The sequence below is a fragment of the Punica granatum genome, chromosome 2 (genome assembly GCF_007655135.1).
Source record: "Punica granatum isolate Tunisia-2019 chromosome 2, ASM765513v2, whole genome shotgun sequence".
Classification (NCBI taxonomy): domain Eukaryota; kingdom Viridiplantae; phylum Streptophyta; class Magnoliopsida; order Myrtales; family Lythraceae; genus Punica; species Punica granatum.
In genome coordinates this window covers 14,319,261-14,391,034 of record NC_045128.1, presented here as the reverse complement: position 1 = coordinate 14,391,034, position 71,774 = coordinate 14,319,261, and the positions used below count along the sequence as shown (strand labels likewise).

At 38.9% G+C, this 71,774-nt stretch overlaps 5 protein-coding genes and 1 long non-coding RNA gene across 6 annotated transcripts; 2 read left to right on the top strand and 4 right to left on the bottom strand.

The window, feature by feature from the left end:
• Positions 1–6,925: 6,925 nt before the first annotated feature.
• Positions 6,926–11,219, bottom strand: LOC116197503. The gene is made up of 2 exons (XR_004155054.1): positions 10,519–11,219; positions 6,926–9,615 (listed from the first exon to the last, which is right to left on the bottom strand). It is a non-coding gene; the product is annotated as an uncharacterized LOC116197503 (long non-coding RNA).
• Positions 11,220–14,046: 2,827 nt separating this feature from the next.
• Positions 14,047–16,179, bottom strand: LOC116193705. The gene is made up of 2 exons (XM_031522453.1): positions 14,596–16,179; positions 14,047–14,505 (listed from the first exon to the last, which is right to left on the bottom strand). The coding sequence occupies exons 1-2, from the start codon at positions 16,177–16,179 to the stop codon at positions 14,047–14,049; spliced, it is 2,043 nt and encodes a 680-aa protein (XP_031378313.1).
• A 7,418-nt stretch (positions 16,180–23,597) lies between these two features.
• LOC116193703 lies at positions 23,598–26,070 on the top strand. The gene is made up of 3 exons (XM_031522452.1): positions 23,598–25,084; positions 25,204–25,597; positions 25,684–26,070. Exons 1-3 carry the CDS (start codon positions 23,598–23,600, stop codon positions 26,068–26,070), a joined length of 2,268 nt encoding a protein of 755 aa, XP_031378312.1.
• Positions 26,071–33,037: 6,967 nt separating this feature from the next.
• On the top strand, positions 33,038–37,912 carry LOC116196170 (mitogen-activated protein kinase kinase 2). Its single transcript, XM_031525760.1, has 10 exons — positions 33,038–33,179; positions 33,317–33,524; positions 33,634–33,718; positions 34,138–34,272; positions 34,562–34,786; positions 34,888–35,070; positions 35,628–35,851; positions 36,507–36,552; positions 36,668–36,768; positions 37,544–37,912. The coding sequence occupies exons 2-9, from the start codon at positions 33,454–33,456 to the stop codon at positions 36,755–36,757; spliced, it is 1,059 nt and encodes a 352-aa protein (XP_031381620.1). The 5' UTR covers positions 33,038–33,179; positions 33,317–33,453; the 3' UTR covers positions 36,758–36,768; positions 37,544–37,912.
• Positions 37,913–43,888: 5,976 nt separating this feature from the next.
• On the bottom strand, positions 43,889–55,198 carry LOC116195384. Its single transcript, XM_031524543.1, has 15 exons — positions 55,041–55,198; positions 52,279–52,803; positions 51,927–52,191; positions 50,938–51,236; positions 50,500–50,682; positions 49,545–50,291; positions 49,358–49,452; positions 49,211–49,270; positions 49,037–49,125; positions 47,669–48,205; positions 47,284–47,358; positions 47,003–47,073; positions 46,854–46,911; positions 45,832–46,024; positions 43,889–44,913 (listed from the first exon to the last, which is right to left on the bottom strand). The coding sequence occupies exons 2-15, from the start codon at positions 52,686–52,688 to the stop codon at positions 44,252–44,254; spliced, it is 3,744 nt and encodes a 1,247-aa protein (XP_031380403.1). The 5' UTR covers positions 52,689–52,803; positions 55,041–55,198; the 3' UTR covers positions 43,889–44,251.
• Positions 55,199–63,670: 8,472 nt separating this feature from the next.
• On the bottom strand, positions 63,671–65,516 carry LOC116196732 (protein ANTAGONIST OF LIKE HETEROCHROMATIN PROTEIN 1-like). The gene has a single exon (XM_031526603.1). The coding sequence runs from the start codon at positions 65,429–65,431 to the stop codon at positions 63,872–63,874; it is 1,560 nt and encodes a 519-aa protein (XP_031382463.1). The 5' UTR covers positions 65,432–65,516; the 3' UTR covers positions 63,671–63,871.
• Between the last annotated feature and the right edge of the window lie 6,258 nt (positions 65,517–71,774).

Below are 71,774 nucleotides of genomic sequence, written 5' to 3'. Positions count from 1 at the left end.
CATTTACAATTGAATTTAATCGAATAGAATCAAATTGAAATGAACTGAATCGAAGTCATTTCTTACAAGATTTGATTCTAAACAGGGTGTAGCAAGAATTGATTCCAAATGGGGCATAACCGATTATATGAGGCTCAGATTCTGATTTTGATAAGAGAAACGTTAAGAAATCCTGCCATGGCTGCGGCTTTTCATTGCCACCATGCCAAGCCTTGGACTGCTCTCTTTGCCTGCCAAATTTTTTACTTTTCTTCTTTGAAAATCCTCATTCCTATTTTCAAAATTATGTATTTTTGGTCTCTTTTCCTTTCCCTTTCTTCTCCTCTCTTTTCATCTTCATGAGAACATTCAATTGGAGTGTAACTCACTCCCTCCCAAGCTGAATTGCACTAGAACCAACAGCAGGCTGATTATATATCCACAATAAATGAGGGACATGATAAAGCTACAGCAGTTAATCTTATACGGACAATGTAAGATGGCTGTTAAAGCCAGTTGTCCTGCACAATTTTTGTGGTCTATGTAAAACTCCACAAATGAAGAAACCCAGTGAGACTCCAAGTCATGATTAATTGTCAAGAAGGACAACCCCATGGCTGCAGCTCCTATGGAGCCGCCATGCCAAGGTATGGATGGTCCTCTCTGCCAGAAAATGGATTTTTTTTTTCTTTCTGCTTAAGGAATGGAGGGGTGAAGAAGATGATAAAGCAGCTGCAGGCTGCAGCTACAAGAGAAAAGCCAGAGTTTGCAATCCCTCACAGAAAGTATATATTCATAGATATTCGCACATTTTTCTTTTCTTTCCTTTTTTCATCCCTTTTGCTAGGTAAGCATTGGAATTTGGAACAGAGAATATCGGAAAAATGGAGAATTTTACAGTCATGGGTCCTACTAGCAACCGAAAGGGCAACAAATTGCAACAAGAAGTCGCCAGCTTCATCAAGAGCAGAGCTATATCATTAAAACTTACGGAACTGATAATGGGAGGTAAACTGAGACGGGAAAGTATGAACTTCAGGGAAGCAATATGATATTTACCCAAAAAAGATGGCAAACATTTAGAAGGAAAGCCAATGATCACCTCCAAAGAAAACAGATTTACATTGCATCTATTAGGCTATAGTGACGGTGGGAGCTTATATTAGAGTAAAGACCAGCAAGTGACGGGAGGAAACCCGCCATGGCTGCAGCAGACACTTGTTCCGCCATGCTGATATACGGGCATTCTGAAGTTTTATTTGTCACCAGCCTCATCATTGCTTACGTTTTCCAAATTTTGGACATGGGGGAACTCAATGAGTTGAGCAGCACTGTCAGGATTAACCAAAATTGCTGTGTTGAGAGTTAATCCCACTTCGCAAAATTAATTTTAGTTAAAAGGCAGCAAAATCCCTTAGGCGCTGGTTTGTTATTGCCAAGCCAGGCTGAAGTGGAAAAGGAGATACCAGTTACTAGTAGATTGCTGGCCTAATCATGAGTGGTGTTATTTTCATATTTGTAGCCAGATGGTCCAAGCAGCAACATTCAGAAGCAACATATGGTAAACTAGTTAAGCTTCTGTTTGATCAGATATCTAATGCACACTTGCAGCCTGATTTATTTATTTATTTATTCATGACAAAGCCTTGCAGGGGATCTCCATCGAAGTCTCCAAATCGAGAAAGTAAAGTTTGAACAACTGAGAGTATTAGGAGAAAATCTTATATGTATACCGGTATACCACGCGGCTCGTGTCACAAACCAATAAACTCTTTAAGTATAGCTTTTTAAAAATATCATGAAAATACCTATTGTCGACAAAAATAGAATTGTCTACGTGCCTTGTGGCATAATGCCATGTGGTATACCATTACAATACCTTCTTGAGTTTTAGAGATAATGTACTTTGCTACCGACCATAGAGGGAACTCATTGAAATCAAAAGCCACCAGCTTCTTTGGGAGCAGAGCCATACTCTAAAATTGAATGCTATCAAAGAGGTTGAAGCATAGTGGCGCATGCTTTTGCCTAGGTTCGATACTTGTTGTGGGACTACCCGTATCCCTTTATTAGCTATTAAAATATGTCCGTGGGCCTCCCTTATAACTGAAAGAAAAGTGGAATGTTCTTGATTATAGTGGCCAAAGTAAGACATGACAAACTCTAAAGGCCAAATTCAAATAAATCTTCAAAAAAGAACTTTTTAAAAGCAAAATTTTAGGAACTCTTGATAAGAGAAGGGCAACCTGCTGGCCCAGAGCCGTAGGCTGCCATTTTTTGGCTTTTCCAAGAGCACCTTTTCAGACACTAGCGAGGTTGGAAGACAAAAACATAGAAACCCCATTGCAATGGTCTAAGTCACTTCAAGAAGCCTTTTGGGACCAAAGAAAGAATAGTCTTTAGTTATAGAGGCTCAGTTTCTGACTGATCAGGAAATAGGCGTGCTTCCATGGCTGCAGCTTCTCAAAGCCGCCATGCCAAGATACAAACAGCTCTTTGTTTGCCTGAATATTGAGATATTCCTCATCAACTTTTCTTCTCCACAGATCTTCATTGCCTCTCTTTCTTTGCACTTTTTTACAAGAAATAACCATGACAACTGGAGCTTAAAAAAGGCGATATGGTGATGATCCACAACAGGGCGATGTTTGGTTTTTAACAGCAGAGCATACACCCTGCAAAGTCTATAGGCATTAAGGATCATTAAGTATGCACATGCAGCATAGAAGAATTTCTATGGTCACTTAGTAGCCGCTACTTGAGCTAATCAATTTGCCAGGATTACTTAGGGTGTGTTTGTTTTTCAAAAATTTTTTAACTCAACTCAACTCCACTTATCTTCACTTCAACATTACAATCATTACTTTTTTTCATTTTTAAAATTTTTTTAACCATTCAATTCAATTTTTAATATTAAATTCTCTCAACTATTTATTACTTTTTCACAATTCAACAACGCAATCATTACTTTCTCTCAATTATTTATTACTTTTTCACACTTTTTCTCATAATTCAACAATACAATCATTACAAACCAATTAAAACCAAAACTCAACTCAACTCAACTCTAAATCTAAACGCACTCTTAAAGTGATGGGAAAGAACCGCTTCGGGTAACCATAGAAGCTCCCTACGGCATAATATTATCTCAATCCTTTTTCAGTGCCCTCCACCTGGTATCGGGAAGCCAATGGAACCCCGACTAATCCAGGTTCGAGTTAGGTCGGCCCAAGAAGGTTTACGGCTCTCCCAATCCTGGAGTTTCTCAATTTACAAAACTCTTACCCAAGACCTTGTTTAAGGGACACTGAACCGCTTGAACCAAACCATGTTGATTATTTTCCAGTCCTTTGGTGAATGCTTCTCTTTTCCAAAATAACAAATCTAGTATGGTTTCACAAAACATTGTTTTGTAAAATTTTCAAGAATTCATTTTGTTTTTCTTAAAAACCATCTTTGTCTAGCAAGGCCTGACCAACCTGGCCAGTCCCCAAGGAGTGTGATGGAGGCCAGATCTTTGCAAACTACCTTTTCATGTTTACAAATGAGTGCAAGGGGGAGGCAATGCCCTCGACTTGGAGCCAAGGGGTCCCACGTTCTCGGACTCCCATGACCCTGTATTTCCCCTAAGGGAAAATACAGAAAAAGACAATTGAACTGCATCAATCGAGATTCCAATTTTGCTGATTTAAGTAAAACAGATGGTTTCTTCTTAAATATCCCGTTTTAGTATACGTTTTCAAGATTGCAAACCAAGGTGCTCCAAAAATAAGCTCATCTACTCTTATCTACCTCCATTCTCCGCTATCAATCAGAGAAGGGAGACAAGCCAGGCAGAACCAGAAATTTCTGTTAATTAAGTATTTTCAGATAGCATAGCCTCATTGTCAGACTAACAATATTGAAGAGAAAGAGAGGAGGCAGGCTTTCAAGGCTCTTGGCAGCAGATAATAGACTTCAGAGAGGAAAAGAAGAGCCAGCAGATCAGTGCGTTGGGGCTCAGATTCAAATATTTTCAGGCAAAAAAGTCAAAGAGAGGAACCCCGCCATGGCTGCAACACGACCCTACGAATCGCCATGCCAAGATACTGACAATTCTTTCAGTTTTGCCTAACATAACATAATCATCACAGCCCCCTCACCTACTATGCTGATTGAAAGCATGGGTGAGCCATATGTATGTGCATGTAACTATCTACCTTAGCTTGTTTTTGTCTCTTCAGCACAAGGAAAGAGTGGCCAATACATCACTCCCCGCTGAAAGATTAATATATAATTCCTTCACTAGTCAAAGGAAGAGCCAAGGCCCTTCCCCTTCAAAGTTAAATCACCATTTTTATTTTTTCCTCCTTCCGGTTTTTCTTTCTCCTGGACAGAGAAACTGATAAGGCTTTTGAAAACGAGAGACGGCATCAAGCATGAGAAATCATCAACAATCTGAGAAGGCAAGGCATAGAGAAATCATCGGCTCCGCTAACAATCCAAGGAGGCAGGGGAACCAGATGGAAGCCGCCATGGTCACCCCTCTGAGAGCGGAGCCTCATCCTTGATCATATCTCTGCTACTTTCACTTGCATTCAATTCAATCCCTCCCAGCGGAATTTATTCATTTATTTATTCATCAAGGTTTAGAGAAGTGATAGTATTGCGCTTTAGAACTTCCCGCAAACCAAACAGCTTCCATTCAAGGATAGATCTTCCCACAAACCTCCAGATAGCTTTTATTCGAGGACCAAATTATAGAATGGTTAGCTCTATATAATAACTATAGAAAGTAGATTACAGCTGGGAAACGAAAGGATAGTTTTGAAACATCAGTTTTTGAAAATGGAAAAAAATTGGAATTTGGGGGAAAAGATAATTAATGTGTGCTTTTACCAAAATAATAAATAATTATTTCGCACTTAATACAAAATCATTAATTCGGTTGAGAATTAAGCCTTTTTTTTGGTTAAAGAGAATTACGCTTTCAGTTGAGGGAAACAATAAAAGATGAAAAAACTAAAAAATCGAGAAAAGCGAAAATGATGAACCAGAAAGTGCTGGAGGCTCAGATTCACCTTTGATCAAACATGTCGAAGGAGCCCCGCCATGGCTGCGGCTTTTCAGCGCCACCACGCCAAGCTACGGACAGCTCTCTGCGCCTGCAATTACTTAATCACCATCACTGTTAGGGGTCATCGATTCCGGATACCCTTTTTTTTCACAATACCCGGATCCTAATTTGTAAGGGATACGTTCGAAGATTTTAGAACCGGACCCTACCCTGTTGAATCCTGGAACCGGAACCTACCCGCACAGGTTCCGAGTATCCGGTGGAACCTGTAAATTTTTTTTTTATTCCGGGTACCTGGTGCTTGCTGGTCGGTCTACAGAGCCAAGAAATATCACTATAGCTACTACTTGTGGGCTGTGGCCAATCGGAAGAGCCCAATTCCTAACTGGAACTCTGTGGAGGGGTTAAGCGGGGAGCCCACGGGTTCCCGACAATCGAGCAGGGGGTCGAGCAGGCCAAAGAGCCACTCGAAGGTGGAGGCCGCCATGTTGAAAGAATTGATGTACGAGTCGAGGCTCCGATTGGGGTCCAAGAAATCTTTGCCCCCGCGAGGAAGGCATGACCCCCAAGATCGGGTTCGTGCAACTGGGCGACCCTCTTCCGCTTCCTTGAGGCGAGCAAGATGGAGGCGGCGTCTTCATGGACAGAGGCGAATTACGGGGAGGATGGCGGCGAAGAGGCTGCTGGTGGACTCGTTGGAGGTGAGGGAGAGAAGATAGGAAGAAGGGAAGAGGAAGAGGAGGGCCAGGAGCAACTCAGCGATCTGTAACTTTACCTTCCTTTTTTTTTTTTAGTTAGTAACTATTAATAGGGTCCGGGTACCGATTTCGGTTCTGGGTACCCTGTAAACAGGAACCAGAACCGATTTTCACCGGTTTCTTATTTTAATACCCGGACCCTACCCCATTTTCAATACGAGCTACCCGGACCCTAGCTAACGGGTAGGTTCCGACTGGTTTCGGATATACTCGGTACCCATGCACACCCCTAAGCACTGTGTAACTAACACTGTCATCGCCTCTTAATAACATGGATAGGAATAGGGAAGAGGAATTAGAAGAAGAAGAGAAGGAAGGTTATCGTAGCGAGAGCTTGTTTTCCTGATGGCAGTGATAGGTGCTGGCAATGTAAATGATGAAGATCAGAAGATGATGATGAAGAATAATAAAATAATAATCATAAATTATTATTATTATATTGCTGAAGCATCATGGTAATCATACCCGCACACACAGACATTGACATTGTTCCCTTCCTTTTCGCTTTCCCTTTCACCGGTACGAGAACCAGCAGAAGTTAGGAAAATAGAAAATATTTTGTGCATAATCATCGGCACCGCTACCAATCAGAGAAGGGCAGCCGGCTGACCGGAGCCAGAGGTGGCCGTTGCCTGAGAGGTCTTCTCTGAGAGCAGAGCCTCATACTTAAACTAATGAGCTTGTGGAAGAAAAACTTCGTGAACCCTAGTGGAAGCTCTGACCGCATTTTTAGTGCCCCGCTTTCACTAGTTTGACCATCTTACCATCTCGTTACCTGACCATTTTACCCTTCCACGGGGAGGCAATTGAAAGATCCCTGCTGTGGAAAGGACGGCCATGCAAAGTGAAACTCTGAGGCTCAGATTCTGACTTTGATCAGACAATGTGAGAGGAGCCCTGCCATGGCTGTGGCATTCCGAAGCCACCATGCCAAGCTACAGGACGCTCTTTCATGCCTGCAAAATTCCTTCCAATTCTTCTCCTCGAATCCCCATCGCCCCCTTTTCCTTGTTCATCAAAAAGGATCCATGCCACATAGCAGGCATTTCACCAGAACTAAAATGGCACACGTGCATAGATCCTGTTCCTCGAGGAACTCATAAATAAATAAATAAATAGTTGAATGAAAGAATGAACGAATAGATAAAGCTCGTAAGCTTCTCATAGCATATGGTTTTCACTTTCTTCTTTGGTACCAGACAAATCTGGTGAACTTTCAGAAATCAATGGTTTTTCAGGAAACAGATTTTTGAGTAATCATCAGCTCAGCTTCCGATCACAGATGTTCAATATATACCAAGGGACTACTGACAAAGAAGGAATAGATGAACCTTTAAAAATGCATCCCTAAATGAAGAGCTGGGATTCTTAAGCCTCCCCGAACATGCTCAAGAATGGACCCTGAGGTATTAGCACAAGCATTAAAGGAACAGATGTTGGAGGCTCAGATTTTGGGAATTTATTTCCAGGCAAGTAAAGGCATAGGACCAGCAGAACCTCACCAGGACTGCCACTGTCCATAGTTTATTATAAATTTTTGTTTGCATAATCATCACTGCCTCATAGTATAGCGCACTCTTCCAACATCAGAGTCAGGTGAATCAACTACTCCCATAAGCAAATAATGCTTTAATAGTTTTCCGTTCCCCATCATCACAGGTAAACAGGGTCAGAGAGACGGATTTTTCGCTTTTCATTCTTCAATAATAATAATAATAATAATAACAATAGCATTGATGACAAAACCAGTTAGGCGGCTGAGTGCAAGTGCGGTACTCTGCAGTGGCTGCAGCTTTTCAAAGCCACCATGCCAAACTACAAATACCTCCTTGTGACTGTAAATTTTCCGATTTTCAGTCTGCGGAAGTCCTCATTGTGCCTTCATAGTTTCTATCTCTGTAGGAAGAAGTATCTGTTGTATCTCTTTGGTAGCGAAGATGATGATGATGATGAAGTTGATGGTGATGGTGATATATGTCTTGCAGAAGTATCTTTTGCTTTTGTTTTTGGGTTTGGAAGGTACGCATACAAGCAAAATGAATGTAGAAATCAGTGCTTGCTTGTTGCTGTTGCTGTTATCTCTATTGAGAAAAACTGGTGAAACTTTAAAAATCAAATAGTTTGAGAAATCACTGGCTCCGCTGTTTTTTGGAGAAGGCCACCATCAATGGCTTCTCAAGAGCAAAGCCTCAATTCTTAAACTAATAAGTTGGAGAACCAAGAAAACCCTCAGAAAGACTCCAGTGAATTTTCCTTGCTTCCCAATGCCCACAAAGAGTAATCTTTACTTAATGAGGCTCAGACTCTGGCTTCTGATCAGACAAACAAGGAGCCGAGCTAAGGCTGCAGCTTCTTGGAGCCACCACGCCAAGCTATGGACAGCCCCTTGTGCCTGCTAAGTTCTGATTAAAATTTCTTCTTCTCCACAGATCATCATCACCTCTTTACTCTTTTCCTCTATTTTCATGAAAAGCAGGCAGAGAAGCTGAAGCTTATTATATGAAGATGAAGAGGAACAAGACAGGCGATTTTGTACGCAGAAAAACACTATTAAACAGAAACATGTGCATTCATATTCAGAAAACAAAAAAAAACAAAAAAAAACAAAATTGGACCCAATCTCTGTCAGCTATGCAAAACAGGTCAATAATACAGGACGCAGGTCAACAAAGGGGAAAAGATAAAACATGATGAATTCCTTTTGTATGCATTAACTGTGGAACTGCCGCTCCACCCATAAAAGTGATGCAAGCATTCACCAAAAAAGAAAAAAAGAAAAAAAAAGATATATATATTATTATCTCAGTGAAAACTCAGATCACCACACTCATAAATTTATCTGTAGGACAAAAAGTTTGTTTTCTAAAAAGACAATTTAATCAACCAAAATGAGAAAACACTGAGTATTAATATTAAAATCTAAGTAGATATGGACAGTATTTCTTATCATATATGTACATGCCATTGACCACATTAATGTTCATGGTTGTCGCAACCAAATGAGACCGATATCATTTTAACTGATGCAATTTTTTACGTAGTGGACCTAGCACCTATCATTTTACTTGAGACTTGGTTATCTGAAAAATAAGTTTTTTTTTAAATAGCCTCCACGATAGGTTACTTTGCTCAAAATTTTATGGCAACAAGCATCAATATCATGACTCTATCTCCCACCTAGCACTTAGAGTGCCCAAGTATCTGATCAATGAGAATAGGGAACAAAGCTGCACCTCAAGCTGAATTTCATGCATGTAATGCAAGTGAACCTACAGAATAATACATTCTTTTCTTCTTTATCAATAAGTGGGATGTAACCTATCAAAAACATATATTTCTGAGCAGACAAGTTAGGTTTTCTCCATTTGACAGGAAAAAGCAGAGCAAGGGGTACGGTTTTTACACAGAGTAGTAATCTTACGTAGCATTAACAGATAAGACTGAAATATTTAATTGTTTACAGAAATGCTAACACTTCAGTGATCTTATTTTCAAAGAACAAATCATCCAAGAACTATAACCCTTTTCTCATTGATAGTTTGAAAACAAAACCTATTAAATTAATGCTTTGTCAAACATGATGAAATGCCTATTCTCTTCACAGTGCAATAATATCTTTACAGGATAACAATGACAAGAAGCATTCAAAATACCAGCAAATAAATGCATTTTCAATGAGACATCACTAAAAACTTTCTTAGATGAGGGTACTTGCAGCTTCAAGCATCGCGAACGTTTACGGTTGCACTGCTTTTGTTTCTTTGGCGTGCCATCTTTTCCATCTACATTCGATCTTGGTCTTGCCTTAGGGGATTCAATTTGCTGAAGAAAAGAAGCATAGCATATCAGCCAAATATGCATGCTGCCAGTCCCACTCCGGAAGCTACGCAAAAGGTTTTGATTTTTTGAAAGACTAGTCATACACAAATCTCAAATTGTTCATAAACAAATTCACGCTAGGTCACCGTTAAGATACAAATGGGACCCGTAAGCCCAGTCGGTAGGCAAGGTACTAAAACAATGCCAATCAAAGTCACTGTGCAGTTGATACTGCTTTGACTATAACAATGAATGATACCTTCGGAGCTTATCGAAAAGAATAATGAATGAAAACAGATATAACCAGCAAGATGAAACAAAAGAACGAAAAGATGCGCTTTTAGTGCTGTAAATCCAGATAACATTCCTTCTTCAACATAGCTCTAGACTTTAACAACAAAAGGAGCAATCACGTATTGGATCCCCATTAGGTAAAATCTATACTAGCCCAATATAAAAGATCACATCATTGGTTATAACACAACAAACTTCGACAAGTCTATCCTTTCAGGCAACTACGTACTCAAGTTACTTCTCTGGAAGGAAGTGAATTGCTTGCGAGAAAATAATGCCCAGATGGCAAAAAAAAAAAGGGCCATATACTCTTTAAATTAGTAAATTGGACAAAAAAACAATGATTCTTGAGAATGGTTGAAACTGATTTGATAATTTCCATGAAAATAAGCAACGCAAATCATCTAAATGGACACAAAAATCCTAAAACTTTCAGAGGAGACACTGGTTTCATCAAGTCACCAGCAAATAACACTGCCTCAAGCTTCAATTTTGAACTACATCAATCATCAATAAACCAAAAGCATCACCATGCAGTCGCAGAAATGCCAATGGGAGCCCAAAAAAATTGGTAACGAATGACTGAAAGAAGGTTGAAATAGAGAAACCCACACTGCCCTAACTGTGGGATGAGGTACCCTTAGAGGGACAGGCCGAGGCGGGCCAGGGCCGGGCCAGTTTGCAGCCAAGCCTCCTTAGTTTGAACGGCGTCTATGTCTCTGGATGCGCCGGCAGCACTGAGCTGCCTCCCCCGATGGTCCCCGCTAAACCCTGTGAAATCGAGCTGTCTCGCTAGCTTCTTGGCGGGGTGTTGCGGCATCTGCATTTGCAGCCGTATCCGATTGCTTCTCCTTGCCCGGATCCTCCCCTTCCCCCCATCGAATCCGAGCTCAAATTCCCTGTATTTGTAGCTGAACCAGCTATCAGGACTCAATTAACCTTCAAGAAAGGGAAGGGACCCAAGAAACGAAGGGGACCCAGCACGGGCCTCGGCACCAGAGTTCAATCGGGGTCCTCCAAATTTGAAATTTTGAAGCAGTGCCCGGCTGCTCAGCTTGAGATTTGCAGCTGGGTGCAGCCCGAAGCGGCTGGAATGGATCGACAGAATCCGGCCGAGCAGAGGAAGCAAAGCTACGGATGGAGAATAAACAGTGCTAGAAATCGATGGCTAGGTTTTCTGGGTAGATATTGTAGCAGTGAATGGATTGGAGGAGGAGGACAAGAACAGAAAGCGCTTTTGATGTTTGTCGCTGTTTCGTTCCTTCATTTGGTTTCGCTCTTCTGCGAAACCTGAAGGAGACGATCGGACGGCTGTGGGTGGAGGAGACGATCGACGGTGGGAATTAATAAAAAGTGTTGCTAGAATAAGGAGACCCTTTAAAAAGTAGACTACCACTGTCATCCTTGACTTATTCCATTGGCACAATTTTTGCTCCTGGCTTATTTTTGCCACCATTTTACCCCAAACGTTATCATTCCGTCTACCATTTTTGTCCCTTCGTTTTCCCCCTTGACAAAAAGATGACCTGGCCTCCGACCTGGCGTTAACGCCGTTGTCGACAATTATTTTTTAATCACGGTGATGGCCAGTATCGCACACGACGTCATTTTGCCCCCTCCCCAGACAGGTCAAACGACATCGTTTGTCGTCGACCTTCTCCCCCAACTTGCCCCTTTTTACTGGAAATCGAAATTTAATCCCTAACCCTAATTTCCAATTCCCTCAAATTTGGCTTTGTTGCAGTAACGGATAGGGAGAAATTGAAGGTCTCAATGAGTTCATACTCTCAATCGCACTCTCGATGGTGCAATTCGGATGGCGCAAGTGATCCTATTGCCGGGAAAGAGAGCTATTATCCAAGGAGCACGACTTACAGCAGCTCAAGCATTACTGGAGCCACATCGGTCTTCTGCAATTGTGGGGTAAGAGCTGCAAAGATGACTTCTTACACTAAAGGGTTGCAATTATGGGGTAAGAGCTGCAAAGATGACTTCTTACACTAAAGCAAACCCTGGAAGAGCATTCTATCGATGCCCATTTTGGAAGAACGAGAGAAGGAGCTGTGGGTACTTCGAATGGGAAGATCTGCTTGGGAGCTCATCCATGGTTTCTGAGGAGCAGAGGTTAATTAGTCGTATGCGGAGGAGGAATATCTCCAATGAGAAACTGCTGAATAGACTTAGAATTGTTTGTTGGATTTTGGGAATATTGGTTGTGTTTATGGGTTTGGTGATTGTTCTGGTGGTGCGAATGAAGTGTGGTGTGAGAGTGATATGAGACCGGTTGTTCTGGAGTTGCTTTACATTCTGATATTCTTGTTTGAAGCAACTCCTATGGTGTTTGTATCGAATGATGAATCAAGCAATGAAAGTACTGTTATTCTGCAAGAATGTCCTTACTTTGCTACTGCTTTAACTTTGTGTATCAGTAAAAGTGCATCAGAACCATATACAACTGCTTTAACTTTGTCATTTCTTTAAAAGTGCTTCAGAACCATATATAACTGCTTCATTGATGTACTTGTGCTTCACAACTGCTTTAAAAGCCATTGTACTTGACAGAGCTATACATTTCTGGCATTGACAAAAACTTCCCTACCCAAAAGACAAACATCCCTACCTAAAAGACTAACCATATACAACTACTTCATTGATGTACTTGTGTTTCACAACTGCTTTAAAAGCCATTGTGCTTGACAGAGCTATACATTTTTGGCATTGTCAAAAACTTCCCTACCCAAAAGACAAACATGCATATTGAAACCTATCACGACTGGTTGTTGGAGTTGGGTGATGAGGCCATCTTCTTTGACATAGCCCTTGTGACCTTGGTTGATGGCTGCACAGATTCACTTGTCACACGATTCTGCCCCTTAATGTCAAATGGTGCAGGGGTGATTGTTGGAGGACCATGCTGAACAGGTGGTTGAGGAGATGGATTTGGTTGCTGAAAGGGACTCCTTAACTGTTGTCTTATCTGAACAGGTGGTAGAGGAGATCGAAATGGATATTACATGCTTGGCCTGCGAGGTGGGGGTCTCACAGGTAGTGTTGGAGATGGATTTTGCATGCTTAGCCTGTGAGGTGGGGGTCTCACTGTTGGTGCATATACATATGGCCTACTTGGAGCCATCCCCTATCCATAGGTCCAATTTTCCTGTAATCCATTGCACAATATAGTATATTATAGTGGATTTTACAACCAAGCTAATATGATATAGTTGATTTCAGTATGCATACCTGCACTTGATTAGAAATCGTTAGAGTTGGTATGAATAATGGAACATCTTCAGGTCGAGTAACCTACAAAACTTATAAAGTATACCATTTTAGCTATAAAAGATCGGAATAACTATTATGAATTGAATGAGCAACTCAGTTCCTGAACTTGAGTGGATAAGGGAGATGCATCATTGCTACTGTTTTGGTACTGTTCTTCTGGCCCTTCACCATTTTTGCTACTGCCTTGACCTTGACCATTCCTGTTGTTCCCCTGTCCTTCATCAGTTGTTCTAGCCCTCTGTCCTTCAGCCTTGATAGTTGTCATGCAGAAGAAGAAATGTGAAATTCACATTACCTTATCAATTCTTTTCAATACTCAATTATTCAAGTGATTACCTTATCCTTTGCATAAGTCTTGGCCTTCTTCGATGGTCTTTCCTTTTCTACAGTTCCTTTACACAATCTACTATTATGACCTTGTTCACCACACTTTCGACATGTGAATGTCTTCAGTTTTCTTTTTGCCTTGAATGGATTATCAGGCATATCATTGGCTCTATTTCTCTTCTTCTTAGGTCTCCCTCCACCCTTGCAATATTTAGGAGGCTGAATAGGATTATCTCCATTCTGTTCCCATTGGTTAGACCCTCTCACTGGGTGGATGTATGGCCTGTACATGTTCTCCCATGTCTCCATCGAGTAATACTAATGGACAAAAAGCTCAGGTTGAAGGTCATTATGGCCCATACAAGCTACTGCATGAGCACATGAGATCCCACTAAGTTGCCACTCTCTGCAAGAGCATGTGCACTCTTTAATGTCTACAACATACTTCTCATTCAATCTCACTACATGTTGCACTTCGAACTTTGAGATATTTTCATCTCCTACCCACAGTGGAATCCATGAATTGCTCTTTTACTTGGCAACCTCAAGCTTGGTCTGTGCAGCAGGAGTAATTGGACCCCTATATTGTGTCAACTGCTTCCTGATTTTGTTCATCTTGTTCATCAGATATACCCTTATTTCTTCCAACATTGAAATGATGGGTTTGCCTCTCATTTTCACTATAGCTGCATTGAATTGCTTTGACATGTTGTTGGTCAAAGCACAATTCTTGCTTGTAGTACTGAATGCAACTCTTGTCCAGTTGTGATGCTGTAAATTATTAAGGTATGTCCATGCAAGCATACTCAGCTCCTTCAGTTCCAAAAACTTCTTTTCAAATTCTAGCATTGTCAGGCATCGAGCACAGTCCCACAACAGGTTTCTCAACTCTGCAATTCTCCAATAATTCCAAATATTGACCTCTAAATGTCTCAAACAGAACCTATGCTTTGTTCCTGGAGCTAGCTCTTCCATAGCAGGTAGCAAACCCTACAAAACAATTAAAAGTTGGTCATTAAATTGCATCACACATTGTACATATCAATTAACACAATTTTTTGAAGTAAAAGACCACTTTACCTTTTGCATGTCTGAAATAAATTCACAGCCCACATCTTTTGGATGTCCTATATCTTCGAATAGTCGAGTAAGGAACCAACTCCATGTGTCCTTGGTCTCTTGGCCAATAATGGCATATGCAATGACATATGCAATGACATAAAAAGAATGATTTCCATCTTGACTGACTGCTACTAACAGAGTGCCTCCATAGTAACCTTTAAGGAAACACCCATCTAAACCTATAAGCGGGCAGCAACCAGACAGTACTCCTTTTTTACATGCATCAAAGCAACAATATAGTCTATCAAACATCGCTGGAAAAGATAGGTCTGGTCTCTCAACATGTATCCCTACAGTTGAGCCAGCATTGCTTGTCAAAAGTTCCATACAATAATCCATCAATATTTCATATTGATCCTTCTCAGAACCTTCAACAACTTCCCTAGCAATGCGCATAGCTCTGTAAATCTTCATGTCAGCCAATCGAACTTGGAATGTGCTAGCCATGTACTTAAAGGCATCAACAGCAGTCATGTCAGGAACTTGCCTCATGAATTCAACAAGCTTGTCTGCAACCCATTTACTAGTAGCTTGATGGTTTTTCAACTTCCTGCTACATGTATGAGTGGGATTGAAAGTCTTGATCTGATAACTCCCATGAACTTCTGCCCAAGAACAAAATATGTTCCAGTCACAACCTTGTTCACATGTATACTTGCATCTCCCTTTGTCAGCCTTCACTTGTTTCACTGGCCTCCCCAATGCTATTGTGTAGTCCTTCACAGCTTGCTTAAGCATTTTCAATGTTGGGAAAAGCATGTATAACTGCAAATCGACCTGTCCAAATGGTGCCGCTTCATTGAACTGTGGAGGCTTAATCTCATATCGTCCTTCATCATCACTGTCCCCTCTAATGCTTCCCATCTGATCAGAATGGTAACCCCCTTCATCATCAGCATCATCAACTGTATTTCTTGCCTCATGGGGCCTCTGAACATCCTCAATATTTGGATACCTAGGCCTACCATTACATGCCCTCCACTTTTGTTTCTTTGGCTTCTTTGACTTTGGCATTGGATTACCAGAACATCCTACGGTGCCACTTCCAATATCTACAACAATTTCGTCCTCATCATCTTCATGATCCTCATCATCTGCATCATCCTCATTATCTTCACTGTCTCCACCCTCATCTTCATGTCTTGGTTTATAAACATCATCTTCACTGTCTCCACAGTCATCATCTTCACTGTCTCCATCAATAACTTCCACTTCATCCTCATGCTCAAAATAGAAATGTATTTCTTTGTTTTGAGCTTTTTCATGAACAATAGAGTAAAGCATTCTAACGTCCGTGTCATTTTCCAGAGGTCTTAGCCCATCCTTTACTTCTAAACCAGGATCCAACCAATAAACTGTCTTGTATTTTGCATTGTCCCCATAAAGCTCTTCAAACCTCCACTCAACAAATGGAATTAATATACGATCAATGTCCACATTGGCCCATGAATCAACCACGCCCCCAATGTACTCCATATGGGGTTCAGACACAAGCACGCCCCCATGATGGAAAACGACAGTATAATAATCATCCTCAGCCATAACTGTGCATAAACAAATGATTAAACTAAACATCACAGTCATTATGCAGAACAAAGAAAATGGGGACCACGCTCTAGCAGAACTTCACACGGGACCACAACAAGAACAAAGAATGGGGGACCACATCGAACAAACCAAAAAGAAGAAAGAAGAAGCTTTTCGTCACCTTGATTGCTCCAATGCGTGGACAGAACCTCTGAGAATCTTTCACAGTTCCTCACCAACTAGTCGTCCTTCAATTGTATCATAAGATACAGAATAGGGTTTCAGATTTTTTTTTCAGAAAACTGTGCGCAAATGTCAGATTGGCACCAAACTGGCGGAAGAAACTGAACAATTGGGGGAGAACGATGTCGTTTGACCTGTCTGGGGAGAGGGGCAAAACGACGTTGTGTGCGACACTGGCCATCACCGCGATTAAAAAACAATTGTCGAAATGGTGTTAACGCCAAGTCGAAGGCCAGGTCATCTTTCTGTCAAGGGGGGAAACGGAGGGGCAAAAATGGTAGACGGAATGATAACGTTTTGGGTAAAATGGTGGCAAAAATAAGTTAGGGGCAAAAACGGTGTCAATGGGATAAGTCGAGGATGACAGTGGTAGTCTACTCCTCTTTAAAAGAACACCTTTCAAACATGCTTCAAAAAAGATAAGTTTATGGCCCAGTATTTGATAACGAAATTAAATTTGATTTAATTTAATTTGAGGAGATAAAAATAAAAGTAATTGAGAAAAGTATATAAAAGAATTTGAAGAAGAAAAAAAGTAATAATTGCATTATTGAATTAAAAAAAAATGTTGAATAGTTGAAAAAATTTAATATTAAAATATTAATTTAAATAATAGATAAGAAAAAAAATATGGGACAAAATTTGAAGAAAAGGATTAAAAAAATAGTGATTGTGTTATTGAATTAATGGAAAAGTAAAGCTAAATTAAGTTAAGAAAAATCAAATTTTGTTAACAAGCATAACAAATTTAGCAAGAAAACTTGTTATTTAATAAGAAATTACTATAATCAAAATAATAAGTTCCTAGTAAGTATTTTAGTATATTCAAAAATAATAAGTTTCTTGTTAAATAACAAATATTTCACTATTTAACAAGTTTCTTATTATTTCCTTACCAACAATAGCCCGACACGTGATGACATGGCACTCTTCTATTAGTCTCTGCAATTAACCCCTTTTAAGGACCTCCTTATGGAAGTTAATTCCATTAATAAAGTGAATTACCTTCCAACTTCTCATCATCTAAGACCACATCCACCGCAAAACAGAGAAGTAGTCTCCCTTGACCACATGGCCAAGGGAGATGCGCTCCCTTGGAGCGCAGCGGAGCGCGTCTTCATAGACACGCACTGTAGGCACACACGGCAATCGCCTTTCCCTTTAATTCTTTTTTTCTAATTGTAGCAGTTGCCACAATGGCCAGAAATGTGGTCATTGGCGACAACGGCTAGAAAATTGGTTGTTGGTCTCTGACCAACTACCAAAATCTTCTTCTTTTTTTTGAAGTTTTTAATTTTCCTATAAATACCCTCATTAAACCTCACTTCAATTTCACCCCAAATTACTTTTACTTTCATTTTCTTCTACGAGCCAAAAAATGGCAAATCCAAATCAATTTTCACAAAATTTGAATGCTCCTAGGTTTTACATGCAAAATCTGAACTTCCCCCAAAATCCAAATTCCCAAAATCTCAACTCTCATCCAAATCCATTTTCCCCTTCCAAATTATCATCATTTATATCCTCAACCATATTATCAACCCAATTTCTCATATTACGTCCCACATAACCCACATTATGGTTCACCATCCCAATTTATGGGTAGCACAAGTTCGACATCTGGAAGTGCTAATGGTGGGTCTAATCAATTCCCACTTTCAATGTCGAGGGATCCACCATTCACTCAAATTACAACCGATGGTCCAGAGGGTATTGATCTCAACTAGGACCATGTTCAACCTGCAGATACGGTTGGTCGCACTGGTGGTAAATGGCGGTGGGTGGATGAGCTGCTAATCAGTGGTTGGTTAAATAATGGGAAAGATTCCGTGATCGGCAATGATCAAACCGCTTATATGTTCTAGAACAAAATCCACAAGTATTGCTGCGAACACAACCACACATCTTTCGTGAAGAAAACAATTAACTCTTTGAAGAAATGCTGGTATAAGATCAACAAGGACTACATTGAAACGGTTCTGAAACTTTTTGTACTAATGAGTTACTGAAAAAACATTTTGGACCAACTTGAAACATTCATGAAATTTTTTGGACCACCGGTGCGATTTATCCTTATTTAATATATTATATTTCACGTAGTTTTTATAACTTTTTTGTCAATATACTAAGTCATAACTGATGTTGATTGGAAAACCAGGGTGCTCCATATCATCTTTAAGATATGGGCATCTGATCCTTGTTGAAGATATATCCTCGACCTTCACTCCCCAATAACCTGCAAGAAAGGGAATATCGGGAGGGAATCTCGATTTTCCTCTCCTATACTTAAATGAGTATAATTGTGTAGTAAAAGTGAATGAATCTCAAAAAAATTGCGTACCTCGAATATTTATAAGCGTTTAGTGACCATTGGCGATTACTTAGGTAGGGGTTCAAATTCAAATTCGAATGCACACTTTGTACTTGTTCTTGCTATTAGACTATAGGCCCTATATATCAGTTTTAGGCCATGTCTTTCATGGACTTCATTTAGTGGCCCCCATTTTTAGGCCCATCATTTGTCCCCCAAGCCCGTGTTTTTAGTGAATGTGCAGGATTCAATTACTATCCTTCGAATTTTGATCTGATGTCTTCCCTGTGTTGCTTCAACACTATGGACATAGGATGAAGTATTTTAGATTGCTCGCAAGGTGATGCTTGCTCGCAGTTGCGCCGGGGCTCTTAAGTTGTTTCGGTCCACGAGATCTTAGCGTGATGACACTCTCTCGCGGTTGCCCCCTTGGGGGTCTTAAATTGTTTATTTCCACGAGGTCTTAGCGTAATGATGTTCACTCGTGATTGTCTCCTAGGGGGTGTTAAGTTATTTCGAGCCCCAATGTCTTAGCGTAATGATGCTCGCTATGCCCCCTCTGGAGGTCTTAATTTTTTTCCACCGCGAGGTCTTAGCGTAATACTCGCTCGTGGTTGCCTCCTTGGGGGTCTTAAGTTGTTTCAGCTTGTAATTGGCTCTGCGATGGAGTTTTTACGGAGTGATTAGCATTGCGGTGATAGTTGTCATCTGCCCTTTATCTTCGATTGATATATGAAGAATTGCTCTTGGCCTTGCATGGCTGGTTAATCAGGTTGCTGAGCTATTGAACTTCCCACTCGTGCCCTTAATCTGCGCACACGTAAAGCTCCTTCTTTGTATGCTCGTTGATAGAGTCAAAGATAATGCATGAAACTATGCTGCGAATTTTTAAGCCTCACAAAATGGCAGGAGAGAGATAACATGTATATGTAAATGAACTGTATGTAAATGGGAGGGATCCATTTCTCCTTTCCCTCAGCTTACTGTGGGCAGCAATGCATTTTCATATATGCTTATAAACACGCTCACACACACACACACACACATATATATGTATATCAAAAGAAAAAAGGAGAAGTCATTGATATAAGGATTACAAGTAGAGAAAGAAGAATTATTTGTCCTTCCCTTTCTATCTGTTGAAGCATCCTTCCTCCATGGGAACTCAATTTGGCGTGCTTGCCCAAATATTGTGTTGTTTACTCTCTGGAGATGATCTAAAGAGCCGATGGCCAAAATAGATCATCCTCTATTTTGTGCTCATGGTTAATATTCTCGAAATGACATTCATCCTAAGTCAATATAGACTACCATTGTTTTTCTTCAACTTGACCATTTGTAAGGCAGCTGGTAAACATTGGATTACTCAAACCAAGAAACCTAAGTGCTGAATCGAGAAAATTATCGCATGAATGAAGACTTCATGATTCTGAGCTTGATGTTCCAACGTACATGCTCATGCAAATGACTTCATCTAAGCATGTTAAAAGGCCTTTCTCTCGGTGGAAAGTTCTGCACATGCACACTTTATAAATCCGAGAATCATTATCATGATTCATATTTCATATACAAGTTATTATAGTCATTTGTTCATTCATAATGCAAATTTTACTTTGGACAATAATAGGCTTCTAAAGCAAACTCAGCATCTCAAATATTTAAGGATAGGAAAGAGGAACGAGGAATAGCTTATCTCGATTGATGGCGATTCCTGACGATCGGAAGTGGAGTTGTCGATTTGATTCCTTTCAGCTCACTGCCGTTCACTTCTACGGTTGACATCAAATATCGTATTCCGAGGTTTTCTCGTGACCTGGTTCGGCGCAGCCCAGGAACAATCAAATTTTGTCCTGCGAAAGCAAGCCCATTCGCTCCATGGTAGAAATGGAACAGGCTGACATGGGCATATTATCATTTAAAAATGATTTCATCCGTATAAAGAATCCTCCAAGGCCTGGACCAATGAACAAAGATTTGCCCGACTTCGAACAGAATCGTCTCCATTTTTCACGTGCTCGTGGTAATGACCTCGTGAACAAAGTAGTCCTATCCCAGCTAGCACTTTGAGGAGTATGGTGGCTCCGTCATCGGGCCGACAATGCTATATCGCTGTCCGTCTCTTCTTTGCACTCGTCTGGACCATGTTTTTCTCCTCTAACCGTCCACTGTATCCCTCACTTTCTCGAGAAAACTAAGGAAGAAGAAGGAAAAATAAACGAAATGATGCATTGTTACTTCTGTTAATGCGTTACTTCTGGCCACTATACTGTATCCAGTGCGGATTATTTGGGCCAATAATCCAGATTTGATCGGAAGCATCATCTGAATAACTGATACTTTAGTTGGAACCAAAAGCGAATCTTCCGTTTCCCAGCCGCATCGTCCACCAATGACAATCTTGCCAAACTCGACACAAACATGATCTACAACTGAATCTGGAGATAAGTTACAACAAGGGAAGTCTCGAACGACTCTCCGAGGGAGGGAGGAATCCTACCTCCGTTGCTTAATCTCATGTAGACTTTCTAGCATTTGATAGCTGCGGAGCCCTTGACGAGGGAATTAGGCGTCACAAGCATCACGAGTTCCACATAGTCAAGATTGTCGTCATCAGCAGAATCAGTTCTTCCATAGCCTTCTCATCTCTAAATCATTGCATTATCGTCGAAGTTGGTCGACGAAGGCGTTTCGGCTTGCATTGGCGGGTGTCGTGCTCATCATCTCGAGATTCAACTGCCGACGTGGAATTGAACCTGGTCACGCCGTGGTAATGATCTCAACGCAGTCATGACTGCCTTTGGTTGAGATGTGGTCCTCTTCTAGGCTGTTGGTCCTTGGAATTTTGAGGCAGTTCAAGAGGGATTCAATGACGAGATATTCAGGATGCTAAAGGGAGACTTCCTCTCTCGTCCTCTTTCAATCCTTTTTGCATTAAACTAATTATTTTGCCACATGAGATCCATGAGAGTTGTCTCCCTCTCGGAAATGCAGGATCACCGGCTGCGGAATCGACCACTGTTCGTGTTAGGAAAGGAGAGATTGCAAAAGACCAGTCACGCAATCAATTAGTGATGGCCAAGGTTGATTGACGACGTGAACCACGGGGCTATCAAGCAATGGCGGCTATTGATCAATGGGTACCAACGAGCGTAGGGCTGGCAATATTTCACACGACACGATAACACTATACGGATACGACACGGAACTAAACGGGTTTGGATTGAACATTTTTTATAATCTGTCTAAACGGGTCCAACCCGTTTAAATACGGTTAATAAGCGTGTCTTACCGGGTTGAACCCGTATAACTCGATTATACATGATTAAATCTGTTTATTTAGAAATGTTTAATCGTGCTACTATAATCATGTAACCCGTTAACCCGTTTATGTATTTGGATTTACCAAAATATCCTTATGTAATCCTAACTTCCTAAGTCCCTAACTTAATTTCCTTTCCTTTCTTTCACCTAATCCAATCCAACACAGCACAACCGCACTTCCACTTCTACTTCTCTACTACCCTCCCTCAGATCTCATCTACGATTTGATTTCCTTCTTCTCATCCATCAATGGCGAAGTTCTGCTTCTTCGATCTCATTGCCATGGTTCTTAGAATCACGATTCGAATCGTAGAATCGTACGATTCTACGATTCTAGAGGGGTCATACGATTCCGATCCTATGGGCTGAATCGCAATCGGCTGAATCGGGCCTGAATCGGGCCCAGAATCGCTGAATCGCGGAATCGGGCCGATTCCGCGATTCCAGATTCGGCCCACACTGGCGCACAGGGCAGGCCTGATTTGGGCCCTCGGGCCGAAGCCCAGCCCATTGGCAATGAGCTCGACTCTTCTCACCCCCCCTCTTCTTCTCCGGCTTCCCCCCTTCTCCCCGACATCTCCATGCCCTAATCGACTGAAGAATCTTCAATCTTCCGAGCTGTTCAATTTCCGCCCCATTTCGTCACGATTCTTCTTGTTCTGCCCGTACCGGTGTGTCTTGTTCGGTTGTTCTGACTCCGACGAGCTTGAAGGTTGAAGTTTCGCCGGTCCGCAGATCCGACTCCGCAGTTCCGCGAGCTTGCCGTCAGTTGCTTCCGGTCATCTGCGCGAGCTTCCGGTGAGTTACTTGCTCTGCGCCTCTGCCTCTGCATTTTGCCCAAGCTTCCAGCCAGTTGCTTGCTCATCCTGTCTCTGCACTGCAGTCTGTCCAGCCGAGACCCGAGACCCGAGACCCGAGAGCCGAGAGCATCCACTTTCGACTTTCCAGACTCCAGGTACCGTATCTTGAACATCCAATGGCCTTCTGCTTCGATTAATTGATTAATTCGATGAACTAAAGTGAGATTAGATTACTGAATTGAAGTGAGGTTACTGAACTGAAGTGAGATTACTCGATTAGTAATAAACGTGCCAGATTATTTTGAGGGGAAAGGTACAAATGAATGTGCCACCATATTTTCTGATTCTATTTAAGTTTCCAGCTTAACTTAAAGGGTGAAGATTGTATTAAGATGATTCTTTATACTTAATTACTGACCTAACAAGTTTTTGTTTTATTTTCTAATCATCCGGAGGGAGATCCTTAGAAATAAGGATTACAACAGGGATACTTTATGAAATTAATGTCTTTTAGCGAAGCACTCTTGTGTTGGCTCTTCTTAATTGGTCCTTTCATTGTCCTTTTTAAAACAAATTGAAGTTTGATTTCATCAATGATTCAACATTATTTTCCTGTACCCTGCTTGCGTCTTCTGTTTGACGAAATTTGTAAGGCTAGTTTACTGAACTGATTGTGCTGTAAATTCCGCTGGACGATTTTTTTTGAGTTTATGTTAGATTTGTTGAGTGGGTGATTATTGAGTTTGGGTTGAACAGAGATGGCTTCTGCAAGTGGATCTGGAAGTGCATCGGCTAGTAATACCGGGACAGTGGCCAAATCTAGAAAAAATGCAACTGGAGTTAGAGATGATCCGGCATGGGCACACGGTTATGAAGTTCCAGGAGAGAGGTTAAAAATTAAATGTAAATATTGTGACAAGGTAGTTTCTGGAGGTCCCTATAGATTGAAGCATCACTTAGGATGTACCAAGATTAACGTGGCACCTTGTCATGCTGTTCCTGATGAAGTTAAGAATAATATGCTCAGTATTTGTATGCGTTTAGAGGGTCTTTCAATGAAGAAAAAACAAGCTAGTAGTTGTGGTTTGGAGGATGATGATGTTGTAGACGTTGATAATGATGATGAAGATGCAAGGGTTGGTATAAAGAGAAAGGGAAAGGAAACAACTGAAATTTCTAGTTTTTTTAAGAAGAGAAGTTTGAACATTCAAAGCAAGCAAAAACAACCAACAATTAATCAAATGATGAAGAAGGATTTAAGAGAGGATGTTTGCATGCAAATTGCCCGTTTTTTCTATACAAGTGCAATTCCATTTAATTGTGTGAAGAATCCTGAGTTTGAGAAGATGTGTCATTTGATTGGGAAGTATGGTGTTGGATTGAAACCGCCGTCTTATCATGAGATTAGTGATAAATATTTGAGAAAAGAGGTTGATAACACTATGTCATTGCTTGAGGAGCATAAAACTATGTGGAAAAAGTCGGGGTGTTCTATAATGTCAGATGGTTGGACTGATAAGAAGAGAAGGTCCATATGCAATTTCTTAGTGAATAGCCCTAAGGGAACAATTTTTTTGACTTCTACTGACACATCAGATATATCCAAGACTGCAGTGAAAGTATTTGAGATGATTGATGATATAGTTGAGCAAGTTGGGGAAGAGAACGTAGTTCAAATTGTCACGGACAATGCTGCCAATTACAGGGCGGCAGGTGAGATGTTAATGGAGAAGCGGAAGAAGTTATTTTGGACTCCTTGTGCAGCTCATTGCATAGATCTTATGCTAGAGGATTTAGAAAAGAAGATTAAGGTACATGAGCTGACGATAATGAAAGGGAGAAAGATTACGACCTTCATTTACTCGAGAACACTCCTCATCACAATGTTGAAGCATTTCACTAAGGGCAAACATTTGATTAGACCGGCGGTGACTCGCTTTGCCACTGCTTATCTGACTTTGGGATGCCTCTTCGATAATAGAAATGCTCTACGAACTATGTTTGCATTCATGCAATGGAAAAGGAGTCGATTTGCGAAGTTAGAAGGTGGAAAGTATGCGGAGCGTACTGTTATGGATAATAGATTTTGGAATAATGTTAATACATGTTTGAAGGCTGCATATCCTCTCATTAAGGTGCTCCGCATGGTGGATTCGGATGAAAAGCCCGCAATGGGTTTTATTTATAATGAGATGGAGAAAGCAAAGCAGAAAATCAAAGCAAACTTCAAGGATGATCGGAAGAGGTAAAATTATTTATAAGCTGCTATATGCTTAATCTTTAATTACTTATGCATCATTAAAATTTATATTAGAAATTTGATTATTTGAAAGTATCTAATAAATGCTCGTTTCATGCTTTTAGCTATGATCCCATTTGGAAGGTTATTGATGAGAGATGGGAGGTTCAACTTCATAGGCCTTTGCATGCTGCTGCTTATTATTTGAATCCTCAGTTGCATTTCTCTTCTGAATTTAGAGCTGATAGGAAAGTTATGCGTGGATTATATAAGGTTATGGATAGAATGTTAGACGATGAAGAGAGGGATAATGTTGATTTGCAGCTAGAGGAATTCAAGCATGAGAGAGGGCTCTTTGGATTTTCATCGGCAAAGTCTATGAGGTTCAAGAAGACACCGGCAGATTGGTGGGAGTCATATGGTGCCGATACCCCAGAGTTGCAAAAATTTAGTATAAGGATATTGAGTTTGACTTGTAACTCTTCGGGATGTGAGCGTAATTGGAGTGCTTTTGAAATGGTATTCTATGAATTCCCTTTTTTTTATCATGTGCTTATTAGAATTCGTTTTAATATATCTACTAACTGTTTTTTGGTTTTTCCTAGGTACACACAAAGAGAAGAAATCGGTTGCATCAAAAGAAGATGAATGATTTAGTATTTGTGATGTACAATTTGAAGTTGAAGGATAAGAAGATCAGGAAGCAAGTTGATCTTCAAGTGGATGACATTTCTTCCGACGATGAATGGATTGCCGAAGAGGAGACAGAGAATACTGTAACTTCAAGGCATAATTTTAACTTGCGTGCTCTTGGTTGTGGGGATGATGGTGACGAAGAAAGTGGAGGGAGTCAAATTGGCGATGAAGATGCAGAGAATATGCTCACCCAACAGCATGCCACGGTTGATGACTTAGAGCTTCCCGAAGATGATGAATTTGATACTTTATATGATGATGATGTTGGTAACGATGAAGATTTGGATGAGATTTGACATTCTGTGTTATAATTTATGTTGTTAACAGTTTATTTTGAAAGTTTGAGTTATGATTTAGACTTTGAATTTCGATAATTTGTAACGATATTTTGTGCTTTTAAGCCTTTTATAACTTATTGTTAGTTTTTGGTTTTTGGTCCTTTTTTGAATATAAGGAATGAAGGATTGATTTTTTTTTTTTGCTCAGGAAAGGATAATACATATATATATATGCTATTTTTTTAATGTTAGGTAGAATCTTACGATTCACGTTACGATTCTACGATTCACGATTCTACGACCCTCGACCGATTCTAGGTAGAATCGCGATTCTGAAAACCTTGCTCATTGCTCTCCTCTTCGTGCACCTCGCATTGTTCGCAAATCCGCCTCAGATCTCACCCTCCCCTGCTCCCAAGCTCGCAGCCGACTCCACTCCCACCATCTCCCCTTCAAAGCCCACCGCTTCGCTGGCTCCGCTCCAACCAATGCGCCTCATGGCTCGATCTCATCCTTGCCATCGCTGCCTCCCTTAGATGTGGCTCCCGCCTCTTTCCCGTCCACATCCCCCTCCCCTCCATCTCAATCTCTGTGTTAACGTGTAAACATGCCGTGTTAACGTGTTCGGGTAAACGAGTTAATCGGATAAACATGTCGTGTTATTGTATCCGGGTAACTGAGTTGATCGAATAAACAAGTTGTGTTAACATGTCCGGATAACGTTTATAATCGTGTCGTGTATACGTGTATCTATTATGACACGTTTCAATAAACGGGTTTAAACGTGTCTAAATGAGTTGACACGGATATAAACGTGTTGTGTATGGGTTTCCAAAACCTGACCCGTTTAATAATCGTGTCGTGTACGGGTTATGACTTCGATGACACGAACCCGTTTAGATACGACGCGATACGAATTGCCACCCCTAAATGAGCGTGATGCGGTGCAAGCAACTGTGGTCCCACAACAGTGCATCGACATTCGAGCATCCCATCAACGACGCCTCTGAGATGTTGGATCACCACCAAATATATATCTTTCAAACTTAGAGCAAGTAGACCATGTTCTCGACCCCTCTCCCTTTTCATGCAAGTCTGTCCTCCACTATTCTTATGAAGATATATTACATGATATTTTCTCCACAGATTTCATAGTCTGCGAGTGGAGATTCCACTTCACTTCCTAATCCTCCTCTCTCTTTTCCATTTGATTGAAGAAATAATGCATGCGGCCTGTCACTCTCCTCTGCCTCATTAACTTTGCTTGGAACCGAAAACAGAATGAGAAACCAGCCCTGAGCCGAGATTGACATCACCACCAGGTAGCGGCGTCTCGGACGTAAGGCTCCCCCAATAAGCTTCTCCAGATTGATGATTGCAACGTGACAATCGTCGTGACGTGGAAATTGCACGTTAATGAAATAACCGCGAAAAATACAGAAGTGTCACCGATCGCAAATATCATGGCGTCGTGAAAGCTTATGAGAACTCCGTACTTGATGTTTAGTGCATGCACTAGAATGCCGAATTCGCTGGTGCAAAGTCGAATCACCGAGTCACGTTGCACTATGGCGCATCATCGGGGAAAGGCGGAGCCGTTACATTTGTTGAATTGGGAACGCCAAGGGTGTCATCTTCTCCCTGATAGTGTTGTTGTAGAATAACCAATCTCCTGAATTGGTTCCCGTGACCATGCGGTTTCTCCCTTCCATACGAATCTCCATCTTCTTCGGTTGATGACAATGGTGGAGGCAAGGTGGTGACCGTCGATACGAAATTGTCAAATCCTTTACTTTGCTTTTCTCGTTGTGTCTGCTTTCAATTAGAACTCAATCATCGTAAAAGATATCGATCGAAACAGGGGAATAAAGACGATCAAAGATGACCAAATTGGAGACATAGCCTTTCGCTCCTGACAACGATTCCTTGAGTTTATTTGAAGCCATTGAAAGATCATCAACCTTTTTTCCACCATCAATCGATTGCTTTCGCCTTTGTGCATTCCTCTTCTTTGACATCTTCCTTTGCTAATCCACTCGTTTAATCCCCGATCACTGCGATTCTCTTCTCAACTTACGGCGATCTCCGTGAAATCTGATATAATCTTCTCAAGTCTGGATATAAAATCTGATGGCGACAGAGAGGGCTTAGGAACGGAGACGGTGTGGGCTTTCGAACCATCGCCTTGCGTTCCTTCTCCAATTCTTTTGCAAAATTAGAGAAAGCATTTTGAAATTCCGGAGCCTTTTATCTCCAGAATCTTCTCAAAATCTTCAAGGCAAAATAAACCTCCAGAGTGCTGAGTTCATGAACTTTCAGAAGCAAGCCACTGGCCAATCACAATGCGGCATCACCAGAATATTAAGCAACTAGTTGGAACATCAATGACGGTAAAGCCGGAGTCATGGCCTTCCCCAACGTTCTTCTCGCCCGAAAAAGATGGGTAGAGAACGTAGGTGTCTGTTCTTGAGTTTTCGTTTCTTGAGTGCAGGCTTCCGTTTCTTAAGTGCAGGCTTCTGTTTCTTGCTTATGTTACCCTTCTTCTCATTCTATGTTGTCACGCCCGTCTTTCGCCTTTTTGATCGACCACTCCATCAAATTGGGGCTCACTACCATCGCTGATCTCTTTCTTCGCGACCCTCATTCTCACAAATTAATGATGGCAAAGTCGGATGCACGGCCTTCATCGTCGTTTCCCTCATCTCTGAGAACACTTGCCCAAACGATCACCCCATAATCCCCTCTTCAGACATGTAGAATGCATAATTCGACAACTGGGGAATCTCCACGGATAGCCGAGATCACGGCCTTTCGTATCGAGTTTCCACAGACGGCGCCAATGATGTTGATCGGAACACTGTTGTTAGGACCGGCAATATTTGACACGACACGATTACACGACTTGTATACGACATAAAATTAAACGGGTTCGGGTTAAGCTTTTTTGATATTCGGGTTAAACAAGTTCAACCCGTTTAGACACGATTAATAACCGTGTCTCACCGGGTTGAACCCGTGTAATCCGATCATACACAATTAAATCTGTTTATTTAAACGTGTTTAATCGTATTATTTAATCGTGTAACTCATTAACATATTTATGTAACTGAATTTACCAAAATATCTTCCCCTTCTCAATCTCAACACTGACTCTCAGCCTCTCGGTCTCAGCCTCAAACATCAGAAATTGAGAAACTTGACAGAGCCAGAGAGAGATCGATAACCCCGACCCTCGAGCCCTCGATTGCCTCCTCGACCCCATGATTTTGAGCCCTCGACCTTCGAGCCCACGATGCTCGAGTCCTCCGCTCTCAGGCATCATAATTCGACAGAGACAAAGATCGACAACCCGCGACCCTCGAGCCCTCGACCGCGTCCCTCGAGCCCGAGAGAGATCGATAACCCCGACCCTCGGTTGCCTCCTCGACCCCGTGATCTTGAGCCCTCGACCTTCGAGCCCACGATGCTCGAGTCCTCTGCTCTTAGGCATCAGAAACTCGACTGAGACAGAGATCGATAACCCGCGACCCTCGAGCCCTCGACTGCGTCCCTCGAGCCCGCGACCCTTGAGCCCTCGATCGCAACCTCAACCCCGCGACCTCGAGCCCTCGACCCCGCGACCTCGAGCCCTCGACCCCGCGACCTCGAGCCCTCGATCTCGAGCCCTCGACCTCGAGCCCACGATGCTCGAGCCCTCGACCTCGAGCCCTCGACCTCGAGCCCACGATGCTCGAGCCCTCTGCTCTCACCTCTGTCAGAGCTATACCGTTCAACTTTGAAGCTGCCTTAGTCTCCCTTCTCTCATGGTGGCAACCGCCTCATCTCCTCTCCCTCACACTCGTAGACATCCCCTCACAACTCAAGTTTAGTCGATTTTGAAGAAAGGGTTTCGAATTTCAGCTGAGATAGTCGATTTACATGTTAGGTTAGTTGAATTTCAGTTGAGTTGAGTTGATTTTGAAGTTAGGGTTAGCCGATTGTGAAGTTAGGGTTTTCGATTTTCATGTGAGGTTAGTCGATTTTCACGTGAGGTTAGTCGATTTTCAGTAACATGATATTGTAATACTATCTTCACCATTTGTCCATAATCCTTTTGCTTAATGGAAAGTGCGTTGATGAGTTCTGGCCGTGGCATCGTGCGTTGGTATGTGTGTGGCATTGTGTCTGTTTGATGAGTTCTGGCTATGGCAATAGACGTGATTCTCCATCCTTCTACTCATGGTGTCTGTTTGTTAAATACTATGGTTAACCAAGGGGAGATAAGGTCTTAGGAACATCAATTGGTTCATGGAATGAAATATCTCTTACTAAGAGTTGTAGCCTCAGATTGTTACCTTGAATTCTCCTTCTCTCTGTTGATATCTTATACTAAAACTTTGAGGCTTGGGAAGCAGCATCAAAGGTGGTGGAGGAGGAGGAAGCATTGATGTGAATCAATAAGGATTATTGATTTTGTTCTTGGTCATACAGACTAATATTCAATTGGAATATTTTCGCCTTCTAGAAACCTTGGCCTATTTTTTTGCATGGAAATCTATTGAATTTTCGAACTTTCTATGTCATTTTCATTCTGTGCGAGTATGTTATTTGCAATTATTTCCCCAGGTAATGTCCCTATTGAATTTTCAAACTTTCTGTGTCATTTTCATTGTCTCAATTCATGTTTAAACATGTACAAAAATCGTGTCCGGATTACCGGGTATAAACTGGCCGTGTTCAAATTTAACCCGTGTAATAATCGTATCGTGTATATGTGAATCTATTATGACACGTTTCGATAAACAAGTTTAAACGTGTCGTATACGAGTTGACACAGATATAAACGTGTCGTGTTCGTGTTTTCAAAACTTGACCCGTTTAATAATCGTGTCGTGTACAAGTTATGACCTCGATGACACAAACTCGTTTAGACACAACACGTATAAACACGACACGACATGAATTGTCTCCCCTAAGTGTCGTGCCCGATATCATCTTTAAGGAATGAGCATATGATCTTTGTTGAAGATATCACATTTGATCCTTGTTGAAGAAATCTCATCGAACTCCATGCCCCAATAACATGCAAGAAAGGGAATATTGGTTGGAAATTCTGATTTCCCTATCCTATGCTTAAATGAGTATAATTTTGTAGTAAGAGTGAATGAATATAAAAAAAAAATTGCATACCTCGGATATTTATAAGCGTTTAGGGACATCGGCAGTTACCTACCTTGTTCGAATTCAAATTTGAGGGGACATTTTGTACCTGTTCTTGCTATCAGGCTATGGGCCCTATATATCAGTTTTGGGCCATGTCTTTCACGGGCTTCATTTAGTGGTCACTATTTCCAAGGTCATCAATAACCTATCATAGTGATTTTCTTTTTGTAAGATATAAGGTAAATTATTTTTTGCATTTCAATCTCCTAATGAATATCAGTAATCAAAGTAATTGAACGACATAAAAAAAATGAGTTTGTAACTATTATATATGTAAAATTTGGAGTAAGAATAAAAATATATTAACATTTACTTCACGTTAACTATATAATTTAATATGCCTCGTAAGAAGTCTAAAAATTAACAATTTGTTCTATCACTATATATTGATGTTATTGTTTATATTTAGTACAACATAAATTACAATTACGATCTTATTGATAAAAAAAAGTTTTAGTCTCGCAGCATCGCACGGGCATTTTGCCCAAGTATTAAAGATTACAATGTTCGTATAGCTAAATATTTGACATATATACACAATTATATAATTATATATTTATATGCACATTAAGAGTGAGAGATTGAAAGAAAGGAGCAGGTTGAATTGGGTAAGGAAGGATGGAAAACTTTTTATGGAGAAAAAGGTGTGGGTTCACAAACATAATTTTATTGTACTTGTGAATGATACCTATGTTGATAGGTCTTTAAGTATTCGATAATTGGATAATTATTAAAAAAAAATTCAACATAAGAAAAATGTTGATAAATAATTAATACATGGACTAATTAGAAACACTTGATTCAACAAAAAAGAATATATGGCGAACTCCGTTTGATGGAAACATACTCAAAAGAGATTTTAAATTAAAATTATAAATTAATTGGAAAAAAACTACTCACCTTGCAAATATTTAACCCAATAAATAGGAATACTCGAATCAAGGTTTATATTGATCTTGACAAAACAACATCACCATGAGCTCATAGATATTTATACAATTAAAATAATTCAAAATGTAATAGCCATGATAATACCATTCCCTTTAAGTGTCACTAAATTTATTTTTTCCTTTATCAATTGATGACATTAGTAGTAAAATTTAGATTTTGACATTGATGGTAAAATAATATTATGAGCCAATTTAATGCAAATAATTAGTGGAGTTTATCATTCATAATCGATTTATTAGTATTGAGCGGCTAAAATTAATATTTTTTTTATTTTACATTATGTGATTTGCTATTAAAATGTTAATATGCGATTTCAATTCTTGATGCTTTGAATATTTTCTTCAATTTCTTCATGCTATTACTAATTACTGTAATATGTCTTATTATTTAATTTTTATTTATATAATTATATGTATTCGTAATAAGCTATTACTAATTATAGTAATATGTGTTATTATTTAATTTTTATTTATATAATTGTAAATGTTCGTATAAAGTGATTTGAATTAATAAATTCTTCATTTCATAATTGCTATTATTAATTAAAATAATATGTATTATTATTTAAGTTTAAATAACATATTAATCTTTATATTAGTAGGAGATTTACTGTTATACCCTTATTTATTATGGTGTTGTCAAGTTTATATAATATATAGATAGATAGATGAGTAGTCACTAAATGACGGGCTACTGTGTCCTACATGGTATTGTTCGAAACTTTGCTTCGACTTTTATAATTATATATATATATATTTTTTGGCCAATTATTTATTATAATTAAAAATTGATTTTTCAGCACGTATATTGTTGTTAGAGTCAAACCACGCGGGGTGAAGAAGATTATTGAAGCCAGCGGACAGAGTCGTCTGCTTTCTTCATCATCATCGTCATCATCATCCTGTCGTCACTGCAAGTGGGAGGAGCTGACCGGTCTGCGGTCTTCATCTCACCGGCGACCAGCAACCTCTGTGGTCTCTCCTATTGTTCCTCGTCCCCGCCCTTTCATCAACATATAATATTAACATTTATTGCTCTGTCCCCATTACTGTGCAAAACTTAAGCCTTTACAGTGACATCCCTTAAGCGCCCTCCTTCAATTCCATTGCAGACGGCGCCCCACACCCCACCCCCCCCTCTTCCATGTTCACTCACTGAATCTGCAATTGAAGGGACAAGCTCACAATCGGGGACCCTCTTGAGAGGTGATTCGATCCTCGATTCGATTCGATTCGGTTCGGATTCATCATGAAGAAAGGCGGGCTAGGGTTGAACCTCAAGCTCTCTCTTCCTCCTCCCGAGGAAGTCTCCAAATTCCTGTACTTGTCCCTTTCTTCTCTCTCCCCTTTGTCGTGCTTGTCCCTTTTCAATCATATGTATGTGGATGTGAAGCCGCTGACTCATGTACATTGTTGTCTGTGTTGTTAGAACTCAGAGCGGGACGTTCATGGACGGAGATCTGCTGGTCAATAAGGATGGAGTTCGAATTGTGTCTCAGGGTAGTGTCGAAGCGGTGAGATTGTATTGTACTTCGATTCTTTTACTTTAGTTCTGTTTGTTTCTTCCAGTGCAACAGTTGCATTTAGTTACTTTGAATCTCGGATCTTTTGCAATTCTTGGCAGCTGGAATTGATAAGCATTTGTCGAATCGATATGCATCTCTTTAGCTCCAAGGGAAAGTTTTCCAGTCAAATGAACTCTCCTAACTAACATCTGTCCATTCTAGGAAAGTGATCCCGCTATTAATTTATATAGGACATCGAGAGGCTGCAATTTACATCCGTTACTTTGATCCTCTCCTTATGGAAAGTGCTGCAGAAAATGAATGTGCATTTCAAGTGTTCAGTTGAATTTTCAAGTGTATCAGATAATTTTGTGTATTATCAGTTTGTGAGCCACTCAATCTGCCTTTTTTGCAAATGTCTGTCTCAGCCACCTCCCATCAAGCCAACAGACAATCAGATGAGCTTGGCTGATATTGATACAATTAAAGTCATTGGAAAGGGGAACGGTGGAATCGTGCAGCTCGTGCAACACAAATGGACAGGCCAGTTCTTTGCTTTGAAGGTTTGATTATCTGAATTTCTCTTCTCTTGATTCCATTAGCTTAACCTTCTTTTCCATAAAATTCTAATACCCAACTTACTGTCATGGAAATGGGCATTCAAGTTGGGATCGTAAGAAATTCAAGCATTTCTCTCTCCAATTATGCAGACATTCATTTGATCAAATAATAATGGTCTTGCATATAGGATATTGCGTCTGGGTTCAATGCTTTTTTCTTTAGCGATCCTGTAATCAACGTTATGTTGCTTGCACACTTAATTTGGTCTTGCTTATGTCTCGCTTAACTCAGGTCATTCAAATGAACATCGAGGAGTGTGCTCGCAGGCAGATTGCACAGGAACTAAAAATCAATCAGTCATCACAGTGTCCGCATATTGTTGTCTGTTACCAGTCCTTCTACGACAATGGTGCAATTTCAATAATCTTAGAATACATGGATGGAGGATCTTTGGCTGACTTCCTGAAAAAAGTAAAAAGTATTCCCGAGCCATATCTTGCTGCCATCAGTAAGCAGGTAGGGCAAGTGAAAAGTTCACATATGTGCAGTTTCACAATGTAGTCATGGAGATTATTTGCTTCTCACAACATTTTTTATTAATTGGTTGAAAAATGTAGGTGCTTCAGGGTTTGATATATTTGCATCACGACAGACACATCATCCACCGGGATCTGAAGCCATCTAACCTATTGATAAATCATCAAGGCGAGGTCAAAATCACTGATTTTGGAGTCAGTGCAATTATGGCAAGCACATCGGGACAGGCAAATACCTTTGTGGGCACATACAACTACATGTCGGTGAGCATCTCAGTTGCCAAAAGATGCCGGTGTTAATTTGTCAGTTTTATTTTTGGAAAGAGTCCTCAGTAAGTCTATTTATCAAGAGAATACAAGAAGAAGTGATTGTACTTGTGCTTCATTTCAGAAATTGCAACTAACGCCATAACAATGGGGCTTAACCTTTTTTTTCCCCCCATTTTTCATCTCTCATGATGACATTTCTCTTTCTTAACTCAAGAAATCAGTTTGCTTCCTCTTGAAGCTAATTAATTGTTGATGAACCTAAGATTTAGTGGAAATAAAGTAACATTTATGTGTCAATATAGTTTTTTGTTGCAATTTGGTGGTCAATTTAATTATTCATTAATACTTTGATGAAATTGAGCATGCACTGCAGCTTCAGATGTCTTGTTTAAATTGCACTGTTGTGTCTGAAAGATACATGATAAAAAGTATAACTACGTGGTTCTTGCGAGACTAGTTTTGTTCATCGGCACTCTGCTAGCATTTCTTCATATGCTCTCTCTTTTGAAAATATTGCTTTTATGATGAGTTTTATCTTGCTGCATATATAGCCTGAGAGAATAATCGGAGGCAAGTATGGGAGCAAAAGTGATATTTGGAGCCTTGGGCTAGTATTGCTAGAGTGTGCAACGGGTCATTTCCCATACACACCTCGTGAGCAAGAAGAAGGATGGACCAACTTTTATGAGCTTATGGAGGCCATTGTCGAGGAAGCGCCACCGTCTGCGCCTTCTGATGAGTTCTCACCTGAGTTCTGTTCATTTATTTCTGCATGGTAATTCTAATAAAAAAATAGCTTGCATATTTTTGGTCCTGTTGTAAGATTTTTAGGAAGATACAAAAAAAAAAATTCAATTAATATTACGTATTATGATAATTTATATCTTCAGAGCGAAGAAAAAGAATTAAACTAAAATAGCCTACTTAATACATTATTTTGATATGACTAATATAATAGTAATAATAGGATGGCCCATAACTTGAGTCTAAAGAACTTTTTTTTGTTCCTTTATTGAAAAATTCATTGGGGAACTCAGCGACTGTAGCTCATTCATCGTCTGTGTGCTTCAAATGAGTGTCCGTTTTATTGCTTGATATATAGCCTCCTTCATATTGATGAACTGAGAAAGTTTTCCTCACTTCCATCTTTGTTAATTTTTGACCTCTTTTGTATTGCAGTATAACCATTTAATTTTACCATTAATGCGTTCCGAAAGGAATGCTAATGGATCACTTTGGTATGATAAAATGACTAGAGAAAAGGAATCCAATAAGACAAGAATTAGCTTCATCATGTTGTATTGTCTTTACTTCACCAGATAAAACGGGCCATATGTCATGGTTACAACTTTCCTATTTGCTTAAGGTGGAATGTATATTTAATTGTACAAGCAACATTAACTCTACCCCTTCAAATCTGTCTCTTTCAGTGTACAAAAAGACCCAAAGGACCGACAATCTGCACCAGAACTGATGGTATATTGTACTATTTTACGTGATTCTTTTGCTGATGAACCAATGAAATATGACAGAAAAGCAACAGTCCAAATCGTTTATGGTCTCATTCATTTGCTAATGCTCTGTTGTGCAGCATCATCCTTTCCTCAGCTTGTATGATGATCTGAACGTTGATCTCGCTTCTTACTTCAGAAATGCTGGCTCTCCGCTTGCAACCTTTTGAATCCCTCACTGGTATGTCCAAATCATTGCTCCACCCAGAGCTTTTGAATGATACAACATGACCTTTTCAAGCCACCTTGAGCATTATAACATTATAAATGGCACAGTAAACAAAATGTGGATTTCCAAGCTTATTATTGTTATCAATTCTATGATATTTGAATCCTCTTATCCCACATTGGAAAAAATACGAAGATAAGCCTGGGTAATAAGATGGATGATTTAAGCTATCTAGCATATTAAGCTTCTGAGTTGGACTAGAGATTATTTCTTATATGCGCAGTGAAAAATTTAACATGGCACCAAAACACGTCCTTCTGAGCTCACTCACAGCACACAGGCCCCAATTGGGGTTGCAATAGGTTATCAATCTCGTAATCAGTTATTAAGGGCAGGTTCTTATGGGCACATGCGATGCGAGGACAAAGTGTGAAAGACCCCATATTGCTATGTGAGAGCCGGTATTAAGAGTAGATATTATCCTACACTAAGGAAATTATTTATTTATTTTAGAAGTTGGAGTTCCACCAATGGATATGAAGCCAGTTTGATGATATAAATTGCTTCTACGTTCATTAAATCAATAGCCACAATATTATGGATGTTCCCGTAGAACTTATTAAGGTTGTTTTCTCGAATCGGCAAAGTGGATGGTTGCTCTTTTTTCTGTTGGCTTCCCACAGTATTTTAGGAGGCACTTATTTGGCTGGAAGTAGTTCTCACATTTTCAATTATATTTATTTCAAATTAACGATTGATACTCATTCAAGATTGCTTGTCTTCAAAGCTTGGAGATCAAATGAGAGATTTACAACCGCGCATTGCTGGATAAAATGGGAACGGTTGATCATGGAGTTGGGGCTTCTGAGACAAGCAATGAGGACGGAGCACCGAAAGTAAAGGAAGGTTATTCTTATGGGCAGATGATTTGGACCACTGGAGGGCAAGAACTCATAAAAGATTGAGGTTCTTGTTGTGATCTTGAGACTTATTGTATTTTCAGAGGAATGTTGAGAATATGCAAACAGAAGTACTTTCAACTTGTGTCACGATCTTTATTATACATAGCAAAGAATCTCTCAGACCACTTCGACCTCAAGCGAGATGCAGAGTGTGTTTCCTCATTAATTATAACTTACCTTATTTTTATCATTAACCTTTTTGGATTCTTAGCTCTTAGGCTTTCCAAATCTGGGTTCAGTTCCATGCGGAAGGTCTACTCTTTGGTTTGGTTGCAATTTTGGGTCATTTCCCGTTCGAGCCTCGTACTGGCTTAGTGAGAAAATATTTTGCTTGATCATGGAGTAAGTATTAGACATTCTGGTCTCATTCTTTAGAGTACATTTTGAACCAAAATATTATCGTCTGCCACTCGTTTGTCGCTGTCCCACCTCCGATGGCGAGAGACTAGTCAAGCCTCATCTCGGCCTGATCTAGCTCTGCTAACGAGACGCGCAAGCAGAGACCTGAGCTTGCAAGAAAGGCGGGAGGGCTCCAAAGCCTCCGATAACAGCTCGTTATGGATCCCCGAGCCATGACAGGATCCCATTAATTACTTAAAACCTCTAACATTTGCGCTTGTCAAACTGAAGAACTTCTCTTACTCTCTTATAATCTAACACTACGGCGATGGTCTCTGTAGCGGCTGCTTCCGGCGTCTCAACGATTCCATGGATGGATAACTCTTTGGAGCAAGGCAGGCATGGGGTTGGTGGCCGAGAAGGACCGGAAGCACAATGCTGAAGCCTGTGGCCTAGAAGGTGAAAGCAGAGATTGCAATGTAAAAGCTCCCCTTTGTTCCTTTTCTCTTCTATAAATAATATTCACATTATTTATTTCTAACAAATAATTTTACAGTAATATGAGAGTATATTAATATATTCATAAATAAATAAAACTAATGAATACTAGTGCGTTGCACGTGGATTGATAAATAAAATTTTTTAAAACTATTTTCTAATCGATGATATGGATAAAATTATTTTTTTTAATCGATGTGAACAATATTGAGGAATTATGGACCGAACGATAGAAGTTTCCAGTCCTAGATGCGAGAGAGTGAGACTGGTCGTTGTCACCCATCATAAGAAGGATAACCTTCCCTTCCATTGGCTGGAATAGGAGTGCTAATGGTTGTTAAGTGAATGGCTCACCAGGCAGGTACTGATCTAGGAGTCTGGTTTAAGGGAGGCGAAACTAAAGAGAATGTAAAGAAAGAGTAAAATTGTAAAATCAAGGGATGCAGTACAATATTTTCATATAAAAATATGATAAATTCGATAAAATGTTCTATAAGTTTTATAATTTTTTTTCGAGTCTAAGGGGGCGATTATCCCCCAGTACGCCAAGTTAAATCCATTCCTATGATCTGATTTTGAATCTCATTTAGGTTCATTTAGCCCTGATCCGACAGCTGATCACGTATGAAGAGAGGAGTAGCCATATTGGCTAACAAGAAAGAGACGGAAGTATTTTCTTTTAGTTAATGGGAATTGGAATTCCCATTTCAATTCGCATTCACATCCCAAGTTTGGTTGCCTTTGGTGGCAGAATTTTAACTCCCCACTATTTCCTCTACGATCAACCTTCGTCCCATTACGGCCGCTCTGTTGGCCGGCGGCGGCGGTTTGCTTCGGTTGTAGGGGCTTCTTCTTCCTATTTGATACTAAAATCCATGGGCCATAGTCAGGTGATGCAGCAGCCGATCTGTTATCGACATCTTCAACACCCCCCCGTATTCTCTGGATCAGTAACGGAGTTGGGGCAGGGGTTCTCAATCTGAGGCTCCCCCTGTTTGTTCATCGGACAGAGATCTCTCCGGTGACCTACAATACCACACTCAAAGCAGTGTGTTGTTATCCCTTCAGAGGTGACTGTTTGCATGACATCTCCAAGCCATAAGACTTTCGGCAGTGGCTTGTTCAGATAGACTTGTACGCATATTTTAGCAAAATTTGCTCTTTCCCCAAGAGCTGTATAGCCATCTAAACGTAGAAGCGGTCCGATGGTTTGGGCCGCTCGACGAATCATCTCAGAGTTGTATTATTCCCATGGTAGTTCTTGGATACGAACCCATACAGCCACTTGTGAAAGTTTTGCTTGGGAAGGCTTGAAGTTAGGCTCCCAAAGTCTGATCATAAGAAATCGGTAATTGATAAACCATGGTCCAGTCTCTTAAATTTCGACTTCGATCTGCTCTATTGGGGAAGGTGGCGATGTAGAACCCGCAGCCAATGTAGACCACATCTAAAGAACCTGTAGGTTTCCATAGATTGCGACTCCAGGGGTTTCCCAAAGAGCCTGAGTGATTCCCTCCATAGGGCCCTAAGGGGTAATTTCTCCTCCTGGTAAGCAAGATCCCGGGTTCACCGTCATAGTCCTCCGGTGGAACGTCATCGTCCGTGTCGACATCTTAGCAATCCTCATCGATGCGGAAAGCTTCTTCATAGGCTCCTGGAATGGAACCGGCAAGCTTGTCCTTGTAAGAGCTGCCCAATGATGGTGCATCAAGAGAAAACTTTCCCCTGACAATGGTGACACCGGCAGCAGGAGGCAAGGGCGTTTCTTTAATGCGCTTGTTGCTTCCCTGAATCTCATCTATTTTCTTCCGTGGAGTTTTCATGATCTTCCCTAGGGAAAGGGGGGAAGACGAAGATGGAGAGGCGTTAGAGAGGGGAGAAGCAGAGGAGAGCGCCATCCTTGAACAAAACTCTCGTTTCATAAGGACTCATGATCTCACTTTTCTCACTATTAGTAACAGGAGCGACCATAGGAACTTAAAACAGAAGTCACTTTTCTCACTATTAAGCCATCCCCAATGCGGTCTCTTTCCCCGGTTTCTGGTGCCAATGTGGCGAATCAAGACACCGAGATAGAGACAGACATGCATTGGAGCGGTTCGGATTTGGGAGATCCGTCTATCTCCTCAAAGACATCCCTTATCCCGCGGAGCAATAAAAGGCCCCAATGTGGCTTTTCCCTGCTGCTACTGCACGTGCAACAACTTTATATATATATATATATATATATATATGTATTTTTTCAAAGACGGGCATCTCTTTTGCTGTGTGAGCCCACTGCTCTAACCACGTGACATGGAACAAGCCAGACCCTCACTTTTCATTTTTACTTTTTTGTGTGTGGGGACCACAATAGAGACCCAAGTGAAGACCAATCATTGGAATATCCGGTCTCTCTTTTTGGCCGATTTCTCTACGGGTTACGTGGGACTCATGTGGCACCACGTGAGCCCTCAATGGAGACCCAAGGAGAGACTTGCATTGGGGATGCCCTTAGTAGGAGAGCGATTAATATTTACGAAAAAAATGTCATGTGCCTCGTGTATGCCTTGTCTAGATGGGTAAGATTGTCCATGAAATGCAAATCCTTTGCAAAAATGAAAAAAAAAAAATCCTTGTGAATCTTTTTTTACGAATAAAAAAAATCCGTGTGAATCATATGACATTTCCCTCCATCCCAAAAACATTAACCTAACGTTTAAATTGAAAGAAACGAAAGGAAATGAAAGGCAAGAAAGGGAATGGAAAATTGTACGAGAGTTTTTAAAATGAGTGGTGCTAGTATAAGGATCATCCTTAAAGTGAAGGTGATTCCAAAAAAGACAAGTTTCTAGCCATCCGATAAAAAGTCTTATTTTGTATTCAAAATAATAAATTTCTTATAAAATAATAAATTTCTTACTATTTAGCATATATTTTATTATATTAAAAACAATAAGTTTTTTATTGAATAACAAGTTCTTTGTTAATTCATTATCGACAATCATCTGACAAACTGTAACGTGACACACCTCCTCTCTTAAAAGAGGAGGCCCTGTGGAGAAGTTTCTCTCTTTTAAAAATTCCATTCAACTTCACCCCCCAGTCCAAATAAGCCATAAAGCCATCTTTGATCTTCACACTCACCACAAACTCTCAACCATCAGAGCACGAGACTTAACCGCACCGGTCATTAACTCGCTACCTCACCTGGGGACCTCAGATCAACCCCTCTGGGGCATTGTGGTCAGAAATAGCCTCACTGTGATCAGACTGACCAGGAGAGGCAAGTCGGAGGTCCCAAGGTGCAGGTTATGGTACAATGACCGTTACAACTCTCGATAGCTTAAGCTCCTTTCTACTTCAAAAAAATTGTCTCCAGTTCAGTTCTATCACGTTCTTCGTCTATTACCAAGTCCTAACTGATAGAAAATTTTAATTAAAATCGCAATTTTTATCCCCTCCAGTTCCAACTTCACATCAATTCTAATCCCCCAATCACATCACAGCATCAGTGAAATTCCAATTCGCAATGACAGCTCGTGGTTCTGGCAGCATTCCGTCAAATAAGATGTTTTACCAGACCTACAGATGTAGCCCGCCAGACAAATTCAACAAATTATGCTCCAAATTATGCAGCTTCCCTCCCTCCGAGTATAGAGCTCGCATTTCAAAGCAGAAACCTAGAATCAGTAGCCAAGTTCATCGAATTCGTGCGAACTTCCGGAAAAACTAAAACTCCAAACTGACTTGAGCCATGTAAATGAGGAAAAGGATCTCCGTAACACAGAAGAACTACGACTGCTATATTAGACCTGGAAGAGCTAAAGTCTTCCAAGCTGTCTAGACACAGGAATCACCTTTTACACATAAGCATCAAAGAACAGTAAACGTAAACAGAACTGGCGACAGTAAACGATTCCCTGTGGCAAGCTTCAAATTCGCTGCGTGTTTACATGTGTATTATATTTGTCGATAATCAAACCATCAAGATAAGTCACTCGTGAACAAACTCATCATGCAATAAGGCAATGAAGATATGTAAAGAGCATGGAATGCAAGTATCTGCTAATTAGTATTAGTACTGTATGCTAAAAGGGAGCCACCATGCGGCACTTCTATGCTGAACATCCTATTGTCTCACACTAATATGAAGATATGTAGATTCCAAATTACCTCAAAGGGTGAAATTCCAAACTTGAGTTCTCTGTGCCAACTGGGACATGCAAAAAGTTTTCGCCCAGTAGTAATCTGCAACCAGAGGCAGCACCAATATTTTCCGCTGCAGATGCCCTTGATGTAGCTTTGCCAGGTCATTAGGCATCAATTGGCAAACACTTAATAGAGATTCCATATGGATCCGAAAAGATCACTGGAAATTTCCCAATGAACAAAGCAATAGTCATGGCCAGCAAAAGCATAAAAAAGATCATATGGAGTTTCCAGGATAACTGACAATTTTGGGTAGAACCAGAATTAAGTGACAATTCTTACGAAGTTGTTAAAAAAGGGGGGAGAAACACACTAACTTGATCAAGAAGTACACGGAAATTACTATCATGTAGATTTATGCATCTAAAAGAAGTGCTTCACGCACTTAGACCACAATGTAGATTCAAAACTTTTGATGTGCAGAAAAACTCCATTGCACATTCCTACTGATCGATTGGCTGTGAGTTTCTCAGCATCCTCTTGCCTGGTACCAAGTGCCGGTCTTGCCAAACGTAGGATAATAATTTAAGCATTTGTCACCAAACAATACACAATTAAACTTCAGCGAGGAGGCAGGAGGGTACAGTTGGGAGAAGGAAAGGTAAAGATCCAACATGGATGATAGTTTATTAAGCAGAAACTGTATAATAAAGGGTTTCACCTTTGACGCTGCACAAATTTGCAACTAGTTGCATTAGCTTCCACCACTTCTCTGATGGGAGCTAATTGTAAAACCTGTCCTATCTAAGATCAAAATCAGGGAATTTAAGACCATACCTGTTGGAAGACATACCAGATAGGCTAAGTGCAAGCGAGATTCTTACATATTGACCAAATTAAAGTACAATGTAATCAAAACTGTCATTCATCAAAGGAGACTTGTTGGAGAACACCGAGAAGCTTGATTCGTTTTAAAGGGTACAAAAGAAGAGGATCTGCAAATTGTAATGAAGAGATATACCTCAAAGAACAGTTTGAAAAATTGAAATTCTTCATTGCCACCTTTAGCAATTTGCCCAGCACTAGTTCCTCCAGCAACCGGCATGTAAATCACACACACAATTCTCCCGCAGCTTGACAATACATCTACAGCTAAATCATAAAAAATATGTAGATATGCATTATATGGCTAAGAATGGAGATTTTCATTTTTCTCTCAAATTGAAACGGCTGATTTTATTCTGAATACAAAATGTATGTACAGGAGGCATGGTACATTCTTTTCTGCATAGTTGCTACAAGATCACTAACTTACAGGTAGAACAAAAGGGATCTTTACATATGGAATCACCAACTAATTTTAACAGGACCAAAATCCTAAACATCCGCAAGACTCAGGCTCAAGATAGACTTGTGAAGAAGAAGAAGAAGATGACTAAAAAAGAATCTATATGACCTAATCCTTGACCCGTTTGCAACCATTGACGTAACAGGCCTGTTATGGTGTTGTTTTGTCAACAGTATAATTAATAAGGAAGACTATACAGGAGGTAGAGAAAGCCACTTCAAACCATCATATTCAAGTCTGAGAGGTCGTCCATTGGAATCTCGAGGCCCATAAAATCATGATCTTGCAAGTTGTCATCATCAATATTCAACCATGAAGCTAGATCCTGCGCTTGTCCCCCAAGATCATCCGACACACCGAGTTCATCTATTCCAGGAAGCTGCAGATGCGAGAAATCAAGCGGTTCCTCGAGTTGTTCCATCCCACACTCCACTTTTTCCTTTGAATTGCTAGCATTTGATGCCTCTGTTAACTTTGAACCGGAAACAATGACTGGTTTTGTTTGATCGGAATTTCCAACAAGGCCATTGATGGAAACAGATAATTGGGTTGTTTTCTGTTTAGGCTTTGCTTTAGTTTTTCTTTCCCCTTTACCATTGGAAACTGCCGATCGACCACTTTTCGTGTTTCCTGTTCTAGATAGGACCTCTCTGTTATGCCCCTTACCCTCTCTGTCCCTTTCACTCCTCTTCCCTTTGGTACTGCTAGATAAAGGAGCAGAGAAGGAATTACCACCAACGACCTCCTCCAGCAACAATTCCCTCTTCTTTACCCTGTTTGGCCCTGCCTCTTCCTTGCCTTGTTCGGGCAGGTGATTTAGCAGATCACTAGAGTTTATGTCATATTGAAAGGAAGGACTTTGCTGTGAACTCTTGGAAGCTGTAAAACAGGAAAAGAATTCAAACCCAATCCAAAGATCAGAATTTAAAGCCCTATGAACCTGAAATGCATGAACCACTAAAATGTCCTGTTAACAAAGCTGCAATTTAAAAAAAAAACTGGACTGGCTAGCAAACTCTCCAACTGGTTTTAATTATCAGCGTTTGTTTTTTATTTTAATAATTATATAAAGGCATACCAAGAAACTTTATCAATTTTCTTCTTACTGAAGTTTCCAGCTACAAGCAAGTTCTAGCTGCTAATGTAAACGTTCTTCAATGAAAGAGATACTGGAAAATTCTCTTCATTTTTCTGAGGCAGCAAGAATTAAATGCTGATATATGCAACTACCAAATTAAATCAATCTCCAACTGGTTTTAATTATCAGCGTTTGTTTTTTATTTTAATAATTATATAAAGGCATACCAAGAAAATTGATAAAGAAAATTTATCAATTTTCTTCTTACTGAAGTCTCCAGCTACAAGCAAGTTCTAGCTGCTAATGTAAACGTTCTTCAATGAAAGAGATACTGGAAAATTCTCTTCATTTTTCTGAGGCAGCAAGAATTAAATGCTGATATATGCAACTACCAAATTAAATCAATCCTAAGTAGCTGAAACATTATTGTCTAGTTTCTTACTATGGCTTTTCTGTCAGGTTAATCGAACACTGTGAAATTGAATAATTGATGGCACTATTCAAGAACCACGATAAGTGAATATAAGCGTAGAATTGTAAAAAGCCTGCCTGTAACCCAACAAACAAAATACATGACATAGCCTGTTTCATTGGATTAGGACTCAAACCAGCAGAGATTAAACTCCGCCAATCAACAAGAATATTAGGCACACAGAACCTCAAATTAAAATCTAACCATTCAAAGAGAACCATGTCTCCACCTATGCCGGCAGATTTACCTGTTAATCGAGTGAGACTGAGACGGGAAGATCCAGAATGGAAGATCTCCCTAAATGAGGGCTCACTAAAGCAGCTTTTGCCTGTCTCTTCAAATTGTCTGCACCTATCTAACGTGCGTTTCACGAAAGCTAAGGAAGCTTGTCTAGCCATTTTGTTGCTGGAGCTCTTCCCACCAGCAGGACCCCAACACATCTGTAAAGAGTAGTGGTATGATATTTTTTATATTCTGAAAATTGTAGTTATCAGGATCATCAACAAGAAGCTAGAGCATCAACAAAAGTTCCAGCTTTCAATTGGAAAGTGTAGACTTTATTAAAATGCCTTTGTAAGTATTTCGACAAAACAGATATTTACTGAACACCATTGATGTAACTGTCAAATTGTCAATGTTTCCCCAAACCAACAGTTTCTGGATCTAACTGATACTTGTGAAATGACTTGGACACAGACGGCTAGCTAAATTCTTGTGAAGCTATGTGGCCCAATTGCCTGTAAATTCAGAGTGCAAAATTCTTGCTAATCTTCCAGCGAGAAAATTAATGTACGAATAAGCAGTAAATCCAATAAAATTTCTATTGATGACTCCACTCAGGCAATCTGTCTTGAAGTTCGTTCATGGATAGCAAAAACATCACAGAAAAGTCAATAAAGCAATTACACAGAGAGATCTTAAGTCAATCCAAAGAATCACAGATATAAAGTGACTGTCCTCAAGTGCTCAAATTTTACTTCATTTTTTATTGAACAGAATGTTATGTTATGACTCAAAAGCTTACTTATTGTAGTGCAGCCTTAGAAATTACAGAAAATGTAGAAACTACTGATTTTATATACCCCCTAAGAGATATAGAATTTCCATAAAAGATAAAGAATTTGCCAATAGAACAGCAAAACATCCAAACAGAGACAAGGAAAAGCACAATTTTGCAGGCATTTCTCTTTTGTTTGGTTCAATTTGTTGTTCCATGTCTTGAATTTTCACATTCGCAAAGTTACAAGGAGAACGTTTGGAGAAAAGTACCATATACTTATCATGAGCCATTCCTACAAGCTTGTCCAATGCAAGTTGTTCAAACTCCCTGGGCAAAGTAAAAATCAACATGTTCAGTGGATTGCCAATGAAAACAGCCATAAGTCAGAACTTAAATATAAATAAAAGAAAAACTTTACCTCTCTTGTGATTCTTTTGTTTCCAAGGCAGACTTTAATAGTCTATCCAGCAAAACTTTCTTCTTTGATACCTAGTTAGTTAATAGCAAATATAAGCATCGCGTATTCTAGATGGAAATTTTAGACATCATGACTATGTCAAACAAAAGGATGCTTATATAGAGGGGGTAACAGAAAATATAAAGGAGAATTGCACAAAATAGCTCTTTGCCCCCCCCCCCACCCCCCCCCCCCCCCCCCCCCCCCCCCCCCCCCCCCCCCCCCCCAACCAAAAAACATACCTGCCCATGGTATTTATCCATCAATTGATAAATCTCATCCTTAATTCTCACACTCTCCCCTCTGTCTGTGCTAAGCTGCATAAAGAGGATAGCGACTATATAAGTAGGTTACGTATGGCACCAAAATGTGAAAGGAATAAGACATGCAAAAGAAACCCTCTGAGCCATGTAGCTAAGCATAGCACATGAATGCAGGAAGAACAAGATATGCCAAGATAAGAACAACGGTATCATTTGCTTCATGTCAGCAATAGATAAACCACTTAGTAGAAGATGTTGATATAAACTAGAGAGCATGAAAACATATCCAACCACCCTTCCTATCATTACCGTAACTTAGAGAAGATGAGTAAATGGACAGAAAGCAAGTGTAAACTGAACCCACCATTGCCTCTGGGAAAATCGCAACACTTTGAAGTTCCAGCATGAGTTTCTCATTTATATCCATACTCTCATGCAGGGATTGAAAAGGACCCACAGCAGATGTCAATAATTGGTCTGTAAGTAAGCCATTTACGGGACAATCTACCCTTGAATTGCTTCCCGTTCTTACGACGCTCACCACATTATTCACATGCTCTTGGTATTCAGGCATGCCAGTTACCATGCAACCATTAAGAGCAGAAATATTTTGATGGGCTGATTGGTAACTAAATCCATTTGACTCCAAATCATCATTTAGGTCATGGCTAGATCCATATGCATCAGTCCTGAGTTCATCATTTTCACTGATACTACTGGCCTCATCCTCTGGAATTAAAGCAGCCAAGCATCTTTCGAAGAGAGAAATCCTAGTTAGATCCCCTGCTCCAATCTCTCTTTCACCTTCACTTAACACAAATCCGTTCTGGAGAGTACTGAGATCATCTGTATCAACCAGACCATCTAGTTTTGGTGTTCGGACTGCAGATCCAGAATTTCCCTGAAATTCATACTTCCATGTTAAAACTATGACAGGAATATTATTTTCATAATGCAATATGGTCATATTACAAAGTAAAGGCATATTTTTGTGGAGTTGTAGCAAAAAAGACAACGGATGTGAAACATTACAAATGTACCCAAAAAAGACAACAGCAAAATTCACTGGAGCAAACACAGAAGTATTTATTCAGCATGTAGCCTTGATTAGCACTTCAGAGAAAATCAGACGGCCAATGATGGAGAAAGAGGGATATAGTTAAGTATGCCAACAGGAACTGGCAATTCCGAACTCTGAAGGCGTTAGAACTATACAACTCAAAGTATAGAAACATTGGTAGCCAAATAATACGTATTTCATCAAAACTCCAACATGTAAAATGCACCACTTAGCAATATATGGATCAGAAAACTACAAAAGCTTAAAAAGAATGCTCTGAAAGTAATAGATGATAAAATAAAACACCGAAAACAATTCCACTATCTTGTAGCATTTTGCATCTAAAGACTAGAATCAAGCTAAGCATCAATTGGTCACACATAACATTACTATAGAATGTGAAAAGTAGACATCTGAACAGCTGAGCAGATGTATGACAGTCAGAAACCATTTTGACAAGGACATAGGAAGAGCTTCTATCGTGGATGACGGAGAACAGCACCAAGTTATGAAATGGCAGAATAGTCACCTCAAGCAAATACCATAAATTAAAGCAAATCAAGGGATTCTCCGGGAATCATTCTTTACTTCAAAAAGTGGAGGGAAGAGATATGAATTTCATTTAGAAAAATAGAGTTAAATAAGAAAAAGGGCAAAAGAAGAAGACATTGCCTGTTCCTTCAGATAGTCAACATCTACATCTGATATAAAACCAAAGAGCGGCTCCATATACTTCCAAAACGGTTTCAGGAACTCATGAGCTGCAGCAACAATCCAAATCAATTAATTCTCATGAAAAGAGTTCCAGTTAAGAATGACCAATAAATTCCAGAAAAAAGAACTTACCTGGGCTGATCACAGCATTTGCAGCTGCCAGTAGCTCTTCGTGCCCATCGTCCGAGCCAACTACGTACACGAATCCCAAAAGTGAGGTTTTCACAGACAATGATTCTCTATATTCATGAATTGTCCAAGGGAATAGTAGGACATTACCAAGAAAATCAGCAGCTGCATTAATTGATGTATGCCGTTGACGAGCATAAGATTTACGATCCGAAAGTTTCCTAGTTGGTGGTCGACCTGCCTTGCTGAAATTTTCATCATATCAAAAAATTTTCATGAGCCATATGCAATTAAAATCCTTCTGCACTAGTTGGGCAGCTGAAATATAATCTTTTACCTTTCATTTTTGTCAAGACCGGGTCTAGCCGTCCTAAGCTGCTTTGCAGTTTCCTCATTGCCAAGCTTCACTCCACGTGGCAAAAGTGACCTAGTTGAAGTAAAACCACGTCCGCTCCTGCCTTGCCTTTTGATACCATCTCCATGGTCTTCCCCTGACACTAACTTGTTCTTCCTTGACGGAACTGCCAAAGTTGAGACCTTTTGAACATGCTGACCAGATTTTTGATCCACCTCATCAGACTTCTTAACTCTATCTCTGGATTTAATTTCAGCAGCCCCCGAGTCCTCACCCTCTGATAATGTGGAAGAAGATAACAGGTCACCTTTAAATTTGATAAGTTGAGGAGAGCTGACAGACAAGCGTCTTGGGATTCCCGCAACATCATTGCCACCAACATCAGACGTGGTATCCAGAGGAGATGCCTCATCATTACTCGAAACAGATGGACCAAGATTTGTCCTCCTACCAGTACGGGAAGTCTTCTGATGTTGACCAGTCCACTGAGAAGCTGGCGGTGAAGAAGAACGGGCAGATGCTGTGCGTTTCCGGTTGTTGGATCCAACGGCAGCAGGAGGTCTATTTGTAGAATGAGGGATCTCCCAATCATTAGTGCCATTCACTCTGTTCATGACTTGGCTTAACTTGGGTACAACACCAGAATTTGCTCGTGGGCCTCGAACAGAAGCATTCACTCTTGTACTAGATGTGGGACTAGCAGAGTTGAAATCATCACGGCCATTTATCCTGGAAGCAAATAATGTGATGTAAACCACCAGAAAATGCATTTTAAATGTAATAAGTGGCAAGAATAATATAAGAGTTTGCACAACAATTTAATACTTGCCAAACAAATTAGAAGTTGTGGGGAAAGAAACATGATACATTCATCTTAGGAGTAGAATAAAAATTTTAATGGAGATACTAGACTGCTTCAAAGAAAATATTTTCATACTTATTAGCGGCCTTAAGGTTCAGCCTTTCCTTGTCTGAATTCAATGGACGATCTCTCCTATCACCTGGAAGGTTACCCCCATCATGGTCAATTTTGGGACTAGCAACGCGGCCAGACAATCCTGTTTGTGGTGAAATTACTTCGCTCTTTCCAACTCCCAGAGCTCCATTAGCAAACCCCTGCCTGACATATGTCATACAGCAACTATTAACTCATTCTACCCCTAGAGATGATCATCAATGTGGATATGAACTTGGAAGAGAAGTAATTTTCTGTATGGGAGCCAAGCTCTCCCAAAGCTTCTTCATAGCAGAAAAGGCATTTATTGTTGTAAACCCATTAGATGGTCAGCCTGTTTCACTTTTTTGGTGCTAAGCAGCTGGAATAGATTATTGAGTAAGATAACAGTGAAATTAGTAAGGAATTTTAGGGATGTACCTGAACCCGTGGACATCACTGTTCAACCTTGGTCGGGCATCATTAAGTGATCTTTGTTGACTTCCTTGCTTGAGTTCTCGGTGGCCATCAACAGGTTTAGTAGAGATTGCACCTGAAGTAGCATCAGGCTTTATACCAGAACGCTTCTTCTTTGTTTTTGATTTTTCCCAGCCATCAACACCAATAGGCATTGTACGATCGTCACCTTGAACTGAGGAATTATTCGCTAATTTCTGCAAATCTCTCTCCCTATCAACAGGCCCAGAAGGCCTCAAAGGGCCATGACCCTGTACTTTCGGCTAAAAATGAGAAAAATAATCTTCTATCAGAAACACAAGAGAAATTATCTCAAGTCATATAAAGAATCTTATGTAATCCATGGGACTAATTGGCCAAGGTAAGACTGCTGGACATTAGGAAGAACCTTAAGTTTGGGGAGAAAGCAGACAACTAAAAGTGACCAGACATAGTAAAGGACTTTGAGAACTATCTAGTTCGAGTATCTTCGTGAATTTCTCCGAAGAAAAGAACAAACAATATCTACACAGGTTTCCAAAGCAAAGAATGGCAGGACAAAGATGCCAGAGCTAACTTGTGGTAAGTTGTGCATATACCTAAAAGACATAATGCCCAAAAGAGATTTCCTTTATCAATAAGAAAATGGACCCAACTCAAGGTAAACATCAAGAACAGGCCATTTATTACCTCAAATTATGATTCATTGACAGGAAAACTTCCAGAATAAATTTTTTAAAGAAAAAGGGAGCAGTGCCCCTCTGCGAAATGCTAACTCAAGGGGAGAGGCCTAGAAAATTTCTCTTTAGTTCTCTGAGCTCAGCGGCTAAAAGTACAAAGTGTCATTTGACCAGAGATCACTGATACCAGAAAGCCCGAGGGCAATTAGAAGCTAAAATGGTTAACCGAAAACAGTAGGAGAAAAGAGACAGAAAGCTATCCAGACACTGAGTAATGGCATCTAGGGGACACACCTTCACATCCACCAATGATGTTCTGGGGCGTTTTTTGGTCCGTTCTTCTGACTTCTGCTGTTCATGCTCAAAACCACCAGCAATAATGTTACTCTGCGACCCTGCTTTACCAAGGCCTTGCCCTGGCATTGGGCGGTCACTTGATAACATGGGGCCTGACCGATCATTAGAAAACACGTCTGACCGAGATCTCTTCTTAGTTGATAGACTTGGAAAGCACTTGTTGAGTAGAGATAAGGCTTCAGAGAACGTTTTTGCCCGTTCCCTGCCAAGACAAATGTTCACCTCCAACATAGAATCCAGATAAATAAAGGAAAAGAACACACGCATATTATACACAGAAAAAGGATACCTCGCTTTGCCAGAACATTCACGCAAGCCAAGCTTCACTCGTTTTATTTCCTCTTGCGAAGGGGGCGCTAGCAGCTTCGCCCTCGAAATATTAGATGGCGAATCTGGTGGAAAACCAAGAGCAACAGCTACACTCCGTCTTAAGTCCACTTGGCGGTTAGATTTATAGTCCAAAGCCAGCAATTTTGAATCAAATGAGCATTGGAAGAAATTCAAAACATCTGTTTGTGCTACAACCGAACTGTTTCTCGACACGGCAGGAAGAGAGGATGAGACTGAAGTCTCCATGCTCTCACGAAAACTACCTGATCTGTCCATTGGACTGGCTGCGTGAGGTCCACGCTGCGCACCGTTGTATAACGGCCTATCTGGGCTACCAGAAGACAGATCAAACTTACTAGATGATGCCATAGCATCAGTTTACTCGTATCAACCTCCTCATGAACCCCACCAAAGCACCGGTGCATGACCAAATTGCAGCTCCTTTTTGCATAGCCCAAGTATAAGCCAAAACCAACTCAAAGATCTGCAAATATTCAGGTAAAGCAGCAGTGCGGTTAGACAGATTTAACATATCGTGCTTCATAGTTTTCATTATTAAAAAATTGGTTGCAATGCATGTTCACACTAACAAGTAATAACAGTAATCTAAATTAGATAAACAAATGGGCAATGGTTTTATAGTTCGCAAACAGTAAGCTAACTCAGATTTATAAATGATCAAATGGTCATCAAGTAACGCAGATTTAAGAAACCCTGCATCATATTGGTCATTATAATTGTATTTACAATTTGATTGAGTAATCATTGCCATGAAAAAGGTGTTGGGTTAGGTTCTCCTTCTCATCGCCACTTTTCTGTATGTCAAGCACATAGAGTTGCTCCACAAGGCATTTCAAGAAAAAAAAAATGGAAGCAGAAATAACACAAGACTCGGAATTCTCTGACAGAAGACAACTATGTTTAAAATTGAAGTAGTCTTTTGCTGCTAAGTGTCAGAGAACAGTAAAAAGAGAATTGATTTAAACAATTTAACCACAAGATTGCCCTAACATTAAAGTTACATTCATCAATGCTAAGATGATGCATGGAGCTCTTACAAGTCAAAATCTACCAATATGCAGAAGTAAATAATAGATAGCATAGCAAGCTAAAAATCAGTCTACAACGTATAATTCTCTGCCACGCCAAATGAATGATCCTTCTCTACCATCAAGCTCTTTCTGACTCTTATTGAGCCAAATGGTTTAGGGTTTGAAATAAAATAATCAAAATTTGAAAAGACAATAATATTTTATAATACTCCAGAAAGAAATATTTAATTGTACCTTCTGCACCATAGGTCTAAACAGCAACTTGTGAATTTGGGTCACCACATAGGACAATGAACATTTTAACAAGTGTAATGCGTTAGCTGAATAAAAATAATACATTATCTCACAGGTTCCTTTTCACGCAGCTACATTGGGCATATAAATTTTAACTAGCTAGACCACTTCTCTCATAATTACGATTACGATTGTTCCATGAAGATTTTCTCAAAAATTTATACAGTCGAAAGAGTTCAGTTGTTTCTACGATTCCCCTTTTTGACGTCCCCATGCCCTTCCCACATGGCAACATCATTGCAAGTTTCAATTAATAACATTTGATTCCTCTTATGACGAGATGCCAAAACAGTGCAACTTGCTGAAAAAAACCACGGCAAAATGTAATGAAAAGATTGGGCTATATTAAGTGATTAATGGTCCCAGCATCTACCTAAAATTTATTTTCTAACAATGTTTAACACGTATTTAATGCATATATATGTATATATTTATATAAGGTTCAAAAGGAAAACCCCAAACACGTGCATGAAAGAGAACAGGTGCTTGTTAGATTGTCAACCAACGAAAGGCATACCAGTTCATCAGTAACGAAAAAGCACGGATTGAGCTTTCTAAACTTGTAATTAATGATACGCAACTATCATACACTCAACAACAAAGGGACCAAAAACATCAACGAAATCGTGCTATCACATATGTCTGATACTCTTCAAATTATATTTGCATTCTCAAATCTGAAAAAAAAAATTTATATATATATATATATATATATATATAAATCAATAAATGTTCTTAGCTACAGTCGCCCTATATTGAGATGTACGTGTAACTTATCCCGACTGAACATTGATCAACTGCCTAACGTCATATGGCTGCAGGTCGCAAGTCCAACATTTAAGCTTCGATATCTTAGCCTTTCCTACTACAGAAACATAATACTTTTTGCAGCTATCCTCAAAACATGTAATTAGTTTGCCCCACTTAAAGAAGGAGAGCTTCTAGTTACTCAGCCAGCTTTCTGTTAAACTCTGATTAATATTATTCTTTCATCAATTATCCAAAAAAAAAAAGAATATTATTCTTTCATCACACTTTCTACCATCAAAATTAGTATCCCATTAAAATAAAACAAAAGTTTTAAAAAAACTATGTTGCTAAAATTAAATATACTTCAGTAATCAAACAGTCAATTCGACCAATCTAACATTCAATTTAAGCTCAATCTCAGCTCAAAACACAGAATTTCAAACAAAACCAAAAGGCAGAGCAAAATTCAAGATGCTGCAGCTCGAATCAATAAAATCACGCACAAGGTATCGCAATCCAGCTTAAAATCACCACGGGACCAGTTCATGATCGAGAATGAAACCCTGGGGCCCGAATCACAGATGAAACTAACGAATTCAAACAGCTGCAGAAAATGGGAACTTACCTTCAAATCAGCACCGGAAGGTCGTGATTGCAATTGGAAGGAGGGATGGCGGAGTGATGGTTTAGGGATTCGGGAACTTCAGCCGTTGAATTTGGGGGATTTTGTTCCTTCCAAGGGAGTTGAAAGCCCCAAATCGAAGGTTCGTACAAAGCTATGGAGGACGAAGCGCCTGTGTTTTGATCGGCAATGAACTGGCCTTAGCTGGAATTACCATTTTGCCCTCGCTCCCTTACGGTAATAAATCTAAAATAGAGATTAAAGCAGAGACAATATGGGAATTAAATGAAAAAAAAAAAACAAAAATTTCAAATTGGTTTTGCCACTCCTAGTCCTATGTCCCAAGCACCCCTTCTCCTATTCCTCAATAATAGGAAGTAAACTAGACTAACTAGCTTGCGTTAGGTTTCAATTTTGGTCATGATTCAATTCAACTTAATTTTATATAATGATTGCAAGTTTGATAAATATATTAATGGGTGAGAATATATACATGTATGTGTATATATAAATGTGAAAGTAGATGAATAATTTATTATTAAAAAATTAATTGTAAAAATAGTTATGATAAAATATGAGTGAAAAATTATTATTAAATGAAAAAACAAAACAATAATAAAATTTATGAAATAATAGAGTTGAGTTGAGTTGAAAAAAAAATTTAGGAAAAAAGACAAAAATTCCCATTGTGATTTGGGGTCGGGACAAATCGCCCATGTTTTTTTATTTGGGACAATGAGCCCCTGGTTTGCTCCGTTAGACATAGGGAGTTACAACGTTAATTTTTTTCATTTTCAGTCCTCAATCTTTAGTTTTTTAATCATTTTGGTTCTAAATATTTTTCTTTTATCATTCATTTTAGTCCTATAAAGAAAATCGAAAGGGAAGGAGGGGTCGGGTCCAAATCGACCGGGGACCTCCGACTCGGAGTCCTTGGTCGATTCAGGGTTGGGGCCGTCAATCGGCGACCCCGACCCCTTCATCGAGGTCGCCGATTGGCGGCCCCGACCCCTCTTTCCCTTTTGATTTTCTTTATAAGACTAAAATGAAACAAAATGAAAAGTTGAGGATAGGAATGATAGAAGAAAAAGATTTTGAACTAAAATGATTAAAAGACTAAATATTGAGAATTGAAAATGGAAAAAAAAATTAACGTCGTAATCTCCCTATGTTTAACAGAGCAAACCACGTGGGGGCTAATTGTCCTGATTCCAAACCACAAGGGCAATTTTTGTCTTTTTCCCTTTTTTTTTATTTCAAAACCAAATCGATATATTATGTATCTATATCTATAATAATTGAGCTTGTTCTCTTTCTTTCACATGGTCACGTTATCAAATTTAAATTTTGTTCTCTCTCTACATCACGCAGACACAAGTAAATAGAGTGTGTTTTCTCATCAGTTCAATTATCAAAGGCAAATTCTCTATGGAATTTTTAGTGGGAGGAAAACAGAATGAACAAGATTTGCAGTGAGTTATTGATTGTATAGTATGAAATATACTTGCAATACTAGATTAGTTAATTACATCTATGTGAAGTTTTAGAACCGCTATATATGTTTCCTTCTTTTGACGAGAAACAACATGGACGGTCCTGAATAAAATCTAAGCATATTGAGTTTGCATTTTATTGCTTATATATATATATATATATACATATATTAAGTTATAAAATTTGGCTATTATATTTTGCGTTGTATATATATTGAAAAATAAAAATAAAAATTGATAATAAAAAGATCAGACAATTATTATAATATAATAACATGCACTAATATGAGGTTGAGAAGGAATTAACTTCTTTCAATGTTATTTCCTTATAACTTCAGCTTTCTTAACTCATAATATAATATAAAATTATATGAATTAAGAATTATATACGTACTGCAAAGTCCTTACTCCATATAAAGTTACTCCATCTCCTCCATCTTCCATGCAAAGCTTTCTCCTTGATATTTGCTACGGTATCGACTCTGAATCATTCCTGTTTGGATTTCTGAATTGACGACTTGGATCTACTAACATAATATAGGTATAGGTAGTGAAACGGCGATGACGATGAAGGCCCAAATTGACCCTCCAATAACTAATACCTAATCCAATAAATAGCGGGAATGATTAAATCGTATTGATAATTGTTAAAGATGAAACATTATGAGAACTGAGTTTCTACCACTATTTATAGTAGAGTCCATATTTTTTTGGTACGGGGAGGATAAGGTCAGTATTGCACGTGGTAGGTTTTTTTTAAGGGAAAAGCACAAAAATATTCATTGTGATTTGAATTTGAGATAAATTGCACCATGTGATTTTTTATGGAAAAATAACACCATGTGGTTCACTTCGTGAAACATAATGGACCTCACCGTTAATTTTTGTCTTCACTTTTGATCCTCAAACTTTTCTTTTTGTCATTATTACCCTCAAACTTTCAACTTTTTTCAATTTGGTCTTAAAATTCAGAAAGGGAGGGGGGAAGGCGCCGGGGCCGTCGATTGCCGACCCCGACCCCACCACCAAGGTCGCATGCTCCCACAGAGGATGCCGACGACCATGGAGGTGGGGTCGGGGTAGCAGATTGAGGCCCCCGCCCTCGAATCGACTAGGATCTTGAGCTCGAGATCCCAGTCGATTATGAGACTAGGGCCACCAATCAGCAACCCCAACCCCACTCTCGAGGTTTCCAGCATCCTCTGTGGGTGTCAGCAACTTCAGGTGGTGGGGTCGACCCAAGCCCCTTTCCCATTTTTTTCGAATATTAGGATCAAATTGCAAAAAAATATGAAAGTTTGAGGGTAATAATGAAAAAATAAAAGTTTGAGGACCAAAACTAATGAAAAAATTAACGGTGAGGTCCATTATGTCTCACGAAGTGAACCATATGGTGTTATTTTTCCATAAAAAATCACATGGTGCAATTTGTCTCAAGCCTCTTAACCACAATGGAGGTTTTTGTACTTTTTTCCTTTTTTGTTATAGGTAAAAATGGTGGGCAGCAGTGCTGGTAATATTGCCGCCCCCCGTTACACAATGTTCGGGTTATCGTATTGAACCGTGAACATATCAAATAAACTGAAAAACCTAGTGCAAACACTGACCCTATCAGCATAGTACCACCAGGGGCCTAGTATAGTTTACAAAAGCCAGAGATGACCACATGGCTAAGCCAAAGAGTCCACTCGAGCATATGTCTCCAAGGGGATTCAAACTCTTGACTTGAGGATCCCCAAACCACATGGAAGTGAGGTTGGAATCACTAGACCATCATCCTTGACAGTACGTGCCAATTTGGTTATCGAGTAATTTATTCCTTTAACAAGGAATCAAGACTCCATTTTGCCACCTTCAGTAATTTATAGCCCGTTTGATTTCGCAATATGATTTTAAGATTTTAACTCTAACTTTAACTCTACTCTTTGCACAACAAAAGTCAACAATACAATTATTACTTTTTCATTTTTCTTCAATTTTTTAACCATTCAATTCAATTTTTAATAATAAATTTTTTCAAATATTTATTACTTTTTTCACAATTCAACAATACAATCATTACTTTTTTTCAACTATTCATTACTTTTTCACTTTTTTCTTATAATTCAACATCACAATCATTACAAACCAATTAAAATCAAAACTCAACTCAACTCTAAAACTAAACACATTATTATTCCTTATTAATGTGGAGCATGTGTACTTAAAAATTAGTTAAGTATTTGAGCATGTTTAAGTTTAAAAAAAAAAAGCTGAGTAGCTTTAGCTTTTTTATTAAAAAAAATTAACACTTAGCTCTATTCGAATTCACATTGCAAAGTTCGACCTTGTTTAAAAAACAAATGACACTCGAACTTTATACCAAGGAAATAAGAAGAGATATACTAATCGAAATTTTTTTTTTCCAAGGCTAATACCCTTTGGCCATGTTTGACCGTCCGGATAAGGATTGAGATTAGGATTTCGAAATCCTTATCCCGCATTTGGTGTCAATAGGATAAGGATAAGGATAAGGATTGGGATAAGGTGAAATATAATTATTATGAGACTAATCCCATGTGGAGGATGGAATAATGGTGAATTGGGATTAAGGGCCCGTTTGGTTTAGAAAAAAAGTGAAGCGGAAGCGGAATCGGAATGACTCATTCCAATTGTAGATGTTTGTTTTGAAGGAATCGGAATTCGATTCCCCTAATCTCTGGAAATGATTCCCCTAAAATGGGGAATCACCCATTCCCTAGGATCTCCTAGGGAATGAGCTGCGGAATGAGATTTTGCATTTTAAGACCAATAGGTGTATCTTTTTTCCCCCTCGCACATCAGTTCATGATATAAATACGTATTGCATACATTTATCTTATATATAGTGTGTGTATATATATGTTTACCGTAAAAAATGTTATATATACTATATATATGTACATATACCACCAAAAAAAAATAAAGATATTTTAATATATAAGACTTTCCAAATATATGTTGCACGATTGTCTTTTCATGTCTCATCGATATCAAACTTCACCTATCACACCTTGATATCGATTATTCACCGATGAAGATTATTATGAATAATAATGTTAATATGGAAGTTCATTCGGATTAAATTTTGAACCAAACATCAACAAAGGAATCAAACTCCGATCCGAACTAAACCAAACATAAACTGGAATTAGTCATTTCGTAAATCCGGTTCATTTGATTATGATTCCGGTCCTGTTTCTGAGATCCATACCAAATGGGCCCTAATAATTATATCTATCTCCCCTTCACTATTTACATTTGTATCTTTTTTATTTTCTCTTCTATTTTTAATTACTTCTCCTTTTAGTTATTCTTATTCTTTGATTTTACTAATCGCTGAAAAAAAAATTCTCATATTCTCTTTCTTCGGCCATAAACCTTTTATATTTTTAAGTTTCAAAAATCAACTTATATCTATTCTTTCTCATGATTTTTCGATTTCAATGCACCATTTCATACTTTTTCAGTATAAAAACTACCCAGCATGTTCTTTCCCATAATCATTCACTATAATGAATGTATCAAATATGAAATAGTTTCTCCATTTAACGCTATCGTGTTTCCTATTTACATTTGTATTAATGGATTTTCAAAATTTATATTAATAATTTTTTAAATTATTTTATAGATGTATATTTTATGATGAGTTACTGACATATATCTTGTGATTAAAAAATTTATATTTTTTACGACTTTTTCAAAATTTAAAATAATCTTGAAAAATTATTTAAGACATTATGCCATCGGTAATTTGTTTTCAAAGTCCCAATAATATTTTTTATGGGATTCTATGGACACAAAAGTACGCAGTTAAGAGAATAAAAAAGAAAAAAAAGAAAAAAAGAGTTTCAGAGAAAAGAGATACTATATGAATAAGTACTTTTTTATTTAATTTTGTTTTCTCTTATCTCATGTTTCTTTTTCTCTCCATATTCTTATTCTATTCATTTTCTTTTGTCCACAGACATCAGCTACCGTTTTATTCATTACCACTGTAGTGCCTGTCACTACCACCTACTAATAATGTTGCATAAGATTAAAGTCCTCTTGTTGTCAATGTCTTTCTTCACGAGCTCTATATACATTTTCGTTCTTGCTCCTCAATGGTACGTGTGTAAAATGGGAGAGATAAGTTGCTTCCAATGTAAATCTAATATCGATTATCGATACAATTCATTAGTTTGCAACTAAAATTAAATTACGCATGTGCCTTAGGTAGGATATAAAATATATTGTTTATTTTCTTATTTTATTTGTTAAGTATAAATTATAATATATAATATGAGTTACTAAAATAAATTTATATAAACATAAAATTGGGTCCGATTACCTTCCTTTCCATTTTATTTCTTTAAATTTATATATACATAAAATCGGGTCCAATCACTTTCCTTCCAATTTTATTTCTTTAAAACTTAAACCCAACCCTTAAGGTCTTTACGGTGCGTTTGGACTCAGAGTTAAAGTAACTTTGATTTTGATTGTGGAAATAGACAAATGAGTTGGGATTAAAAATTTGACTTGGGAAACGTGTGTTTTTGTTGTGTAGTGTGTTGAGTTAAAATTAAAGTTAAAATTTTTGACTTGGGAAATATGTATTTTTGTTGTGTAGTGTGTTGAGTTAAAGTTAAAGTTAAAATCAAGTTGATTTTAACTTACAAACCAAACAAGCCTTAATTTTTGAAATTTTTGGATCAATTTGGATCGAATTTTTCTGAATTTTCGAGTTATGAGTGTCATTGCAAGAATATTCATGAAAATAATATTTCTATTAATTATTTTGTAAACTTTTATTAAAATTTTAAATTCATTTCGCTATTTTTTCTTTAGGATATTCTATTGAAATGAAAGATTAAATCAGAAAAATTTATCAACTGGAAAAACTTTCATGAAATAAATTATTCTTAAATTGCATTAATATCATTTTTTTAAAATCATTTCCAATATTTTGATCGTACTTATCAAATTTTTATTGTTCATACACTAGACTATGCACCAGCTCTACGCGCAGTGTAAAAAAACATTGTTTAAAACGTTACATTTGTATTTTCATCATTATATACCAATGTGTAATTCTACATAGTTTTGCTATTATTTAAAAAATTGTGAAGAAAATTAAAAAATATTTTTTTAGTGAAAGAAAAGAAAAATAAACTTAGGTTGAGATAGAGATGGAGTGGGGTTGAAGAGAAATAAGTAAAAAGTAGAGTGGAAGATGATCACGTATGAATTGATGGATGAACAGTTTAAAATTTGAGTAGTTTTATAATTTTATTATTGCCTTCGGTTTTACTTTTCTTCAATAAAGTAAGAAGTAATAGGGATAATTTTGTAAAATTGAACAAAAACTGATACATAATTTTAGATATATTGATTTGTCATTAGTATGTTAATTTTGTATATACTTTTTTCATGTTAAACATATGTAAATACTATTATTAATACATATACATATACATGTCTCCATTGAATTTAATATTATTATTTATTTTATTGTAAAATTAAATGAAATATTTTTTTTGTGAATATTATTATTTTCCTTCAATAATTATTATTTTTAATTTAATATTTAAATACCCATGGAGCCCACTTTATAGATTTTCATGTGTCATGTCTACAATATTAGTGCCATGTTAGAAAAATCCTTTAAAATTGATAGGAACGTGATGGCACCTAGACGTTATAAGAAACTCAAGGGCCGTTTGGATTCAGAGTTAAAGTTATTTTGATTTTAATTTTAATTTTGATTGTGGAAAAAGACAAATGAGATGTGATTATAAATTTGACTTGGGAAACGTGTGTTTTTGTTGTGTAGTGTGTTGAGTTAAGGTTAAAGTTAAAATTTTTGAATTGGAAAATGTGTATTTTTATTGTATAGTATATTGAGTTAAAGTTAAAGTTAAAAATAATTAACTTTGAATCCAAACGAGGCATCATAATTTGTAATTTTTTCAATTAAAAAAATTTATAAAAGGCCAAAATTTTGCTTTTTGGGTCATCAACTCTCATGAATATTATTAACTATTTTTTATTTTATTTATTTATAAATTAAAATAAGAACAGATTTCTGATTAGAAATGGTCACAAGTCCATTCAAAAAAGATATTAATAATTTACTTATAATTCATATATTTCTTTTTAAAAAAATATTTTTCTTATATATTACGTCTTTCGAGTATTATGTATTCTAATCTTATCAAAGAAGGTTTCACGTAAATTCACTAGTTATACTAAAAGTTTAACGGGAACAAATTATATCTTGCGATCTAATTTGATTGTATAAATTTTCAATATAATTAATGCAATTATTAATATACAAAATTCAATAAGTTGATCAAAAGAGACAATCAGCCATAAGTTAAGGATTTACTCAAAATGCTTATGTGGCGTGTTTTGCTTGCACAATTTAAAGCTCCTCGCTACTAATATGGATTAGTTTATGTGATTTGGTGCTTGTTATTTTAAATAAGGTCTCGAGATTCGAGTCTTGTGAATGGAAAAAATCAATACCGGGAGAACTTTTAACTCCTTAGTGAATCGACATGGCTCGAATCGAATTAACTGGGGCAGTCGAGCTTCTAAATAGCACAGTACACACTGAAAAAAAGAAAAAAAAAAAAAAAAAAAAAAAGAAAGCTCTTCGTTGCATCTTGCCGTAGTAGTCTATTTTAATAAATTGAAGGAGGCGATATAGAAATTTCATCTCAAGGTAAGTTCCAACGATGGTTAAGCCATCTAAATGCACTTGCTTTTCCCTCCTTAAAATTATCATCTTATCCCGCCAATCACGTTTGGAATGATACGAATAGCTTCCACCAACAATCGAACTTGAGGAGCACGAGAATCCCCCCGAGCAACAAATTTCCTCACCAAATTCGAATCAACTTTCGAGACCATAGCGAAACCCGGGGGACCATGCACGCTCTCAATCAGTTAAAAAAGGCTCAAACTGGCCCAAAGCTCAAAACACTGCAACCTCTTCACCAATGTTCTGATCGAGGCCCGAGATCCAATTCCCATCTTCAGACTCAAACCTCCACCGGCCCAAAGTTTAGATTTGTATTTTATCCTTGTATAAATAAATAAATAAATAAATAAATAATCGACAAGTGCATAATCTTTCGTGAAAAATGTACGTGTATATATTAATATTAATATCGTCTCTACAGGCAGGGCATGTACAAGTACAACTATGTAGTCCTGAAGAAAACTCAAGCTAGAAAGAATCGACATCGACATCGTAAAAAAAGGCAAAAATGTCCGAACAGTATGGAAAACCGAATCGGTCCAGACGGGAAGATGAATTTGCCACGGTAACTCCTACAAGAAAGCAGTGCCATGTCCATGGTGGAATATATTGTGAGCAATCTGGTCTCTGGCCTGCGCGGTCCTGGGGGAACCCCGAATGCTGTTCTCCGGGATGACCTCATCGTCCAAGACCTCGAACCTCAGCTCGGGCCCCACCTCCTCGCCCTTGATCTCACACACATTGTGCAAGACGCAGCAAGCCCCTAAGATCACGGGCAAGTCCTGGAGCTTCACCTCAGTCCTCTTCTGCAGACAAGCCCACCTGCCTTTTAGCCTGCAGAAGGCCTCCTTGCTCACATTCAGGGCCTCCTCGAGCTTCTCGTTGAACGCGTGCTGCGTCCACGTCAGGTTCTTGTGCGAGTACGGCACCAGAACCCAGTCCATTAACGGGTAACCTGTGTTACCTGCAACGAAGGTGTCCTGCAAGAGCCCGGAGCTCGCCTTCTTGAATAAAGTCGATCTCTCCAGGACCTGGTCATCAGAATATGAGCCGGGCCACCCGATCGAAACGTCCGTGAACACTCCCCTGTGGTCCATGACTCCTTGGACTGTCACCGAATACGAGGTCTTCTGGTTCCTCTCTGTATGCCTCTTGTTGTAGTAGGCTGAGACCCCGGATTTCGGGGCTATGATTGGGATGTGAGTCGTGTACATTGATCCGCCGATGTTGGGAATCCCCGAGAGCGCCTCGAACTCGCTCTTGATCAAATTCAGCCTGTCATCGCCGGGCCACTGGACGAATTTGGGCAGGAGTATATCCCGAATTGCGTTGCAGACCTCTAGCACAAGCTTATGGCAAGTTGAGATCCCGAGCCCGAACTTCTTCGAGACCAGCCTCAGGGGCTCACCGGTTGCCAGCCTCCAAATGCAAACCGCGACCCGCTGATGGACCGGGATTGCTTCGCGCAGGGTCGTGTTCTTCTTCGTGATAGCCGGGTCGAGCTCGTCGCAGATCAAGTTGAACGTGGCACGGCTCATCCGGAACGCCCGCTTGAACTCGGAATCAGGGAAGTTGGGGCTATTCACCTGTTCCCACCAGTCCTTGGATCGGTCCTTGACCCAGAGCCTCCGCGTTGGGTTCCCGGATCTCTCTCCTCTATCCCCCTTCGGACTGTTGTCCGCGGACACCACCATTGTCGCCCCTGCCGCCGCCAGAGAAGCGGACCTGCGGGCCGGGGACTCGCTCAATTGATCGATGCAGTAGGAATCCAACTGGGTTTGGTAGTAATCGTTGATAGATGGAGCTCTCTTCCGGGGATTCAAATCGAAGAGGGACTTCTCTTCCTGGAAGTCGAATGCCCACTTCTCGTTGTCCTCCCTCGCCTTCTCCTCGATAAGCATGAACGAAGCGAGCACTTCCCTCAGTGTGCTTCCATCAGCCGCCGCCTCGAAGCTGTCGCCACCGACTTCGTCGTCCTCTGACGTCTCTTCACTGGTGCGCTGCCGCTTGAAGGGGCCCGAGAAGTTCCCGCCGCCGGCGCCTCCGAGATTCTCCGCGTCCTGGAAGAGGTTGAGCAGGTGGGTGTAGTCGAATTCGTGATTGAGGAAGGGGAAATCAGTGGATTCCATCATCAGTTGAAGAAGAAGAAGAGCAGTTGAAGAAGAAGAAGAAGGGGAAGAAGGCCGTTGGAATTTGGAGGTGATGGTGGAGAAATGGTGGTGGGAATTTTTATATATACCGAAGGTGTGGGGGGGTTGGAAGCGTGTCTGGCCGTGTGAACGCGGTGAGATGAGGAGTTTGACGGCGAGTTGAGCTAGCTGTCCCATTGAGCAAATTAACTAATAATTAAGTAACAGGAGAATGTGACTCAATCAATGGTGAACTTTACTGTTGCCAACTTCACCCATACTAAAATATCTTGCAAGGAAGGTCGACTGATGCCGAGGCGGGATCAGTCTCATCCAATAAGTTCAGAATATTCGCGATCCAAGAAAAGATAACGAATATTTATTCAATTAGAAAAATGATCGTTTCGGTGCTGTAATATTATTATAAACCTGAAATAAAGAGACTCTTATATATAATTTTACTAGAGAAACCATATTCCTATATTTTCTATCCTTATATATTTCATTTTAAGCCAACGCATCTTAAGATGACATATTACAGTGACACATCTATTTATCGGATAATCAAGTGGTTCTAAGTTTGATACTTATTATAAGATTATCTGTGTATTTTTATTAACTATCATGATTTCTATTTTATTATATTTGATACAGGAGCATCATTTATAATACAAAAAAGGAATAATTCGATTACAATCATCATGTATAAAATGCAATTGACAAATTGCTTTTCAATATGGTCATATTTTACATATAACTGAAGGGTTCAGAACTCAGTAGAAAGCACCTCCTAGGCACTATCAAATCTATACCCAAGTAGTTTTCAGTAATTAATATCACATGGTTTCACTAAAAGGAAATTCAATCATGCTATCTGAAAAGTAAAAAATGCTAAGAGAAAAAGATAATAGGGAAAAGGACAAGCGCGGGGTGTGATTATTATGATGATTTACCTATTAATTAAATTAGATAAGATAATAATATTATAATTATATAATTGGGGGAAGATTACGCGGTTGTGGGCTTTTCTGAGGATTAAGGAGAGAGACGATGATAGAGAGAGAGATGATGACTGACGAGCTGACGGCTTTAGAATAAGAATTAGCGGTGAGGGGAAGGTTGTCGGAAGGCTCCTTCGGCCGCACCGACCACTACTGCTTGGGCAAGCCGCGGGGAATATGATACTTTGTGCCAAAAGATCTTACTCCGAATGTGCCGAAATCAGAGTGCGTTATTAATTTGCCTACCGTTTTGCTGAAATTTACAGAGCTGCCATTCTCACCGTTCGGCTGTGCCCCATTCTGGAAAAAGCGTGTTTACCCCACAAGCAAATTCGCTGGGATAAATTGCATTCTGCCCTCCGAAACTTTCACACTCTCATCACTTTTGTCCCCCGGGAGATTCTTCTGTTGCCCGCCCATGCTGTCGAATACTGAACTTAGGACCGACTTATGTTTTAAAGTTCGAAAGTACACTCATTCACTCGTGGGAATATAGGCGTCTTCCCACTTTATAATTGTTTCGCAGCCGCACTTGATTGGGACTTGATAAGGATCATCTCTGAGTAATGTGTAATTCTCGAGACTTTTTTCAATAATAACTGTATCTCGGTCGGTCTTTTTCATTCGGACTAATTAATTAGGTAATGCATAGATCGTGGAGGGTGACTCCCCTCCTTATAGATAGGTATATACAGTGCTGCTGGTCAATGAGGGAATTTTCCTATTGGAAGAAGGAGATTCTCGTCATGGACAGTACTAAAAAAGGCAGAAGAAGTTTCGGAATATATTTTATGCATTTGCATGTTTTAGGTTTGAAGTACATTAGTTTTTGACAAAAGCACCCTCTTTGTCAGTTTCATGCATGTAAATGTCAACCAAAATGGGAAAAGGGGCTATATAATTTGATTATAGTCAAGGATACCTATATATATATACAGCTATGACAGTGTTTAGTTTTTTTTTTTCTTCCATTATAAACAAGACTCAAAGTCTTAATATAAAAAAAGAGAGGAATATCTAATAAAGGGGTACGGCTAAATCCCACGGTTTCCACTTTAAGAATTGAATCCGTAAATTATGAGATGAGAATATATGAAAGTGTATAGATTTGATTTTTTTAATATATAATAAATATGCAGAACCACCTCTAATAAGTGTATGGGACTCGGTAAACTAATCAAACCAATGCCATAAGTATAGATGTTATGTACCAAAGTTTTATTTGTTCTTACTAAATCTGGACGAAGGGGTTTGGCATGTGATGAAGAGGACAATTGTTCAAATAAGTCAGCAGAGTTCAAATTTCCGTAAGAACGAAGCATAGTATCTACTCTGTAAACTTTTCAGGTTTTCTCGAGTTGGATTAGCCATAGTACCACAAACGAGTACATTTAAATCACGATTTCGATTCTTAATTAGATCATTTCAGAATTTTATAATATTTTCACTTTTTTCATGTTGAGTTAACTTACAATTAAAGATTTAATAGTGATAAACTCGTATAAAAATACGAAACCATTCGATAAAAGAAGTTTGGAACTTAACTCTATAATCGAGGTTATCATGTCAAAGATCGAACTAATTATTTATATCCATCAAAGAGGGTGTAACGCAGTGAAGCACGCATCGTCTGATAATCAAGAGGTTCTATATTCGACATTTAAGTGGGACTACTCTTTCCCCTTTATAAGATATTTATGATTTATATTTTGTTGTATAAGGCATGCACCTCTCTTGAAATCGAAAAAAAGTTATTTATATCTAAGTGTGACTTAATCCCACTCGACTCGAACTAGATTAGTCGGGGCTCGTTAGGCTCCATAATACCAGGACATACATTGAAAAAAGGGGACACGGATAGTCTCACCTAAGTATCGAACAAGTAATCTTTTGATTATTAGGTGATGGTGTGCGTCACTGCATTTACCTTCTTTGATATTGTGAATAGAATTTTAAATTAAAAATATTTTTAAATTGATTATTGGGAGAATATAGCAACACTAGTGGAAAGAAAAGAAAGAGCTGGTGGGTCTAGCTGCTTTTCCTTCAGTCAGTCATGATGCATGGGAATGTTTTCCTTTCAATTTTCTTTGGACCATCCAAAACTTGTTTCTGAGACGCATAAATACATTATACTGAATTAACATACGCAAATTCTGCAAAGATTCAATAATTTGGTTGAAAATAACGAATGATTATTTGAGAGTGCATTTTGATGAAATCAAGGGATGGATGGAGGGAGCCTGAGGGGGCAGCCCTCTAAATTTTCGTTGCTCAAGTAAAATTTACGTATTATTATTTAACTTTTGATAAATTCACTCCCCTAACTTGGCGAAACTATCATCTTATTTGCCCCTTCAAATAGCTCATCTCCCCTAAATTTAAATCCTGGGTTAATCCCTGGATGGAATATGCATGCATGTATGTATGGATGGATTTGTATCTAATTCATATACATAAACTTATTATTAGAAATGGGATGTAATGAGGTGATTTATAGCCTCGTCTATAAACCAAAAGATTTTAGGTTTGATTATCGTCACCATTTTCCTTTCCGTTTACAAGGTCCATGGGCATTCTTCATGACCCAAAAAAATGGTTATTGTATATTAAGACTACAATTTAAGGATCAATGTCATATATAGGCGAACATGTATCTTGAAAGACCTACTTATCGGAATTCAGCAAACGAAAAAAAAAAACTACTTATATTGAATTAAGGTGATGAGATTCATAGTGGAGGAGAAGAAACATAAATTTTTAAAGTTAGGAGGGATGAATATATATAATTTCATTGAATGACAAGTGATGCGTGAATTTTTCTTGTCGAATCGATCCACTGCTGCTTTAGTCCTAGTGATAAGTGATACAAGATTTTATGTGAGGCCACTGCTGCTTTAGTCCCAACCCTGACCCCGATCCCCTCCTGCCTAATTGCATTGTAGAATCTTATACAATTTGACAATAAAATATTATGGTCGATTATGAGGAGTCTCTTTGACATTATTAAAGAGAATAATAATATAGTGCAGTGATACAGTCCTCATTTGATGATCGAGAAATTACAAGTTTGATACGTATTCAGAACGAAACTATTCGTATCTCTTTATTAACTATTAGAGTTTATATTTCATTGTAACGTATTAATCAATATCGGTTGTGATTGACAAAAATTGATATTATCATATTTTGATGGAACCTGGTATAGATACCATCTGAGCTTCCTATAATAGAACTTCATACAAATAACCTGGAAGGTGCAAAAGTCTGGGCCCACCCTTCACCTGTGTAGTGAGGTCCGAGGATAAGTCCAAAGTTGTCTCACCTCACGAGTGACGTAAGAGAGAGAGAGAGATAGAGAGCCACGTAAGAGTCAATTCAAGAGAGGGTTTGACATTTGACAATTTCCTGCATATAAATTCTGTGCCCTACTACTGGATTATTCAGACGTCATCACCACCGTCATCACCACCACCATCATCATCATCATATCATGATAATCATCAGGAGAGAGTTGTGAAACACACCCGAATTTTCCATCTTTTGACACGTATAAAGTAGTATTTGTACTGACCATGAAAAGTCACTGTCATATTCTTATGTCACGGCTGACATCATAAAGGATATATGTTGATCATTCCTTTTGTAAATGCTAAACGTTAAAACCGGACTCCGTATGGGGTCCCACATACTTTCAAAATTTTTATTTGATTCTCAAGGCATCAAAATAGCAATGGCTAGCCAAAAAAAAAAAAGAAAAAGAAAATCAAAATTTAATTTTAAAAGTAAACAAATTTAATTTTTGAAGGCTTGTTGGCTTTCAAATCCGAAACCGCTTAAACGGACCCTTGTTGGTGCGATATCTTTACTTCAGGCAAAAATCACATATTTCCAGAAAAGTTAATGGCAACTTCAAATCTAAGAATTTTGTTATTATATATGTCACACACTATTCACATTCACATTATCATTTTATATTAAAACAAAATATCTATAACATAATTGCATGTTAGAGAATTCACCCGTTGAATTTAGATAACTTCAATTTCAAATAGAAGTTACATTATTTTTTGGGTAAATTTATATTCTATTTTATTCAGCATAAATAAGTGAAGAATTCTAAATAGTTCATTATCAAAATAAATAAATTAATGGAATGAAATAAAACAAAATAAAATAAAATAAAAAGAAAACGTGAGTGGCGGGAAACTCTCTTTCTCTAAGTTATTATTAGCTCTTTTTTTAAGGTCAATCATGCGTGAGAGGTGAGAGACTGCTTACTGGAAAATTAAAAGGGAAATATTATAAGAGAGGTCTATAAGTTTAGTAAAATTTTTATTTCATTTTATTAGGTTTATGAGTTTTTCTTAAAATAAAAAAATAATAATCTCTTTTAGCCGGCGCCATATTAGCTTTTGAAACAATGGGATCTACATCACAAGAATAATTTGCCGATTCTCAATATGCAGTAACCTAAACAACATATAATTCTCAATATTACTTAGCAATAACAACTAAAGTGTTTTGAGGAGAAAAAGAAAAGAGAAACAGAAACTACAAAAATTTTGTTTTGTCTAAACTTAGATCCAAAAGAATCTTCTTTGCATAAAATTTGGATAATATAAGATGGTGGCTCTCTCGGGAATCCAGGCGTAGCGAGGCCAAGAGGTCTTATTCGTGATGAAAGAGGCCCATTGTGATTCAGGGTATGCTCGCAACATTGGTATATGGCTTGGCATAGCTGAGCAGTGCGGTGTGGTGACCAGCCTAGAGCTTGCCTAGGAATTTGGATATCGTAAGATAATAGTTCTGAGCTTATCCACAGATTTATGACAAAGTCCCCGTCGTTGTGCCCCGCACATCTTCCCTTGGTCGAGGCAATTAAAGTGCTAATTAATCGGGATCGATTTGGTCAATTTCATCATATTTATCACGGACCTGACTGCACTTGCCCTTTGATAATCTCTTTCACCAGCATCTGTCAATTGATCTACGAGCCCTATTTCTTAGAGATAGTTTGGGGTGCTCGCCTTATTTTTAGATTTTTTCTTTTTGGACTTCTTCCTCATTTAAACTACCGAGTATAGTATTCGACATTTGAGAGGAGTTTTGTACAATAATCTATCTATTATATCTTAAAGTCGACAAGTGGAAAGAGAATGCTGCATGGAACCCCAATACGAAACTCTTAGCTCGACGTTAAATTGACTTTTTAATTTCAATTCATTGAATATTTATAGTATTTTGTTTACACCATATTCAATCATACTTTAGTAATTTGTTCATATTATATGTACCTAATATATAATTAAATTTTCTTAAAAAATTAAGAAATTTCTTGATAA

Bases quoted from the DNA above. Each gene is read 5' to 3' on its own strand.
- LOC116195384 (XM_031524543.1), bottom strand. From the start codon at position 52,688: ATGGCATCATCTAGTAAGTTTGATCTGTCTTCTGGTAGCCCAGATAGG. The intron at 51,237-51,926 runs GTGTGTCCCCTA...TCTCATTTTTAG, and splicing joins CATCATTGGTGGATGTGAAG to CCGAAAGTACAGGGTCATGG. The intron at 48,206-49,036 runs GCAATGTCTTCT...TATGAATTTCAG, and splicing joins TTGACTATCTGAAGGAACAG to GGAAATTCTGGATCTGCAGT.
- LOC116196170 (XM_031525760.1), top strand. From the start codon at position 33,454: ATGAAGAAAGGCGGGCTAGGGTTGAACCTCAAGCTCTCTCTTCCTCCT. The intron at 34,273-34,561 runs GTTTGATTATCT...CGCTTAACTCAG, and splicing joins GCCAGTTCTTTGCTTTGAAG to GTCATTCAAATGAACATCGA. The intron at 36,553-36,667 runs GTATATTGTACT...TCTGTTGTGCAG, and splicing joins AATCTGCACCAGAACTGATG to CATCATCCTTTCCTCAGCTT.
- LOC116196732 (XM_031526603.1), bottom strand. From the start codon at position 65,431: ATGATGGAATCCACTGATTTCCCCTTCCTCAATCACGAATTCGACTAC.
- LOC116193703 (XM_031522452.1), top strand. From the start codon at position 23,598: ATGGCTTCTGCAAGTGGATCTGGAAGTGCATCGGCTAGTAATACCGGG. The intron at 25,085-25,203 runs GTAAAATTATTT...TCATGCTTTTAG, and splicing joins TTCAAGGATGATCGGAAGAG to CTATGATCCCATTTGGAAGG. The intron at 25,598-25,683 runs GTATTCTATGAA...GGTTTTTCCTAG, and splicing joins ATTGGAGTGCTTTTGAAATG to GTACACACAAAGAGAAGAAA.
- LOC116193705 (XM_031522453.1), bottom strand. From the start codon at position 16,179: ATGGCTGAGGATGATTATTATACTGTCGTTTTCCATCATGGGGGCGTG. The intron at 14,506-14,595 runs GTAAAGTGGTCT...ATTGTTTTGTAG, and splicing joins TTATTTCAGACATGCAAAAG to GGTTTGCTACCTGCTATGGA.